Here is a 62,121-nt window from a genome sequence, read left to right as displayed (position 1 = left end):
GGACACCTGAAATATACACTGGAAAACAGACAGGATCTTCAACAAATGGTGCTGGTCCAACTGGAGGTCTGCATGTAAAAGAATGCAAACAGACACATACTTATCACCCTGCCCCAAACTCAACTCTAGATGGTTCAAAGACCTCAACATAAAACCAGATACACTGAACCTGATAGAAGAGAAAGTGGGGAATAGTCTTGAACTCATTGGCACAGGAAAAGAATTTCTGATCAGAACACTATTAGCACAGGCACTAGGATCAACAATTGATAAATAGGACCTCATGAAACTGATAAGCTTCTGTAAGGCAAAGGACACAGTCATTCAGATAAAATGGCAGCCTACAGAATGGAAAAAGATTTTTTTTATCAACTTCAATCAAATAGAGGACTAATATTCAAAATATATAAAGAACTCAAGAAACTAAATATCAAAAACTAATAATGATAAATCAAGCCTAAAGTAGTGTTGAAAGCCTTTAATCCCAGCACTATGGAGGCAGAGGCAGGTAGACTGCTGTGAGTTCAAGGCCAGCTTGGTCTACATAGTAAGTTGCAGGACAGCTATACAGTAAGCAAAGTGAGACACTGTCTTGAACCCCCACAAAAAATACAAAAACCACAACTCTAAACAGAGAATTCTGAATAGAGGAAACTCAAATAGAGAACCAGGTAAACAAATGTTCAACATCCGTAGCCATCAGAGAAATGCAAATCAAATCAAAACTACTTTAAGATTTCATCTTATACCTGTCAGAATGGCTAAGATCAACAAAACAAGTGGCAGCTCATGCTGGTGAGGATGCAGAGTAAGAGAACTTATCCATTGCTGGGAGGAGTGCAAACTCATCCACCACTATGGAAATCAGTGTGGAGGTTCATCAGACAGATGGGAATCCACCTACCTCAAGACCAAACTCTACCACTCTTGGGCATATACCCAAAGGATACACCATCCTCTCACAGACTCTTGATCAACCATGTTCTTTGCTGCTCTATTCTTAATAGTCAAAATTGGAAACTGTGGGAGTCCGTGGGAGTCCATCTCCTACCTTTCCCACCTTTTCTAGGGTTCTTATGAGGAGGAGAGAGGGATAAGAAATGACAGAAAGAGAGACCTAGTTGAAGAGAAGATAGAAATACAGGATAACTTCAGGAGGGCCTGGATCACTACCCAATGGCTTTTTCCGATTATTTCAAAGGACTTTTTATAACAATACCAAGGGGCAGGGCAAAAGACCTCCCCCTTGCAAGATCAAAGCACACTGCACAGCCAAGTGTAGACCCTTCCAAACACCTGGTAACCACACCCATGATCAAATCATCCCCTTATGCAGTCCTGCTGAGTAAAGCAAGCTCAGATCTGTCTCTGACCCTGAGTTTTCACTAGAAAACCTACAGATGTCCCTCAACAGAATAGATAAAGAAAATGTGGTACATTTACAATAGAATATTACTCAGTTGTTAAAAATGAAATCATGAAACTTGTAGGCAAATAGAACTAGAAAAAATTTATCCTGTGTGGCATCCCAGACCCCAAAAGACCAATATTTGATTTTATGTGGATATTAGCTTTTAAGTCATTGGTAACCAAGCTATAATCCATGGAACCACAGTGGGTAGGTATAAGAGTATGGACTAAAGAGAACAGATAGCTCTTGTTATATATAGGATAGGGAAATAGGATAGATCAACATGGGTGGATGGGGGTGGCTGGAATGGGAGGATCAAGTGGGGAGTGGGTTATAGGAGAGAATAAGGGGAAGGACAGTAAAATTAGGAGGCATTTGAGAGGTAGTATAGAAATCTAATACAGTAGAAACTTCCTAAAATATATAAATGTATCAATTCCGCCTGAATGAAATCTTCAAACACTGGCAAAGAGAGAGTCCCAACTGTCCAAACGAAGCTTCCAGTACTGGGATTGGGTTACATCTAATTGAGCTGTTGGCCAAAAAGTCCCCACAGGAATCCTCAATAGCCTAGGCTGTTGCCAAGACTATGGGTTGCTCTCTACAAACTAAGAGAAAGGCCCCATTGCTGAAGACATCACATACACAACTCATCGAAGATGGAGAGGTTGAGCTGGTCCCCACATAGAACCCTAGGGTCTTGGGTACAGTAAGATACTCTGCAGGCAACCAAAAGAGAAATATAAACACAAAACCAGCCACAAAACCTTTGATCTACAATGTATACTACCTGCAAGATATGCTAGGGTAATGGCGGCACAAATTTGTGGGAGTAATCAACCAATCACTGATTAGATGGAACCCACACTCAAAACTGCCTGGGTGACCAAGAACCTGACACTACATAGCCCAGGGACCTAGGGTAAAACCTAACACTGCTGGTCTTAAATTTAAGAAAAAAAAAAAGACAAAAAAATGTAGTGATAAAATGACTCCTAGTAACATTCTGCTATACTCATAGATCAGTGCCTTATTCAGTCATCATCAGAGAAGCTTCCTCCTGCAGCAGATGGGATATAAATACAAAGACCCACAGCCAGACATTACATAGAGCAAGAGACCTTGAAATACCCAGCCCTAAATGGGAGGTCTCCATCAAATAACTCCCCTCAGAGCTCGGGGAACCCTGGGGAAGTTGAGCAAGAAGTGTAAGAGCCAGAGAGGATGGAGAACACCAATAATAGAAAGCCATCTAAATCAACATGAGCAAAGCTTCTATGAATTCACAGACTGAAGCAACATGCATTGGGTCTACCCATGTCTAAACCAGACCTCTGTGTTTATATTATGTTTTTATATAACACACATACATTGTCTAAACCAGTCCTGTGTTTACACACACACACACACATTGTCTAAACCAGTCCTGTTTATATATATATATATGTGTGTGTGTGTGTGTGTGTATGTATGTATATGTATATATATATATGTATATAACACGGTATTTGTTAGTGTTTTAATGGGATGCTTGTGCCTTTTCCTGGATTCTTTTCCTTCTATTGGTTTGTCTTGTCTAACTTCAATGTGATAATTTTTGTTTTATCTTATTATTTAAAAAAAAAAATCACAAATGAATGAAAACCTAGCCATTAGGATAAAGATTAACACCTGAAGTAGCATACCTGCTGGGAGAGGGAAATCAATTTTTCCAATGGAGTGACACTGGTGTATCAACCATTCCAGGTCAATAGTTAACCAACACCTAATGGAGTACAGTTTTTTGTGTGCTTTTTTTGTTGTTGTTTTGTGGTTTTGTTTGTTTGTTTTGAGAAATAATTTAAAGTTGGAAGAGTACGAAGGGGAGATGTGGTGGTATTGTGTTCCCCAAAATATTGTGCACCCTAATAAACTTATCTGGGGTCAGAGACAGAACAGCCACTAGATACAAAGGCTAGAAAATGGTGGCACACATGCCTTTAATCCTAGCATTCCAGAGGCAGAAATCCTTCTGTTCAAGGATATAGCCAAGCATGCCTTTAATCCCAGAAAGCCAGCCTTTAATCCCAGGGAGTGATGGTAGAAAGCAGAAAGGTATATAAGGCGTGAGGACCAGAAACTAGAAGCATTTGGCCTAGTTAAGCATTTGGCTGGTTAAGCTTTTAGGCTTTGAGCAGCACGGTTCAGCTGAGATTCATTCTAGATGAGGACACAGAGGTTTCAGTCTGAGGAAATAGGATCAGCTGAGGAACTGGCAAGGTGAGGTGGCTGTGGCTTGTTCTGTCTCTCTGATCTTCCAGAGTACACCCCAATACGTGGCTCAGGTTTGATTTTATTAATAAGAACTTTTTAAGATTCCTTTACAGGGAGAGGATCTGGAAGGACTCGAGGAGGGGAAGAATGTGATCAAGATATATTTAAATTTTGAAATTGTTTTAAAAAATAAAAATATAATAAAGAAGAAAAAAACAAAAAGAAAATCACTGGCACATAAATGCTTTTGCTTACAAATGACACACCTTAGTTCTAAGATTTCATTTGCTGAAGCAAATCACTTACACAGAACTGATAAGGTATAATATGAGGTATAATTCTTTGATATGCCTAGGAGATAAAAACAAGAAATATTTGGGATGGGCAAGATAGCTCAGTGTGTAAATGTGCTTGCTGCCAAGCCTGATGACCTGAGTTTGATGCCCAGGAACCAATTTGTCCTGATTTCCACACACATGCCTGGCACACATGCACACATATAACTAAGTAAGTATACTAAAAAACTAATGAAGTACTTACTAGTAGGATAGTAATACCCCACATGAATATCACTATATATTGAATGCTTGCAGCTGTTTACTGGCCACATCTTTTCTATCCTAGGTCTTGGGTCTTGTTTTATAGAACAACTTACAAATGTACAAATAAATAGACCTACAAATAAAGAAATTTCCAAATGACACATATATCCCTTTGTAGCCTACACTATATCTAGTAAACACCAGAAGAACTGTTGCATAAAACCTAAAAAAAAGTGGGAAAGTTATTGCTTATAGTCCAGATTTGAGTCTATGGTGTTGGTGGCTGAGTACAACAGAGAACAAGGCACCTGATACAGTGTCTTCCACCCTAGCATAGCATGTCACAATCATTCCTATTATTTTACTGTTCACAAACTGTGTTGGTTTGAATGAGAATGACCCTCAGAGGCTCATACATTTGAATGTTTGGTTTCTGGCTGGAGGAATTGTTTGGGAAGCATTAGGTGTCACTGTGAGTGTGCTTTGAAGTTTCAAAAACCCACAGGAAGCCCAGTCTCTGTCTCTTGGCCCACAATTTAGGATCAGATCTGTGCTGCTCACTGCTCCAGCACCATGCCCACTGGCTTGCTGCCGTGCTCCCCACTGTGATCATGGACATACCCTCTGAAACTGTAAGCACGCCCCAATAAAATGCTTGCTTTTCTAAGTTGCCTTGTGCATGGTGTTTCATCACACAGAAGAGCTACTCAGACACAAACTCATGCCAGTTTGTCCAGCTTTGAATACTCATGCATCATCAACATATTTAGGTTAAACGGCTTTGAAACCTCACTTGATAAAAAAACTCTTAGTAACCTTGTCCTTTCTAGTATCTTACTGACTCTAAATACACATAATACAGAAATGACTACACCAAGCATCAATGAAACTAACTTTCCAAAATGGAAACAAACCCAATTCTAGTACATAGATGAGCACCTCTGCTTTGTTAGTAAGCATGTGTGTACATGTGCCTGAGTTTCAAGACCTAAATATGCATCAGTGTGGATTCATTTAAATGGCACACTGCACAAGATAGAGTATTATAAATTATAGGTGAAAGAGAGCACTGACAGGGAATGAGCCCCAAAATAGCGTAGGAGAATAGGGGACTTACTGACCATTTCCTTCCCTTTTCATAGTTTTTGACCTCAAACTTGTGACACTTCTATCTCACCCTCCGCCCCACACCCCTCAGCTCTGGGATTACAGGCAGATGACATTACACTTGGCTCAGAACAGCTTTTGTATTCCGTCATTTCTTGAAAATATGCATGAACATATATATCTGGATGTACATACACTCTGTACCTTTAAAACATAAATTGATGAATTTTGCCATAGAATACAGGTGAGAAGTGCTTTTCATTTTATGCTGTTGTTTTAACTCCTTGAATTGTTAAAAATGTATATGCATGTACTTTCTAAAGAAAGAGAAAAATTAGTACTCTCAAGAATGATCCAGGGGGTAAAAGTACTTGTTGCCGAGCCTGACAACCTGAGTTGATGCCGGGAACCCACATGGAAAGAAAGAACTGGCTTCTGCAGGTGATCTTCTGCCCTCCACGTGTGCCGTGGCCCACGCCCACCCACCTAAGCACAGCCACCTAAACAGCCAACAAACAAATGCTTAAAACAACAACAAAAATCTTCAGAAAATCAAATACAGAAATATTCAAAGGAAAAACAATCCTTTTTTTTTCTAAAAATATGAACAACTGACAAATTTGCCAAAACACACAAACATATCCCTAATAAAAAGAAACAGATGCAATCAATAACAAAAAAAGCATTTTCGCTTTCTTAATTTGGCAAAAAACTCAAAGGCCTTGTTATAGTCAACATCAATAGAAGTAAAGAACTTTACTGGAGGACGAACAAATTATCGGAGTAATTTGGCAGTGTTTATAAAAGTAAAAGTGAACACAGTTGACGACCAACAGCCAGTGCCCTCCAGACACCAGCAGTGTTCCACAGGAACCTAAAGCGCAGAGGCTCTGGAGACAGACTACCCACGTCCAACTCCATTTCCCAACACTAGCAGGGTTCTTTTTTAAGTATTTATTTTTATTTTAAGTGCATGGATGTTCCACTTGAATGTATACCTGTGCATGCCTGGTACCTATGAAGGCCAGAGAAGGCGAGAGATTCCCTGGAACTGGAGTTATAGACATGGCTGCATGTGGGTGCTAGGACTCAAACCAGGATACTCTGGAAGAACAGCCAGTGTCCTTATCTGAGCAGCCATCTCTCTAGCCCCTACAGATTTCTTAATTTTCTGGACTTAAGTTTCTTCAGTTATAAAATAGACATTATAGTAACATCCACTTCATAGTTATGTTGTAAGAACAATACATCCTATAAATTTATAATAAAGAACTGCTTAATTTGAAGGCAAAAATAAAATTTAAAATGTATTTATTTATATAGGAAATACTGTTACCTATTAAAAAACAAATGTCTGTCCATTTGTCAAGCTTATCTGAAAAAAATCATCTCTCTTTATCACATACTGACATGATACAGGATGCAGAAGTAAAAGTCAACTTAATAGACATCATTAAATAATCACACATATGCAACCTTAGATAATGGTTAAAAATACAGACTGATGTTAAAGGTGGGATGTAGAGATTCCACGAACCCCGTGGATTAACAGACTTGCTTATACTGTTTCCTGCCGACAATTTGTTTTCTATGAATCTTCAAATTCCCAATTCCAAATCTTCAAGCTCCTGGAGAAGGGCTTTCTCTTTTTGAATTTTCTCCAACTACAAACATTTCAAACATTAAAGTTATTAAATAGAAAATAATTATTGGATCTGTAACCTAACAGTAGAAAGGACAAAATTTAGAGATGGAATATTCTTACATTTTATCAAATCCACTGGCAAAGCCAGGTTAGAAAGCAATTCTAACTTGTTCCTGTTATAATCAAGGTGCAATGCAGCGAGCTGTCAGACTGTCCCTTCCAGTGTGAGATTTCCTGCATCTACGTGTGCTAAAAAGTGCTGAGAACACGGGGAGGGAGGAAGAGGAGATGGGACAGTGCAGCAGATGGGAGGAAGCCTGTTATTTACCTAACAACTGCCATTACGTGTCTAGTGACAGCACTGGGATACCACTCAGGAACTGTGACCCATTCACCATGACCTAGGGCTGAGCTTCTCCTGTCACAGACAAAACTTTAAGAGTATTCAAAAGAGGGGGCTGGAGAGATGGCTCAGTGGTTAAGAGCACTGACTGCTGAGTTCAATTCCCAGCAACTGCAAGGTGGCTCACAACCACTTGTAATGAGATCTGGTGCCCTCTTCTGGCTTGCAAGAACACATGCAGACAGAATACTGTATACTTACTAAATAAAAATAAATCTAAAAAACAGAAAAAAGAAAAAAAAAGAATATTCAAAAGAAATTTAAAAAGTATTAAAAAGAATTTTGTAGCCAGGCAGTGGTGGCGCACGCCTTTATAATCCCAGCACCCGGGAGGCAGACCAGGCAGATCTCTGTGAGTTTGAGGCCAGCTTGGGCTACCAAGTGAGCTCCAGGAAAGGCGCAAAGCTATGTGGAGAAACCCTGTCTCGAAAAACCAAAAAAAAAAAAAAAAAAAGAATTTTGCAAACTGTTTCCCAGACAAGTTTTTCAGTTCTGTGCTTTTTTTCTTGACTGAATGATTGCTTATACTAATCCTAGGGGTGGGCTGGGGAGTAAGCTGGGGTATGGGGGATGCTAATGGCTATGAACCCAAATGGAAAGTGAACCCTTACCTGATTTTTCTCTAGCTGTTTCCCAGCGGCTGACTGCTCTTTCAGCTGCTCTATTGCTTTTAGTTTCTGTGAAATAAATACAGGGAAGAAGGAAGAAGAAGTTATTTTCTAGTGCAAATTATTTTATCAACAACAACCATACTACACTTGTTCAAAGACGGTCTGGTAAAAATGCTAGGACAAGCCAGGTGGTGGTGGTGGTGGTGGTGGTGGTGGTGGTGGTGGTGGTGGTGGTGGTGGTGGTGGTGGTGCACACCTTTAATCCCAGCGCTCGGGAGGCAGAGGCAGGTGGATTTCTGTGAGTTAGAGAACAGCCTGGTCTACAGAGTGAGATCCAGGACAGCCAGGCTGTTATACAGAGAAATCCTGTCTTGAAAAACAAAAACAACAAGAAAAAAAAAAGACTAGGATAAGTTTATTATTTTTAAAGTTAAATGTAAAATTGTATGTTAAAAGCATGGGATTGGGCAAAATATGTTTTTCTAAGTTTTTGTTTGTTTGTTTTTAACTCATTCTGTGTGTAGGTGTGTGCTGTAGAGCATACATGGAGGCAGAGGAACACTCTGGAGTCTGGTCTCCTCCTTTCACCTCTCTCTGAGTTCTGGGCTCAGACTTGGATTGTCAGGTCTGCATAACAAGTATTTAAATGACGTGAGTGTACCGGTGTGAATTCACAAGTACAACACAGATTTCAGCATCTATTCCAACATTCCACTGTGGCAGGACAAAGCCTCACCCCCAGGGCTGCCCCCACACACCATAAGTTCCCTTCTGTGTGTGTGTTCATTTTCAAAGCTGGAATAAACTATTTGTTCCTATCTAACTCAAAGGGAGCTACTGCAAAGCTGAGGTAAGTCTTCAGGGCTGGGGATGTAGCTCAGGAGAGGAGTACTTGCTTAGCATGCATGAGCCCTGGGTTCAATCTCCAGTCCACAGCATTGATAACGATAAAAAGCACCTTTACTACAGTATCTAACGTTCCTTATAACTTCAAAATTGATAATATAAGCAGTTGCAGTCACCAAAGCATTTGTGAATGGAACTGAACTGAGGACTCCTCTGTTACACTATTTTATGGAAAGAAAGTGACAGAGAGAACTGTCACCGACTTTCAGTCCCTGCCAAGCCCCACTGTCCCCCCTTTAATTATGCAGTTCTCACGTACAGGCCTTCTGATGCACATATCTATTTTTCACTCAGTCTCTCACCTTCTTTAGATTCTTAATTTTTTTGTCTACTTCAGGATCACCTGAAGCAGACTGGGTGATAGTATTCCGTGGAGAACTCTGTGGGACAGGAGTAGGAGCCAAATCACTTCTTGCTTCCTAAAGGAAAAACAAATGGAAACATCTATTTATTCTGTCTGTGTGTGAGACAGCTGAGTGGGTAAGGATGCTTGTTGCCAGGGTGACAACCTGAGTTCAATTGCTGGAACACACATGGAGGAGGCTGACCACAATACGTGTGGTCAGAGGACAGCCTGCAGGAGCTGGTTCCTTCCTTTTCCACTGTGTGAGCCCAAGGATCAAACCTGAATGCATATGTTTACTAACTATAGAGTATATACTCACTGCGAAAGGGAAAAACTTCAAATTTTAGAAGAATATAATGCAATTCCACCTTTTGAAATAACATTATTGGGCCAGGGAGAGGGCTCAGTAGGTAAAGATGCTTGTTGCCGCCGGGCAGTGGTGGTGCACACCTTTAATCCCAGTACCTGGGAGACAGAGGCAGGCGGATCTCTGTGAGTTTGAGGTCAGCCTGGTCTACCAAAGTGAATTCCAGGACAGCCAGAGTTGTTATACAGAGAAACCCTGTCTCAAAAAACTGAACGGAAAGAAAAGAAAGAAAGAAAAGAAAGAAAAAAAAAAACAAAAAAAAAAAACTTTATTATCCCAGGTACCCCCATTGTGATGAAAGGCATTCACAGTTACCCACCATATAGATATAGATACTAATTCACAGAGAGACACAAAGAAAGCTACCTGGCTATTTACATCTAATCCCCACTACATTTTCTCACATCACAATCACATCTTTAGGAATGGAATTGTTAAACATCAGGAGTTTAACAATCAAGTAGCTCTTGGCTTGATTTTGAAGAGCTCAGCACTCCAAATACCTGTTTTGCAGCTTTTTTAGCTTCATGCTTCCTTTGATTTTTAAGGGCTGTTTTTGATAATGGCTTGTCACTTCCTGGATGTGGTTTCATATTCTGGGGAGGTTCCTCTTCATGCTATGGAAAATGTAAAACAAGTACTTCTGAAATGGAGTCCAAGGTTTGAAAAGCACACAATAGCAAATTATGTTCTTTAACTAGTATAGGATGACTCTATCAGATTTAAGCAATTGGCAAGGCACATTTCAAATGTCTTACTAGAACAGAGTTAAATACGGGCCTTTCTACTAGCTGATATGTATCTTCTAGTTACATAAGCCCATGCAAAATTCACTTTTGGTTTACAGAAATATGAAATTTGTCTCAAGACCGCTAGAGACATGTAGTTCTTATGAAACTGAGTAACAACAGCTTCTCTGCGGTCTTTTTGATGTGATTAGCACCATTAAGAAGCAGCGACCTCATTTATTTTCTTCCCAACATGAATCACGTGGCAGCTCTGTACTGGCAGAGTCTGAGGTTGAAAGGTTAAGCACTGATGAAATGGACTATCGCAACAGGATTTGAGAGGCTTTAAGAATTTTTTAGTCCAGAAGGAAGGATACTGTTTTCTTTTTGTGCAAGCCAGGAGCAGGAAGTTTTATTCTTTGAAAGTGTTACCTAATTCTCTGGGTACCTTCTTACTAGTTTATTCACCCCTTTTAAAAGGAACATTCCTACTTTTCAGCTAGGGTACACCTCCACTTTTCTAATAACCTCAAGAACATGTAGCTCATGCTCAGATGTCCTTTATTATCAATACTATCACAGAAACTCAGACCATGAGCAATGCTCTCCTGAGCTCTGAAATACTGTTTGAAAGTATATGTGACGCCAACCAAGTCAGGAAAGGTGAGGAACTAATGGCCTGAGGACAATAAATGCTACTTCTCCAAGACCATGTCTGCCCGCATGCGGCCATGCTTCCTGACATGATAATAATGGACTAAACCTCTGAAACTGTAAGCAAGCTCCAATGAAATGCTTTCTTTTCTAAGAGTTGCCATGGTCATCTTCACAGCAGTAGAACACCAACTAAGACAGCATTTAAAAAACTGAGACAATTTCATATATGTATTCAGATCCATTGTGTCTTGAAAAATCAATAACTTTGGCAAATTGGACCCAAGATCACCTATGAAAAATCAATCACCTATGAAAAATCAATTAATGCTGAATGGCTAGCTGCTCACCATTTCCTCCTGCTCACTATTACCTTATATCATCAGCCTCACCTAATTAGCATCTGAATTTAAGTCCTAGACCTATAAAGCTAATGTAGCATGTTGAGTTATCTTTCCCAGAAATGAAACTGAATCCAAAACAACAGACTATTGCCATTGTCCTAAGTCACCCATCATAAATACATGGTAGGGCCTTACTGCTGAAGGCACTGCACACTTTGACTGCAGGACATAGAGAAATTAATCTTAAACTGACCAGGAAGTATCTTCCCTGATGGCTAGCATTCATGGTGCCAGACAGTGTTACACAGACTGCTGGGGGAAGAACAGACATCAATGGTCTTACCTAGTACTGGACCCTGCATGGTACAATACTGAACTTCCAGGCAAGATGTGCCTACTATTGCAACAGTTACATGGTTACTGCTTTCTGATTGCATTTGAGGCTTGTTCTACAGAAGAGAATTTCATGCTTCCTACTACATATCCTGATCAAAGTCCTGATATTATTATTTTGCTAAATAGTCATGTTGTCAAATTGCCTTCTAAACATTTATATTTATACCCCTAGGCCTGAGCTGCTCTCAACACTGGTTAGAGAAACTTCCTTTTTCACTGGGCAGAAGTCAAGGGAGAGATTCATTACTGGTCAGTGCTGAAAAAGCCCTAAAGAGGAGAAGGTATCAACGCCCACCCCATCACCAAAGCTCAGACAACATTACAGAAGAGGAGTTGCAAAGAATGTAAGAGCTGGAGGATGGGGAGGAGCGCAGTAAAATGCTGTCTTCTGGTTAGGATACGGTTATTGAACTCAGGAACTCATAGCAGCTGGGCTTACCTGCACACGATCAAGCCAGCCAAATTCTGACATAGATTTGACAGACGATTTCTAGGAGACAGCACTTACTGAAGAATTACTGGTAAGTGACTGTTGTTGGGGGAGGCACAATCATTGCTTTTGAAGATACGGCCATCATTAGGACACGGTCATTTGCCAATAGATGGCCCCATATCTATGCTCATATGGACAGTGCTAAATGGACTTAGAAGGTTATTTTTAAAAAAAGACATGAAGTTGGGAGAGGAACATGAGGATAGTTGGATTGGGAGATAGAGTAGATTTGATCATATTTCACTGCATATGTGTGTGAAATTCAAGAATAAAAAAATTGTTTTTAAACTGTAAGTCCCCTTAAATGAACTTTTTAGCCAGCTTAATATATGAGCTGCTCAGCATATTCATCTTCTGTGGGTCTTAGGAGAGCTCTCTGGAGTATATTCTAAGTAGGTACTAAACAACACAAGCATGGGGAAAAGGTCTGCAGAGTTTCACACAAAATCACTTTCCTGTGTGCTATTACTTACCAGCTTGGAATTGGTGACAGGTTTATTTCTTAAGGCTGGAGGTCTATAAGCTGTTGCAACTTTAGGTTCCTCACTAGGTACTTCACTTGGAACTGCTTGGTACTTGATTGTTTTTGCTGGAAATACTCCATCCAAAAATGGCTGCCAAGAAACCTGCCATAATTCTCCATTTGATGGCACATCATACTTATGCAAGAGAGAGCCAGTATAATGCCAAATCTTATACCCATTATTAACACGTAACCTGGGAGCACATGTGGCTGTTAAAATATGCTCACCATCTGGGCACCAGGCAAAATATGTAGAATCGGAAGCCACTGGTTTAGAAATCAGCTTGTAGTTTTTAACATCCCATACTTCCATTTGTCCCCGAAGATTTCCAAATCCAGCCAGTACTAATATATGTCCATGAGGGCTATAGTAGGCTGCATTGCGAGGACCAGTCCCAAAGTCAAACACAGGATCACATTTCAGGTTGAAAACTGTCGCTTTCGCAGGCATAAAACCATAAACAGCACAAAACTCAGTAGAACTTGAATTCCAAACTACATCATAAATTGGGCCATTTTTTGCTAAAAAAAGAATATAAGATACAAATCAACAGTAAAATATATATATATATTAGCACAAGACATAGATATATAACACTCATAAGCATGCCAAACATTTTTTCAAACTTCAAAAATTAAATATTTTTGTGTGATATACTATGAGCATTAATACAAAATTGTACATTTAAGAACTCCTATAGAATTTTATTATCTTTTAAACACATTAGCAATATGGGCTCATGGAAGCCAATTATAGACTTACAGTAATATTTTATTACTAGAAATAAAAAAAGATATTTTTTAAATGAGGTTTTGCTAGGATGTCCAGGCTAGTCAAATTCCTGAATTCAGATGATCCTCCCAGCTCCAAAGTGCTAGGACACAGACTACAGGTGCAGACTACCATGTCCAGCAACAGTTTGTTTTTTGTTTTTTGTTTTTGAAAGAGTAACATCTGCACATTGCTATACAAATAGAAACTATAAAAACACACGCCACAAAAGTGTCTGTATCAAGGTAACCCGTTTTATTTCTTGAATATCATTTTAGAATATTTTCTTGAAATAAAGCATCTTCTCTAAATACATAAAAATTACAAAGTTCTAGACTTTTTGTCATTTCATTTAGTACCATATTTTAGAGACTTTTCTACATTATCACATAAAAACCTGCCTCTTCCTCTGCCTCTGTAACCCATCATAAAGCTCCCCGATCATTTCTCCAGTCTAAGTGCAGACAAACATGTGAGAACCCAGCTCTAAGGTTAATAACTTGGTGATGCACCCTCACAGTGTTTCACAGTGTCCTGTGAAGCGGCTGCACCAATTTCCATGCTATCAACAGGATCTAATGGAATGGGTCTCCCTCACGTTCACACTATACAGTTTATTTTACTTTTTCCAACCTACCAGGTTAAATTTAAGACTTGGTTTTATTTCCATTTACTTAATTATTGTTATCTTTTAATAATTAAAATTAATTCATTTGTTTTCTGGTAGAATAATTTTCTTGTACCATTCCCATTTTCTTTCCGGTTATTGAACAGGCATTTAGGTATCTTGCAAAATTATGAAAGCTTAAGCTTACCCTTTCAACTGGTAACACTGCTGGCTTTATTCTCATTTCTGCAGCTATTTTTAAACTTACTACGTCTACTTGCTGTGTTAGTTAAGTGCTCAGAGAGCTGCTAGAGAAGACCACATCACCCAGAGAGTCTACTCCGACTCAGGTGCTGGCACCACAATAGCAAACTGTCTGTCAAAGTCAGGCTTGCTTGAGGATGACTTCAAGTTTCTCATGAAGAGGAATTTTATCAGAAATGTTACCATGGTATTTGGTTTTACTCACTTGATTAAGAATTTAGACTATGCCAGGCATGGTGGTGCATGCCTTTAATCCCAGCACTTGGGAGGCAAGAGGCAGGAGGATCTTTGTGAGTTTGAGTCCAGCCTGATCTACAGAGTGAGATCCAGAACAGCACAGCTGGCTGTTACACAGAGAAACCCTGTCTCAAAAAACAAAAAACAAACAAAAAAGAATTTAGTTTGTATTACCTTTATGGTGCGTGCGCGCACATGCGTGTGCGTGTGCGTGTGTGTCTTTCACTGTCACTGATTTTAACCACAGAGAAACTGTTAAGGTGTACTCACGCAATTGTACTACAGCACTTTCTCCATTTGTTGCAATGTAATGCAGGGTTTGTTCTCCATAGTAGGAAGCTCCTGTCTTGTCTACATCTGTACTAGCTATTACCAGCACAGCAGTAGCTATAACAGTGAAACAGTATTCAATTAGATTCAAAATACAAGTTAAAAATCATCTATAGACTGCTTTATATATATATGTCAAAATTAATATTTGATAACAAAAATGAAAATTATTCACCATACCTTTTTTATTCCACAGCATTGTAACCTTATCAGCTTTAAAAAAGCTTTTATTGGCCAGTGCTGCCTGAGGTCCAGCAAAGTTGGGGTACTGATATAATCTAACAAATGAAGGTGCGCCTTTACTTCCTGGGACATAGACTGCCACCTAAGATACACATGCATAAATCAGTACTTAACTCTTAGAAACATAAAAACTGAGATGGATGTTTTTAGAATTACTTTTTAAAAAAAAGACTTAAGTTCTACATAAATAAATAAAAACAGGAATTACCTTATAAGGTTGGCTTCCAGGTGATAAATTAAAGTCATTAACTTTTTGCAAATGTAATTTATTTGCTATTGTGTCTAAAATGAGAGGAAATGGATTAGAGATTGATAATAAGTTAACAAAAACACATCAAACTCTAAATTCATTATAAAAGGCTACTGTAACTACAAACTGTTCGTTGTAGTTTCATGTAGATGAGGCACAGCAATCCAGTAGAAAAGGCATGGGTGAGAGACAGACAGAACTTGGCTTGAACTCCATTAACCCATTTACTGGGGGTGTAGACTTGGGCAAGTATAAGATGATGCTAATTATACTACCTACTTCCCAGGGATTGATTTTAAGAACACAGGCCAAGTACATGGTATATGCTCCAATAAATGCCAATTTTTATATTAAACAATTCATAGACTCCATTAGATGGTAAAGATTGTCCTCACTTGCTAATGTCAAATGTGGATATAGAAATTCTATATGATAAATAATAATATAGCTGATACTGATTACTATCCTAAGCATGGAGAATCCATGTTAATAAGTAATAGTGCTACCCTAGTTAATGAGATAAATACATCAATAATATTTATGATGGCCCTGACCCTATAATACCACTGAGGAAAAGAAAATTCTATATTTAGATTAGGGCTAGCTTGTGGTTGAGCACTTGGCTAGCATGTGTGAAAGCCCTGGGATAGATTCTTAGCACTGAAGACAAACAAACAAAAAACCTTTGAAAACTGTATTTAAAGTAAATAATAAAGTTATTTAGTCTTTCCATACTAAAGTTGTTGTTTTCAAAGAAGTGAACTTCATTGTTAACATTCCGTGCACAAATAATTTCATCATCTGACCAGGAAGGACACCTATGGGAAAAAGTAAAACCATGTCAAAGCACTGATGCTGTTTAAGATAAAACACTAACATTACTTCTGCTACCAACAGTACTAATAGTCTTATTAAATGATGTAGCATTAAAAATATATTGTTCCGCTGGGCAGATCTTTGTGAGTTTGAGGCCAGCCTGGTCTACAGAGTGAGATCCAGGAAAGGCACAAAGCTACACAGAGAAACCCTGTCTCGAAAAAAAAAAAACAAAAAAAAAAAAAAAAAAAAAAAAACCTATATATATATATATAGAGAGAGAGGGGGGGGGGAGGGAGAGAGAGAGAGAGAAAGAGTTTCTTTCTTGAAAAACTAAAAGAGATAATATTTTACTATAATATACTCCTATATACTTAAAACCCCGTAAATACCAGGATTTTAGAATAATTTATTTTCAAAGTCAATACTAGAGGAACAAAGATATACAATGACATTAGCAAGACTGTGAAAATATCACTTTCCAGACTAGAGAGGTGGCTCAACTTTTAAGAGCACTTGTTCTTGCAGATGACCAGGGCTCATTTCCTAGCACCCATCTGGTAGTTCATAATTATCTGTAACTCTTAATTCCAGAAGATCTGATGCTTCTGACCTCCAAGGCCAGTAGGCATACATAAGGTGCACACACATTCATGCAGGCAAAACAGTCTTAAAATAAACCTAAATTTTTTTAAAAAATAGCACTTTAAAGCATCTATTTACCAGTTTTGCATTTTTTTCTGTATGAAAGATTTCAAACATGCTCCAGTTTTCACGTCATAAAGCTGTAGGTTGGGTACCCCAGCTGTGCCATCTTTAGAAGCTGCAATAAAAATATTTTTATAGTGATTGCTTCTAACACTTCTAAGATTTCATTCTCACAAAAATCTTAGAATAAGATTAAGAATATTAAATAAAATATTGCCTAAAATCAACTTTCCTGTCTTTAATTATGAAGCTAATCATTCATTACTAAAACCATGACATGATAGTTGTTTGAGTTAAAGCCCATCTCTGAAATGATTAAGAATACTTGAGGTATTTCTTACTAATTCTGGCATATATTACTGCTAAAGGGATTAAGTCATGAAGGTTTTGTGCCCATCACTTATGATTCTTAACTTCCCTTCAATTTACTTGGAAAAACAAGATTCATTAGAGTCCAAGTCTCTTTCATGGAAGAATAAAACCCTGAGGTTTATAATCCAACAACTAACTATTATCATTTATTTATTTAAAAAGATTGTCATTGTTAGAGAATGTTTTCCCACCTTTTTTTTTTTTTTTTTTTAATGAGACAGGGTCATACATATCCTAGACTGACCTCAAATTCCTGTGTAGCTGAGAGTGACCTTGAACTTCTGATTGTGAGTACTGGAATTACAGGCATGAAGATACCTCACCCAGTTTATGTAGTATGGGGATCAAACCCAGGCCTTAGGAATGCTGGCAAGAACTCTACTAACTGAGTTACATCCCAGCCCCAAATAAAATATTCTTAAAACGGCCTTTATACCACTTTCTTATGTTTGTATGGATAAAGCATAGCTAGATAAAAGTTCATATATCATTACCATTAGATGGCTTTAAATGTATCAAAATAGGGCACTGTTTCCTATCCTTTTTGGTTTTGGGGACAAGGTCTCTCCAACTCACAATCTTCCTGTTTCAACCTCATAAAAGTACTGGAATCACAAGCATGTAGACTACACACTCTGTCATAACAAATGCTTGTTTGATATTATATCTATTATACCGTCTTTTGCTTATAGTGATTACTTTAAATGTTGACTAAATCATTATTATTCCAGACCTTTAGAGATTGCTTCTAGCCAACAGTTATTTATTTTCTAAATTTCCTTTTGCAGTTTTTCTTCTCCTTTATCTCATAAATTACATTTTCACTTTACTTCCTGAAGTATGTCATTAACAGTCAACCATGACTCAAAAATATTAAAAGTAAAATCCCAGAAATAACTCATTAATTTTAAATTGCATACCGTCTTAAGTGATGAAATCTTGAGCCATCCCATTGTTTATTGTTTGCTTGTTTATTTACTTTTTTATTTTGAGAAAAGGTTTCACTATGTATCTCTGGCTATCCTAGAACTCACTTTGTAGAGCAGGCTGACTGACCTTGAACTCACAGAGATCCACCTGCCTCATTAATTAACTTTGTATCCACTGTATCCATACTACACCCATATTCTTCTACCCACCCAGTAGCCTCCTTGGTTGTTATATTTACTGGCAGAGGACACAGTGCTTACAAGTAACCCTTATTTTACTTATTGAGTGGGAACACAAAAGTAGTGATGCTAGCAATTTGCTACGAAGAGCTTCCTTAAAGTGAAAAGGTCAAAGTTCTTATTTAATATAAGAAAAGGATGCAAGCCGGGCATTGGTGGCGCATGCCTTTAATCCCAGCACTCGGGAGGCAGAGGCAGGTGGATCTTTGTGAGTTCGAGGCCAGCCTGGGCTACCAAGTGAGTTCCAGGAAAGGCACAAAGCTACACAGAGAAACCCTGTCTCAAAAAACCAAAAAAAAAAAAAAAAAAAAAAAAAGAAAAGGATGCATGATTACTGACATTAGGACTGGCAATGGGAATGAATCTTCTATCCATGAAATTATGAACATTTTTGGGTTACTTTTTCTGTGGAACGCTAACAGTTACAAGCTACAGTCACAGCACAGTCACAGTCCCTGGTGCAGGTGAAAAGGGTCAGGGCTGTGAGTGGAGCTCAGTTGGTAGAATACTTGTCTAGCACACATGAAGCCTTGTGTTTGGTCTCCAGCACCCCATGGATGGAACATGGTGGTATACACCTGAAATCTCCCCATCCAGGAGGTGGGCGGTAGATCAGAAGTTCAAGATCATCCACGGCTACAGAGTTTGTGCAAGTAGCCCAGGCTACTCGATATGGAGACCACTTAAAGGGTGTGGCTTACTTGCAGTCTCAGTCATACACTAAGACCTATTCCCTGCAGATAGTGGGGGTGAGGGTGGGGGTGTCTGCTTGACCTAAAATTACCATCTTACAGGTTATAGACTTAGTTTTCCCCACCAAATGTAACTGGTCCTGCTAGAATATTTTTACAGGGAAATACTTACTAGTGTAAGGCTGCCACGCTGCCAGGACAGTGTTATTTGGCGAGAATTCAAGGCAAACTGCCTTTGGGAGGTCGAAGGAGTGCAGTAGTCCCTTGTTAGTGACACTGATTATATTTACTCTGGTTTTAAAAGAAATTACTTCAGCAAAAATACCATTTTATAACAGCCAGCACTAACCAAAACATTCATGCCTCTTTTCAAATATAAAACACTCCAAATCGTTCACTTTTTATAAAAGCTACTTTTCAGAGTTTCAAAAAACACCAAGGAAAAACACTTTAACTTTTAAAAAAAAAATGTAAATTTTAACAAAAAGTATTGAGAAATAGTACAGAATTAGCAGCAAGGACCAGAAGTGCTATGACCAACTGAGTGAGCGCACAGCTAGGCTGCAGGGAGGCTGGGGGTCATCAAGTCAAAGGGAAGGCAGGCACGAGGCAGAATGCTGAAGCCCACTTGTTACATTTGAATCAATAGAAACTGTAATAGTGGGGGAAATCAGTAAGCATGTTTATGAAGATCTCAAGAGGTGTCTAACACATAGGCCTATCAAGTATTACTGTTACAATAATAACAAAATAGCAGCGATCATGGAATTAAAGTAGTTCCATATTGGATACTTCCTACATAATCCCATGCAGTGGCCTCACCACTTTCTGTAAATCTCTCATTTGAATCCTTACAAGCATCATTATCTCTATTTTATAAACAAATACATTTAGACTTAAAAAAAAAAATCAAATGAGTTGATCTGATCAGCATACTACTGATAAATGCTTCAGCCAAGTTTTGGAAGTTAGCTTGTCCTGACATACTGAAGTCCCAGGGTGGGGCTGCGGAGATGGTTCAGAGGTTAAAAGCAGTGGCTGCTCTTCTCGAGGACCCTTGTTGGAGTCCCAGCACTCACACAATGGCTCACAACCACCTGGAACTCCAGTCCTAGGTCTAAAGCCTCCTCTGGCTTCCATGGGCACTACACACATGGTGCACAGACACACATGCGGGCAAAAGACCCATATAACCCATATACGTGTAAATAAATAAATACATACATACTTTATTTAAATAAAAATTGAGCTGGGCATAGTGGCATATGCCTTCAATCCCAGCACTCAGAAGGCAGAGGTAAGCAGACCTCTGTGAGTTCACAGCCAGACTGATCTACATAATGAATTACAGAACAGTCAGAGCTATGCAGAGACACCGTCTCCAAAAAAAAAAAAAAAAAGAGTTGGAGGTTGCCCAACCTTTAGACAATACAGCATGACGATATGACGATGTGTCTATAACTGTGCTGGAATGCATTGAAGGGTATTCTGGGAGGTATTTGGCCTGTTGGCCACAGGTTTAGGTACACCCACAATTAATCTTTTTAAGGTTAATACATACATACATATAAGATGGAATATATATATATATATATTATATATATGTATTGTTTTTCAAGAAATTGCTGCAATAAACTTTATTCTGCTCATGTCTGAGGAGGATACTATGGTTAGGATAAGCAGAAACCAGTAAGAATGAGAGTATATTGCACACTTAAACAAATACACATGCACATGCATCCACCACACACAATGATTCTTTGCAAATTATAAACAATAAACAACACATCTGAAAATGAGGCTTGCTTGTTTTTGCTGTTGGTAATATTCAATAGTTATTCCTAGTTCAATAAAATTTGAAAAAATCCTATTTAAGGAAAGATCTGTTATAGTTTCTGATTAGATAACTACAAATTGACCAAGAACACAATCAATTGATACCCATATCTGATTGCCTTGCCCTGAACAATATGTACTATTTTATAATCACATCATTTTAAGAAAATAAAGGTTAGCATCTGATATAAAAATACCTATTAAAATGATGATACGGGGCTGGAGAGATGACTGAGAGGTTAAGAGCACTGACTGCTCTCCCAGAGGTCCTGAGTTCAATTCCCAGCAACCACATGGTGGCTCACAACCATCTGTAATGAGATCTGGTGCCCTCTGCTGACCTGCAGTCATATATGCTGTATACATAATAAATAAATAAATCTTTAAAAAAAAAATGATACTATCTAAAACAGCATACAGGGATATATTAAAAAGATTTAAAAAGCTGGGCCATGGCAGCGCACAACTTTTATCCTAGCACTCAGAAGGCAGAGGCAGGCACATCTCTGTTAGTTCCAGGCCAGCCTGATTTACATAGTGAATGTGAGGACAGTCAGGGCTATGTAGAGAGATCCTGTCTCAAAAACAAAATAAAAACTTTAACATTGTGGCTAAGATTCAATGTGCTTATATTGTTAATGATTTGCAAGGAATTTATTGATTAGTCAATACCCTAAAAAGCAAATCAACTAATTTAACAGTCTTTAATAGTTAATTTTAAAAAAAGATCACATTTTATCTAACTTTCAGAAAATTTTAAAATATATTACCACTATAAAGAACTTTAAATTCATTATTTTCAGACTAGTGCATTATTTTTCTCTTTTTTGAAAAGCCTAACAGTATATGCTTGAAAACAAAAGAAAAATAGGAAAAAAAAGAAAAAATACAGATATTTGGACATTTTCTTGATCTGTGAAATAATGTAGTGACTTTAGAAAATTAGAAAGAACTGCTTTTAGGAAATCATGATCATTTAATGAAAATAATTATTTTCTTAAAAGACCAATTTTGTAATCTGATAGTTTACATAATATAAGTTATATTAATCATTCTTTCTATACTTTTATACAAAATAAAATTAATAGTACTAACTTAGTTACTGGTTTGACAGCAAAAATACAAAGTAAGTCTAAAGTAAACAAGCAAAAAATAATAATTTTCTAAATGTGAATTTAAGACACCCTAACCAATAACTTAGAATACTATTTGAAATAACTTTTTGATTTCCTCAGTAATAATTTTTTCACAATTATTTTTAATTCTGAGTCATTACACAACTCAATTTATGGCATTTATATAAGAACACCTTTGAGGGTGTTCAAAGTACTCTCATTACACACAACAACAAATGCACATGACAATGAGACTTGATCAATGATAACCAATACATGCTTTTCAAATCATGCCAGCTGTGTAATATTCATTGTGCCCATAAAATTTTCCATAAATGAGCACTAACTTTTCTCCATTGTTCCAGGCAAACAATGTCCCATCCTTACTAAAAGTGTAGACTTTGCAATTTTTTCCAGATTCCCTGAAAAAAAAAAAGTTTAAATTAAAAGGCATTAATAATACTTTCCAAAAAATCTGATTGAAAAGTCTACAATCCATTAATTAAATGACTTGATTAATTTATACAAATTTTAGAAACTATTGTAAAATGTTGTCTATTTAAATACTTCATCTCTTAAAATGTAAATGTTAGCAACCATTGTAAAGTATGCTGGAAACTGGATAAATCTTCAGAAACAGATCATTTTTTGGTGTGGTAGTCTGAATGAGAATGGCCCGCATAGGCTCATGGATTTGAACATTTAGTCATCTGGAATGGCACTACTTGAGAAGGATTAGGAGGTGTGGCTTCATTGGAGAAAGCATGTCACTGGGGGTGAGCTTTGGGGTTTCAAATGCTCTAGGCAGGCCCAGTGGCACTCTCTCTTCCTGCTGCCTCTGGACCCAGATGTAGAACTCTCAGCTACTCTCCAGCACCATGTCTGCCTACATGCCGCCATGCTCCCCACCATGATGAGAATGGACTAAATCTCTGAAACTATAAGCAAGCCCCAATTAAATGCTTTCTTAGAGTTACCATGGCCATGGTGTCTCTTCACAGCAACAGAACACCAACTAAGACAGTGACCAGAGAAGGCAAAACAATGAAACTGAATGTGAAAGTTACTAGTTGTCACCCCTGAGCAAGCTGAGGGACTGCAGTGCAGAGGCTTTGTAGAGCTGGCCCCATACTACCTGCATAACAAAACAATAGTGGGCAGAATACCCTCGAGGACTAAAGGGCTCTTGGATTTGAAAGACTAAGCTATTCTATCAATTTCCCCAGTAGAGACTCAATGTATAAAAACAAGGCCAGAGCTGGGCGGTGGTGGCCACACCTTTAATCTTAGCACTCTTTGGAAGGCAGAGCCAGGCAGATGTCTGGGAGTTCAAGGCCAGTCTGGTCTAAGAGTGAGATCCAGGACAGGCACCAAAACTACACAGAAACCTTGTCTTGAAAAGAACAACAAAATTAATAACAATAATAAAAACAATACATAGATCTTAGTAAATGGTGATACAGGCTTCTGAATATCATCTGTGGAAATATGACCAGTATCAACATTCTATCAAGAAATCAACACTATAAGTATTACAACTCTCTACTGGAGATGACCACTGTGAATATATCTAATAACAATGAAGACTTAGACAGAAATGTGAGTATACATGTACATGTCTACTGATGTAGTGATATTAAGTGAGGAACTTTGTGGCAAACAAATATTTCAATTGCCAAGTAACAGCAAAGGCAATAAGAGTGACCAATATGCCCCTTTAAACACCACTACCTCATTAATTTACCTTAAGGTATTTTTGCTTCTGCTTTCATTAAATTATGGTAACTTATACTCATTTTATAGACAATGAAACTTACAAAATACCTTTCCCATAAAAACAGCTATGAACAAGATGTCTCTTGCCTTATTGTAGTATAACTCGTTCTCAAACATGAAGACAGAAAATTTCTATTCTTATTAATTCCTCCCAGGTTTTAGCTTATTCTAAACTACTCATACCTACCTACCTCATTTTGACTCTGTAATCATACCCTTATTTCAATGGTTATAAATAGCATTTGTTTGTTTTATGAGATGAGGTTTCTCTGTGTAGCCCTGGCTGTCCTGGAAGCTACTCTATAGACCAGGCTGGCCTAGAGCTGAGAGATCCACCTGACTCTGCCTCTCAGATGCTGAAATAAAAGGCGAGAATCACCACACCTACCCCACAAACAGTATTTTAATAACTTGTATTAGAACTGTGTTTAGGACTGATGTCAATTTTACTACATTACGGAATCCAGAGGTTAATTCTTTTCTTTCTTTTTTGGTGAGATTCTGTTTATTTTTATTTTATGCATATGAGTGTTTTGCCTGAATGTCAACCTGTGTACTACATGCATACAGTGCCTGGAGAAGCCAGAAGAGGTCACCAGATCTCTGGGGCTGGAGTCCCAGCAGGTTATGCGTTGCTGTGTGGGTACTGGGAGTTGAACCGTGGTCCTCTGGAAGAGCAGCCAGTGCTCTTAATCACTTTTCTGTCTCTCATCCATCAATTCTTTTCTAAATCTTGGCAAATGAAAAATGTTGGCTATTTTCCTTGCAAATATATAATAGATGTAATGTATAAATTATATACACTTATAATTTACTTATTTTTTGAGACAGAGTCTCACTATGTAGCTCTGGATGTCCTGGACCCCACTATGTAAACCAGGCTGGCTTTTAACTCTGAGATCTTCTTGCCTCTGACTCCTGAGTGCTTGGATTAAAGAGGTGGAGCTGCCCAGTCAATGGGATTTTTTTAAATAAAAAACTTTAAGTAAATACAAAATGTAGGTACTTATTGCCAACCTCAAATGTTCATTCAAATACTAAAATAAACAAAACATCAGAGGCTGAAGAGGTAGCTCAGCAGTTAAGAGCACTGGCTGCTCTTCCAGAGGACCTTGGTTCAATTCCCAGTACCCATGTGGAGAGTCACAGTCTCTAACTCCATTCCCCGGGGATCTGATGCCTTCTTCTGGCCTCTGCAGGTACGGTACACATGGGATACACAGACATTACATGTGTGCAAAAAACCCAGATACGTAATATTTTTTTTAAAATTCCATCAAATGTGACATCATTTTATGCAAATACTTCAACATACATCTCTAACTGGTAAAGACAGTTTTAAAACATCATAATGAAAACCATGCCATATCATCTCACAAAATTACTCCTTACTATCATGTAACATTCAGTACTTATATTGGATTTGGATTGTTTCTTTCTCTTAGGTTTCTGTTCATTTGTTTTCCAGTATGAGAGACTAAGCCCAGTGCCTGGCATCTACAAAGCAATTACTTTTCAACTAATCTCTATTCCTGGCCCTTTTTATTCTTCATTAAATTGCCCAGGCTAAACCCCGAGCAGGCCTGGATTGAAACTGTTTTCTAAGAGCTCCCTGGGTCATTCTAATGAAGAGCCAGAAGGATACATCTAAAATATTGGCAAGATTCAGTTTTGAAATCTTTTAAAAAACTTTCTGAACTTGGGTTTGTTCCCCAACAATGGGGGAAAAACCCTTTATGAGAAGGGAAATTCCAATTCCTAAGGAAGCTGCTGCATCTCCTTGTTCTGCTCTCACAGAGAGTGAGGTTGTGCTGGATTCAACCATCTATTCTAGAAAAGACTAGGCTAGCTCATCTTCTAATACCACCGCTTGTTCTCAACTTAGGGGACTGAAAGCCACACTTGAACATGCTGCTTCCATGATCACTGCTCAAAGTACGGTAAGGGAGAAGTTCTGACATTTAGATTCAAAACAAACACTAAAACAAACTATCTAGCTGGCCAGTGGTGGCGCACACCTTTAATCCCAGCACTCGGGAAGCAGAGGCAGGCGGATCTCTGTGAGTTCAAGGCCAGCCTGGTCTATGGTGCGAGATCCAGGAAAGGCACAAAGCTACACAGAGAAACCCTGTCTCGACCCCCCCCCCCCAAAAAAAAAAACAACACTATCTAATTACAGCTATCTTAGGATTCCATCTTCAGGCTAGGTATTTAATCCACTCAGACAATCTCGCTACATCCTAAAGCTTGAGAGGCACTAGTCTAAACCACAATTTCTTTCTGATTACAAAATATCCCATTATTCTTTCTGCATTTACTAATAAGTCCTATAAAGAACCTGTATTCATCAACTATTTGGTTACTATGAAATGTGGAGTTTTTAAAGCCAGGTGTGGTGGCACATACCTTTAGTCTCAGCACTCAGGAGGCAATGGCAGGTGGATCTCTGAGTTTGAGGCCAGCCTGGTCTACAAAGCAAATTCCAGGACAGCCAGGGCTACACAAAGAAACTCTGGTGTCAGGGGGTAGGGGTGGGATTGTACCACGCTATATATGGTATGGAGGTGGAGAATCATTTTATTTTTCTGGAGTATTCGTGTACTTAATATTTTATTCTGCAGTATAATCCTTAATGTTCAAATTGTCTCTTCTTAGGTTGGTATTAAACTCTTTCCAATTGATTCCTATGACCCTTTCATAAGGTTCATCATTCTTTCATCACTGCTTCCTGACTTTAAACTGGACAGAACTAGGATTCAAATGTAGGTCAAAGATGGATGGCCCCAACATTGCAAAGGAACCTTGGGGTGACTGTCCAGGTAGCCAGGTATCTCTCGTTCCTTCTAGTTTTGGAAGTTGTTTGCTCTGCACTAACTGTTTACTCAGGGTCTTTGATGGAGTTGAAGACTAGGTAGTTATAGTTGCAGTTACAGAGCTTTGGACTCATCAAGATAGAATAATGGGGTATTTTCTCCAAATATGCCAATTACATTGTAAATGTAATTCTTACCTGATAAATGTTCTTATATTTTATCATTTTATTATGTTAGAGTTAAAACTTCTCCTTTTTATTTAGACAAAAAGGGGAAAATGTTGTGGAATATTCCTTTACCCCGTGTGAAGGTATGTCACTGTGACTAGTTTAATAAAAAGCTAAATGGCCAATACCTAGGCAGGATTTGGGGGGCAGAGAGAATGCTGGGAAGAAAGAAAGGCAGAGTTGCAAGTGGACACAGAGGTGGTCTTCTTTCTGTAGGTCTAGAAAATTCTGTCTACATGAGGGCTGTCATCTAATGAATGGCTTAATCTACTGATAGATTCAAAATGTGAACAGACTTTGGAAGGTGGTCAAACTATGGAAGACAGACTCTGGTTAGGCCACTACTGGACATATGCCCTGGGGTGGGGGCTACATCTTGCCCTGGCCTCTTCCTGCTGCTGTTCAGTTCTGCTTCCTGGCCTCCATGATGTGAAGAAAGTCCTCTGAAACCTGCTACTATTAGGTTCTGCCCAAGTGCAAGGGACCAGTCAGCCACTGTAACCCAAATAAACTCCTTCCTTTGTTTACTCAGATATGTGGTCATACCAACATAAAGGTAGCAGTATTACTTTATCTTTCAATAGCCCTTAAGTAACAATAACAATTTCTAGCTGAATGCATTAAATAATTATGCAGATATTCATAAGATTATACTGCCACCCCAACATGAGTTAAATTCACTTGTTTCATTTGGTCATTCTAATTTTATTATTTAAGAGAATTATATAGACCAATGTCAAAACTATATGTATAGCAAAGTTCATTCACAGATTAATCATTATTATCATCACAGATATTATCATTCATTACCAGGTTATCATTTTTATTCAGTTTTGTTTTAACCTTCCATGGTTTCTTTCTGGGAAAAAATATATCTATTCAGATATATATTAAGCACATATATTTTACTTTCTTCCTTTTTTATGCCATTTTCATCTCCTGGCAGCATAGTAATTACTAATAGTGACTTAATTATCATATTTGCAAATTTTTCTCATTCTAGTAGATGAAACTTTTCCAAACTAAATGCATGAACTCAATTACAGTAACATTTATACTTCTCCTTGCTAAGCCATTAATTCTTTTTTCCCTCCTTTTTTTTTTTAAAGATTTTTATTAGTGTGCACATGTAGCATATACCTATGGAAGCCAGAAGAGGGTGTTTCATCCATTAGACTCAGAATTGTAGGTAGTTGTGAGCCACCTGATGTAGGTGCTGGGAATCTAACTTGGATCCTCTGAAAGAGCAGTACTTAACTACTGAGCCATCTATCTAGACCCTAAGTCATTGATTTTCAAATCTGAAGAGTATTTTTTTTTTTTTTTTGGTTTTTTGAGACAGGGTTTCTCTGTGTAGCTTTGCGCCTTTCCTGGAGCTCACTTGGTAGCCCAGGCTGGCCTCGAACTCACAGAGATCCGCCTGGCTCAGCCTCCCGAGTGCTGGGATTAAAGGCGTGCGCCACCAACGCCCGGCTTCTGAAGAGTATTTTTTCATGGCAAAGAATAAGTATTCTTTCCATCTTGTTAATAAACATCCCAAGAAACTAGCTTACCTAATATTTTTCTTTTTGGTCAATGGGCTGAGAGATGGCTCCAAAATTAAGAGCATTCATTGCTCCGCCAGAAGACCCAGCTTCAGTTTCCAGCATCCACTTGGCAGCTCACAACTATCTGTAACCCCACCTCCAGGGAATACAACACCCTCCTCTGGATTCCATGGGCACCAGCACATAAGTGTTGCACAGACACATACATAGGGAAAACACCCACCCACATAAAAACTAAAACATTTTACAAAATATCAACAAAAACCTTTTGGAGTGCATTGTATGTTTCTTATATATCATTTGACAGAAGCTATACCTTGGAAGCACTGTGCTTTCTGTAAAGTGTGGTGGTCCATTCACCATGTACAGTCCTTCCGATCCTCGGACTAAAGAAAACAATGGAAAGAAGCTTGTTTACTCTGCTAAGAAATACCCAGTGATATTACTGGATGTTAATGAAAAGCAAAGGGCTTTCAAAATACAGTGAAATCATGAAACATTTCCTTATACTATAGAATGTTAACATTTCAAGTCCCCTTTCTTGCCTTTTCACTTCAAAATCATATAACTGAATAGAAATAAATCTGCAACTTGAAAACTTCAAAACAATGTAACCATCAAAACAAAAGCAACTGGGTCACAGTAGAAAGGGCACGAACTTAGCTGGACACAGTTAAACAAAGAGAACAGTAACAAATTTAAACAATCCAAGGGAAAGACAGAAAATGTCAACAAACAGAAAGAAGCTTAAAAAGAAGCTGGAAAGAAGAAAAAAGACTGAAAGAAGCTGGAAAAAGAAAACAGGCTGCAGGCCTAAAAGAAAATGGATGTTAGGTTAAGCAATGTGTCTTAATAAAACCTCAAGAGTTTCGGACTGATTTCTAAAACCAGATATGCATTTTGAAAAGATCAGTCTGGTACAATGTAGAAAATAAACTAGACATAGAAAGTCTGTAGTAGTTGTCAGAGAAGACTGTGGATATTTGATTCAGAGAGGAGCAATAGGGATGAAAAGCAGGAAATGAGGATGTAACATGTAGGAAAATGTAACAGGACTTAATGATGGGTTGCTACTTCAATAGCACTTCAAGTACCCAAGAGAAGAAAATTGAACTAATGCTCAAGGCTTCTATAACATTTCCATTTCTCCTAGTCAGACTCTTCGACCCTTCTCTTAGTTACTAGGAAAGCAATAAATTAATATATGGGGTGGGGCTTAGCTCCAATTCTAATCCTCTCCTTTCTTTCTCTAAGAACTGTTAAGAGACAGTTATTAAAATAATACTTAGCCTAAGAATTAACTAGCTCAATTTCAGGTATCAGGAAATCCAAAAGAACAGTAAATAATTTTAGTTAGAATGAAAGTAAAGGAACCATAAATGATATCTACATCTTTATGGAGTAGCCAGTTTAGTAAATAGAAAACATGTAAGTAGACACATAAAACCTCTAGGTTTGTTCGACATACGTAAGCAAACAGCTGGATGCCACTTTCTCATATGCAGAATACCAGCTGGACTATTTTGGGAAGACAGCCCCCATCAGTACCCTACAATAGAATGGAGCCTGCCAAGCTGCTTTGTCCATTTCAAAACTGGAAGTCTGTACACAATGACTTACAGACTATTTGATGTGCTCCTGTGTGCTAAGTACTGGAGATTTGAGAAGACTTTCCCACTTTCTTCAGGGTGATTTCTAGCTGGGTGTGGTGGCACTCCTATCATTCCAATACTCAGGTGGCTGAGGCAGGAACACAAAAGAGTCTGAGGCCAGTTTGATCCACTGCTCTAATTTGAATCAGTGCTGAAGATAATCATTTAAAAAAAAACTATAATGAAATTTGTAAAATGTTCTGTGCCAAAATATGTCCTAGACTTTAACACTGTGAAGGTTTGTGAACTTTTTTTTTTTTTGATATGAGACAAGGCCTCATAATGTATCCCCATCTGGCCTAGCTAGACCTCTCTGTATAAACCAGGTTGGCCTGGAACACACAGATCAGCCTCCAGTGAGGTACTATGCCTCTTTATACTGAAAGACCCCCGCTCCATTATGAGGATATGGGGCGTTGGGCCGATGTTATGCCCCCCCAATAACTTGGCCTTAGAAACGCCATTCTACAGGAATCAGAAAAACAGGAGTTCACAGCTGTGACTAACTAGCCAGCCGGCCTTAGAAGAAAAAGATAACTATGGCCAGCCATCGGGCCTAAGATAGGGGATAATTGGGTCAGCGGCCTTGGGAGTAAGACAGTTGATATTTTATGGCGGGCCCCTGGCCTTGAAAAATAAACAGCTGGCCTGGACAAGGCCAAATCAGCCACACACATGCGACCCCAAGTTCACCCTGGCCTTCTTTGAAACAACCAATAGGGACCCTGTAACTATGCTTCTCGCTTCTGTAACCGCGCCTCTGCCCCTGGGATCCCATAAAAAGTCCCCCTTGCCCTAGGAAGGCGCGCAAGTCCTCCAAGAGACTTCGCCCCAGGTACCTGGTCTAAATAAACCCTCTTGCTTTTGCATCTGATCTGTGGTTTCGGTGTGTTCCTTGGGTTTGGGGTCTCTCCCGGAGAAAGATCTCAGCCGGGGGTCTTTCAATACATTTATTATTAAATGTATAATGATGGAACTTTATACATTATAAACCATTATTATTATTATTTTTACTTTGTGTGTGTGTGTTAATCAACCTTATATACATTAAGTGTATCTACCATTGAGCTACCTCTATAAGCCCCGAAGTTTTCTTTACAGCATTAAAATTCTGCTACTACACAGGGAAGGTGGCAGCATTTCTCAGCCCCAAACCTGCTGCAATGTACATAAGATACATTAGAATTTAGAATAGGCTGTATTTGCTTAATATTATAATTAATTTTATTAAGAGTCAGTATCTCACTGTGTAGCGTTGGCTAGCCTGGAACTTTCTTAAGTAAACCAGACTGGCCTTGAATTCACAGAAATCTAACTATCTCTGGCCCCTAGCACTGGGATTAAAGGCATGTCCTACCACATCCAGCATAATCCATATGGTAACAAACATTATAGGAATAAAACAAATAAAGATTTAAAACTAGGGCATTTATTAAGGCCATACCTTAGTTGTACATTATGTAGAAATTTAGCCAGTGTAAGGTCACTCTCACAAAGGTGTAGTAGAATCTAATACACTAAAGAGTTTTTTCAGAATTTATATACAAATCCAGAATAGAATGGCAAGCTGTCAGCACAGTCCTAGTAAGACTGCACTACAACTCCAAAATGCGAACGTGATCAAAGTGTTCCGTTACTCTCACTGCGAGCCCAAGCGCATGTGCTTAAACTGATGGACCAAGAACAGGAAGCTTTTCCTCATCTCAACTCAGTTACCCATGTTCTAGAACAGGAAGCTTTCCCTCACCTCACCTCAGCTACCCATGTTCTAGACCAGGAAGCTTTTCCTCACCTCACCTCAGCTACCCATGTTCTAGAACAGGAAGCTTTTCCTCACCTCACCTCAGCTACCCATGTTCTAGACCAGGAAGCTTTCCCTCACCTCACCTCAGCTACCCATGTTCTAGAACAGGAAGCTTTTCTTCACCTCACCTCAGCTACCCATGTTCTAGAACAGGAAGCTTTCCCTCACCTCACCTCAGCTACCTATGTCCCAGAACAGGAAGCTTTTCCTCTCCTCACCTCAGCAACCCATGTTCTAGAACAGGAAGCTTTTCTTCACCTCACCTCAGCTACCCATGTTCTAGAACAGGAAGCTTTCCCTCACCTCACCTCAGCTACCTATGTTCTAGAACAGGAAGCTTTTCCTCACCTCACCTCAGCTACCTATGTTCTAGAACAGGAAGCTTTTCCTCACCTCACCTCAGCTATGTTCTAGAACAGGAAGCTTTTCCTCACCTCACCTCAGCTACCTATGTCCCAGAACAGGAAGCTTTCCTCACCTCACCTCAGCTACCTGTGTTCTAGAACAGGAAGCTTTCCTCACCTCACCTCAGCTACCTATGTTCTAGAAGAGGAAGCTTTTCCTCATCTCACCTCAGCTACCTATGTTCTAGAACAGGAAGCTTTTCCTCACCTCACCTCAACTACCTATGTTCTAGAACAGGAAGCTTTCCTCACCTCACCTCAGCTACCTATGTTCTAGAAGAGGAAGCTTTTCCTCACCTCACCTCAGCTACCTATGTTCTAGAACAGGAAGCTTTTCCTCACCTCACCTCAGCTCAGCTACCTATGTTCTAGAATAGGAAGCTTTTCCTCACCTCACCTCAGCTACCTATGTTCTAGAAGAGGAAGCTTTTCCTCACCTCACCTCAGCTACCTATGTTCTAGAACAGGAAGCTTTTCCTCACCTCACCTCAGCTACCCATGTTCTAGAACAGGAAGCTTTTCCCCAGCTCTAGTGACACTTTTCACTGGTAGCACTGATCCTCTACATTGTTCATTTCTAGCAACAGTACGGGATTAGACAACCATAAGGGTTTTTCTAAAATTTGTATTGAAGATTTATACTTCATACTGAGGCAGATGGTAAACCCCAAAATAGTAGCAGTAAGAAAAAACAGCAACAAAAAGAAAAACAAAACCCACGTCAACCATACTCTTAGACAGAATTGAAGTCTTAGAAAACAACATGTGCCATTTTAAAAGCCAGTGTGAAAACTGCCACGCTTTTCTGGCTCAAGTAACATTCAATATCTCATGTAATCTATTCTTGGTATCTGCCTTTTTTAGGGACAAGCGAAATCTTGAGCCAAATTAATCAACTGCTTTTCCACACGCACATGCTCATGTTCTTATTTATTTGATTTTATTTTTAATTTATTGGCTTATTTACTTTTGAAACAGAGTCTCACATTGTACTTTAGGCTGTCCTGGAACTCACAGCATTTCTTCTGACCAAGTCTCCTGGGTGCTAGGATTATAGGTGTAAGCCCCCACATCTAGCTGTTCACATTCACATTCTTAAAATAGGAAACTCTGAAAACAAAATACCCAAAGTTACTTTTCATGAATATGTATATTGAATGAAAATGAGCACATAACCTCTCCAAGGTATGTACTGTTGAGGAGATTTTACTGTAGGTATGAGGGAGAGAACAGCCAGAGGCATCTGAAGTGTCCAGACTCAACCAGACCATGAGGAGGGAGAGAGTAAGGGGGAGAGAAAGAGAAAGAGAAGAGAAAGGGAGCCAAGATAACGAAGAAAGATAGCCGAGAGCATGGCTGAAATGGCAGACTTTACAGGTCTCGGGAGCTATGGGAAGGGAGGGAAGTGGCTGGGTTAGAGAGGTTTAGAGTAAGGGGTATGGTGAAAACAGCTGAGAGGAGACAGGACGCTGCAACAGGTACCTGCAATTGCTGAGAGAGAATAGAGGCTGGCATGTGCTAACAGGCACCACAGTCGGTCATTTGTCCTAAGTTTCTTGGGAATCTGACATATGTGTAATAAAATCTTCTAGGAACACACACACACAAACCAAAAGAACCTAAGTAAGGATTGTAGTTTGGTGAACACTACTGTGCCAGTGTCAACGTCCTAGTTTTGCTAAAAATTTAATGTTTATGTTATGTCATCATTGGAGAAGGCTAAGTACTTTCCTTTTTTTAACTGTTCTGCAACTTTCATGAGTCTTAAATGATATCCAAATAAAAACGTTTTTTAAAAAATTATTTTTAGTAATAATTTGATGACAGGATAGCAGAACTTTAAGACTTCAATATTTATCAAAAATGGCTCTGCTTTTAGAACAGCAGACAAAAATCTGTAGACTCAAAGCTTTTAAATAAATGTGAGACACACACACACACACACATATCATTCTGATAAGGAATTCAGAGTATAGTGTTTGAATGTGACAAAGTGAAGAGAATGTAAAATTTGCTAAAATAGTGTATTTACACTCAGTATGAATCCGTTTTTGATGACTAGGGAGTTGGCATAATGGATATCATTTTTACATACCTAACATCAAATCATTCTTTAGGAAATACTAACTTCCTTTAAGAATATTCAAAGGAAAGAATATAATTTGGCCCTGATCTCCTGAATAATAGTTGTCTGATATAAGGATGAAGAGTGAAGTCAAGGCAAAGACAGCCAGCCTTGAGATTTCTGTTGGGAATGCTGGCCAAACAACAAAACACTCTTCCCTTCAGAGTTACTAAACTGTTGACTATCTGCCTGAGGATGAATTTGTCTCCTTTAATGAAGGAAAAGCAAGAACCAGGGAATAAAAAAAAACTTTTCATTGACACTTAAAAAAAAGTGTTTAAAGACTCACTTTTTACATGTTTTGGTCTTTTCTCATTTTTGACTTAGAATCATAACAATAAAATTCACTGTTAAGCTCCAAATTATTCACAGAAATAAAAATCCATAAGCATAAGTTAAACAAAATTTGGGAATTTAAAAACTTAAAAATAAGAATGTTCAAAAGATTAAGCAGTACATTTTATTGGCAGAATATACAGTGGAAATATCTGAGGATTATCCTGACCCTGCAAATTTGTGGTGTAAATCTGGCCAAGTAATCTTTGGGCATCTAAGAATTATGAGACTATGAGAAAGTGTCAGAACAAAGACTTTAACTTTGAGTATTGTAAGAAAAATTGTCATTCATTGTTAATTTGATTATACACAAACAATCTATTCTTCATTAACTTATTTTCCTATGTTTACTGTCTATTATTTACTGGGTTTCCAGACTAGGTATTGAAAAGGATGAAAAAGACTCAATCCCTAATACCAAGAAATTTACAGTCTAGCAGGGAAAAAAAAAATCTAAACATAAAATTTCCTTTGTGAAGTGTAACAAAAAAAGAAAATTCCCCTAGTATATAGAAGGTATAAAAATAGCTCAGAAAGTGGCCGGGAAGTATGGGGAATTGCTTGGAAGAAGCTTGCAAAATCAACAGAAAGAATAGGATAATCCCACAGAATAGTTTAAAGGACTTTATTGAACAACTCCGTACTGATGGAATACAAGATAACAGGGGATAGAAAAGCAATAATGTCAAGAGCTATTCCAGGATCACAAGTGATCCATATGATGGGCTAAACAGGATCTACTTTACACTGGCTCAAAGGGCAGAATATTTACTAGATTTTTAATGTACGAATTTTTTTTTTTTTTTTTTTTTGGTTTTTCGAGACAGGGTTTCTCTGTGTAGCTTTGCGCCTTTCCTGGAACTCACTTGGTAGCCCAGGCTGGCCTCGAACTCACAGAGATCCGCCTGCCTCTGCCTCCCGAGTGCTGGGATTAAAGGCGTGCGCCACCACCGCCCGGCGCCGAATTTTTAAATAGTATCCAGATACTCATTTAGTATTAAAACCTCTAAGTAACAGAGTCATCTTTATGAAGCTAGAGAAACTATTTAATTACATAATTATCCCATTTAAACAGTCTCAGAGGGCTGGAGAGACGGCTTAACATTAAGAGTACTTGCTGCTCTTCCAGAAGACCCCGGTTCAGTTCTCAGCACTCCCTTAGGGTGGGGCTCACAACTGTAACTCCAGCTCCTGGGAATCCCACAACCTTTCGGGGCCTCTTAAGGACTGTACTCCGGTTCACATGCTCACACACAGACACATAAGTTTAATAATAAATCTAAACAAAACAAAATAATCTCAGTCTGGCATAGTGTTTAGCAGATTATAGCTACCATCTTACAAATATTTGGTGAATAAATTATGGTAGTCTAAATGAATAGGAGTACGCATGGATCTTAAAACGTATTCCTAGAATGGCAAGAAGTATAAAAGCTTTAACATGCCTCAGAAGGTCATAACTCCCAATTCTCAAAAATATACTTTTTCCCTAATGATCTCGTCCTTCCCCGATGTTGTCGAAGAGGTTATTTTCTTTAAAGCACTACAAACTCTGCCAGCTTCAAATTCCCACGAGTCTTCTAATGTTCTACTTCTTAAAATGCTCACAACTGCTTCAATACAGAAAACGTTAGAATAACATTATCCTGCTCAAAGCTGCCACCCTAGGACACATCTTCATCACGAAATCTAACCTGTACCAGCATTTTCTCACTCCCTATTCAGTCCTACAAAGCTCATTTAAAAAAAAAAAAAAAGGAGTACATAATTTTTAATTAAGCTCAGATGGATTTGATGTGTGGAGTCGCGTTTCTTCGACTATAGAGGCAGATGATTTAAGAAAGGTCCAAGCAAACACTAGAACTGCAGACCAGAGGTCCCACAGCTAACCGGCACTTTCTGTTGTCTGTCCATTCCTGTGGACGGTGAAGAATGATGGACGTGGATGGAAGTGGGAGGAGGGAGCATTAGAGGCGGAGGCTTCACTTCCCATTGCCATGCTACTATCGAATAAACCAGAAGACATCCCGGTCCTTCCGCTGGCCACGAGAAAAAGCAAGTCGGACTCCAAGGCTTGCCGGGTAAGTCTCCAGCGCAAAGACACAGGAAGAAACCACCCCGGAGAAAGAGCCTCACGCTCTTTTGGAACTCACCTGTCAACAGCGGTGTGGACGGCGCCATCTTGTCCCGGAAAGAGAAACCCACGCGCCGGGGTGAGAGTTCAATGAAGGCCGAACCCGGCCCCTACACGTCTCCCCAAGCTTAGGGACAGCGAGCGGGTGCTTCCGGCGCCGGTCAGCGTCGGGGCCAATTTACTTCCGGCCTCTGCGCGCGCACGCGCAGCTCCGGGTCCTCGCCTTCCGGAGCGTGGAAGGGCCGGGCTGAGGCTGCGGCCGGTCCTCGCCCTCCCTCTCCGGAGCGGGCGGAGCCCGCACTTCCGCGGGGCGGGGTCTGCCCAGTGCTGACGTTGGCAGCCGAACCCGGAGTAGTTCGAGGCTGCCGGCTGCGCGGTCCGGTTGTTGGGCTCTTGCTTCTCGGCCCCGCGGCCCGCTCTCCCCCGGCGCGCCGCCCCTAGGAAGCTCAGACCGCTGTGGTTGGCGGCTGCCGGCCCTCCGGTGCTCCAGCGCTCGGCATCCAGGCCCAGTGGCCGTCGGTAAGCGTAGGCACCGCGAGCCGAGCCTCCCGGCGGCCCGGGAGCGGCGAAAGAGCGAGTCCGAGAGGTTCCTGCGGGCAGGTGGCGCCGCGAAGATGGTCGCCAAGCAGAGGATCCGTATGGCCAACGAGAAGCACAGCAAGAACATCACTCAGCGCGGCAACGTCGCCAAGACCTCGGTAAGGAAGAGCGGGCACCCCTCTCCGTGCCGGCGCCGGCACCGGGGGACCGAGGCCCGCGCCGGGGCCGCGGCGAGTTCTCCCCCAGACCCGCCTGACTCTGGACTCCAGCTGCGGTGGAATCTGGGGCGGGAAGAGAGATCTATGAGATTTGTGAGATGCAGGGTCGGGGACCTGGCCCTGGGTTGGAGGCCGCGGGAACCCGGGATCCAAGTGGTTTCTCTGCATTTGAAACTGGATTTTCCTTTTTGCAGAGAAATGCCCCCGAAGAGAAAGCGTCGGTAGGACCCTGGTTATTGGCCCTCTTCATTTTTGTTGTTTGTGGCTCTGGTAAGTGTTTAGAGGCGCTCTTGGTTTGGAATGACGTGGTGACCATTCAGTGGTAAGTCCTATGCACGCGTTGTTCTCAACCCACCTGCAGAGAGTTTCTCAGAATTGTTTCTTGTGAACCAAGTTACTTGTATCACAGAGGGTGGTGCCCCAGAAATTTCTCCCACCTTGATTTGTGCACATAAAAGATTTAAAAAAGAGAGAGAGAAAGAGATCAGATCTTCCTAATGATCAGTTGGAAGAAATTAAAGACCAAACTCGTGGAATAAGAATGATTTGTAACCCCATTATCAATGGTGTTGCAAAAATCTTAAGAACATCGCGAACATCTGGATCCTAGAACTCGAATGAACTGTATCAGCATCTAAGGTCTCTATGTCAAAAACTAAGTATATAAAGTAAGATAGTCCAAAGAATTGATTGTCTGTGGAGGAAACATACTTCTTTGGCAATTTAATGTATGAGACAGATGTTTTCAGGTTAATGAAATGTATGTTGAGAAAACTTAGTTACTAAGTTAGGCTGCTTTTACGGTGGTAGACCCTTGCCTCTGCAGATGTGTTACAGAGTATCTTTCTGCCCTGTGTATTGCTTTAATATTGAGATAGATGCTTTTGTTTTCCACATTCTACAGTTACTGGGGTTTCCATTTCACATTTCACTTTGTCTTTCTTCTAAACAACTGGAAGCTTTCTTGATATATGGCCAAGAGCCAACCTGTTTATATAACCCAAAGATTATTGAATTTCAGCTTTGTGAGAATGAAAAAAATATGCAAACATTAGAAACCAGGCCTTTAAGGATTTGTGAGAAATAAATTGAAATAAGTCTGTGGTAGAAAAACTCATTTGTTTTGGTGCTTTTAACTTCTGAAATAATTTCTGTAAAAAATAAAATAAGCTCTTTTGGACACCTTACAGGTAAAATTGAAGGAACCTTTGATTGAAGAAATAATTTGAGTTGGAGATGTAGCTCCACTGCAGAGTACTTACCTAGCATGCATGGGGCCCTGGGTACCATCCCCTGCACCACAAGATAATAATAATGTAAAGGCATTAATTATTTAATTATGGTAAACCCACCTTCGCTTCCTGTTATAATAAAGTTAGATTAGTATTTGTAACAATTTTCTGGATTCTGCAGCTACTGTAGTAGATTACTTTTCTGTTGACAGACCTATTCTAGTCAGCTTATTTTAATATTCTCTCTTTCTCTTTACAGCAATTTTCCAGATTATTCAAAGTATCAGGATGGGCATGTGAAGTGACTGACCTTAAGATGTTTCCATTCTCCTGTGAATTTTAGCTTGAACTCATTCCTGATGTTCGATGCCCTAGTTAAAAACAATTCAGTAAATCATCCTGCCTCAGAAATGACGTTTTCATATCATCCTTCATGTGGCATTCCAAGGTTTCCTCAAGAATCATTCCAGGTTTTCTAGTCCATACCACAGTGCCTTGCAAAAGCACCACATGAATAAAGCAATAAAATTTGATTATTAAGTTCCAATAGTAGACTGTACTTATTCAGTACAGAATGGGTTTTATTGTGGTTATTAAAACTTATGGCTAATTAGATTAAATCTGTGTAGACAGGGTATAGATTTTGTTAACCCTAATGTGTAAATGCAATTAGCTTAATTTAAATTTTGGAATCTTAAGGTTTTATATAGCTAGGCACTTTATTACTCTCTTGAATTGAAAGCACACTCCATTATAGGGTTATGTGACTATCCTATAATAAGGTGCTTATAAATGAACTATTCAGCCTAGTTTTACCACAATCATTGTCACCTAAAATTTTTTAAAAGCTTCAAGGGCATAATATAAGTTGAGATGCTTACAGCTGCATCTGTTTTAACGATAATGTTTCTGTTACACAGCCTTGAATTTTGCATGAGTAAGTATAGTCACCTAAGATCCCATTTGAAACTCAGTTGAACATTTTATAACTTAATCAGTGATTGCAGTTTCACTAAAAGCTATCATGGTGGAATGAAATTAGGGAAGGTTTGCTTATGTTATACTGATTTCACCAGAATTAACTTATCAAAGGGTTTTCTGTGCTAGACGAAACTTAAGGTGGAAAGACTATAAGAAATAAATGCCTCATCAGAACATGTTGAGTCCAGTGTGCCATAAGATATCTTAGCATGTTAATTGCACTTTTAATCACCAAAAGGCACATCAACTGAAAAGTTATGATTGGAATGCCCCTAGGGTACTGAGTAGGTCAATCTAAAGTAGCTTTCGGAATTAAGTGAATTTACTGATACGGATCAGTCTAGTCTTCCTTTGTATGACTTTGTAGGTTGTGATTGATCAAATTTCTTTTTACTAATAGTAAGAGTGAGAGTGATGAGGCAGGTTTGGGGCTTTCTGGTACTGTCGAAAACTACAAGTCCTGACTATGTGTGTACTTAGCCAGAACTTGGTGCAGAAGCTGAGCAATGTCTGTGTATGAACTGGAAGACGCCTGCTTGTGTTTGCTTTGTTAATTGCCTCACTCCTGAGGCGATTTCTTGAAATAACCTGTTTTCAAAGGAACAGAAGGGAAATTTGCTACCTTGTTCTGTAAGCAGTGTAAACCTCACAGGGGACTTTGTCTCCCCTCAGATGTGGAGGAGAGTGAAGGAAAGGTGGTTAGGGATGTACAGGAACTTAAGTGTATTGGAACAGGAAAGAAAGTTGGCTGTGGGTCTGCAGGGTCATCACTGATGCTTACCTGCCTCTTCACCCATGAGTGAATCCCTGAACTTGATTCTCCCTCTGAAGCAAGTCTTGGTTAACTAATTCTATTTTATTATAACTTTAAAAGTGAAAGATATTCTCTAAATTTATAGCAGGTGCCTTATTTCCTTTGAATCAAATCATTCCATACCAGAATTTCCCTCGCTTTACTATAGATAATTGGCTTTAAGGTATTTTTGTTTTTAAACATACAATATTTTAATTAATTTGTTAAATTGCTATCGCAATCATTTCACATTTGTAAAATTACATTCCCTTTGTATCTCATGTAATTTACCTATTGAGTGAATTTTATATTCAGGTTGGATTATGCATGTTTGGGTCAATGAAAGCTGTGTCTGTTTGATTTATGGTTTAAAAATAAAGTTCCCTGGATATTTGATGTTTTTGTTGTAAAAGAAAATGATTTTGCAGAATTCTTATTTAAGTACTTTTCATAGTTCATAGAAAATTATTTTAATGAGTGCCTGTATTTAGCCAGGTGATGGTGGCACATCCCTTTAATCCCAGCACTCAGGAGGCAGAGACAGGCAATTCTCTGAGCTCTAGGTCAACTTGGTCTACAGAATGAGTTCTAGGACAGCCAGGACTACACAGAGAAAACCCTGTCTCAAAAAATTTAAGAAGAAAGGAAGGAAGAAATAGAATGCTTGTACTAATTAAGTGTCTTAGTTAGGGTTACTACTATTGCTGTGATGACACACCATGACCAAAAAGCAAGTTGAGGAGGAAAGACTTTATTTGGCTTACACTTCCATATTGCTATTCATCATCTAAGGAAGTCAGGGCAGGATCCTGGGGTCAGGAGCTGATGCAGAGGCCCTGGAGGGGTGCTTCTTACTGGCTCGCTCCTCGTGTCTTGCTCAGCTTGCTTTCTTATGGAACCCAGGACCAGCAGGCCAATGATAGCATCACCCATAATGGGCTAGGCCCTCCTCCATCAGTCACTAAGAAAATGCCTTACAGCTGGGTCTTATGGAGGCCTTTTCTCAATTGAGTTTCTCTCCTTTTGAGTAGCTCTAGTTTGTGTATCAAGTTGACATAAGACTAGTCAGCACATTAAATCAAAAGAAATAGTACTGAGATGCACACATAAGGTCTGTAATTGAATGTGATAGCAAGGAAAGTGTGTAAAAAGCAAGAAACACTTCCTACTTAGCAGATAGTTGTTACTACCCAAGGTTGGTTCAAGGAAAAAGCACATTTTTTTTTTTGATCCCATTTTTCTACTCAGATTTTACATTATCTTGTAATGTTTAGTACAACGTGGAAATAAATTTACCCAAATACTCATAATGATTTAGCTCTAACAGAACAAGGAGTTACCATTTCATTGTATATGCTAGGTTGTATATAATGTTGCTGGAAATAAGTAGGCTTCTAAAATTACACAAGGTTTTCATTGTAGCAGGACTACATTGTCGTTGACTTAGATGTGTATACCTGTATATTTCATTGCAAAGTCAACTTGGGTTCCCTGTGAGGCTACTGGTGGTTTTAGGGCACACAGGCCGCCATACAGAACTGTTTTATTTTAGGACTTAGTACTAGAACTATCAATAAAGCCATAGTGCTTGACATCTGTAAAACGCACATAATGAAATTCTGTTTAGAAAGTATACTTAAGTTTGATTTGCTCTCCACCTCCCATGGCAGGAGGTAAGAGTTGACTACAGCAGCAACCCTTCATGTGTCTGTGCCTGAGTTTCTTTCAGATTAATGTGATAAAATACTCAGACCAAAGCAATATAGGGGAGCAAGAGCTAGAGAGTTCCTTTTGCCTCGTAGTTCCGTGTTGTAGTCCATCATAGGAGGGTAGTCACAGCAGCAGGGACTGGAGGAAGTTGTGCCTATCACATCTGTAATAAGGAACAGAGCAAAGACGTATATTGCCAGTATTCAGTTTGCTGCCTCCGCTCCTATAAAGTCCAGGATCTCCTGCCTAGGAAATGGTACCACTCAGTGAATTCCATCTCAACCCAGACATGCTCAGAGGCCCATCTCCCAGGAGTCCTGATTTTGTCAACTTGACAACACCAATCTTCACACTCCCGTAGCTTGTCCTAGCCAAACCCAGCTCCATTGTACCCGCTCTGCTCCAAATTGGATTAAGATACCATGACCTTATTAAGAATAAAGTATTAATGAGCAATGAAATACTAGAAACTAAAGAGGGGAAAAACAAACAAAAAAAAAAAAAAAACCTGGTCTTTTATGGTTCAAATCCATGCATGTTACAGAAACAAGATAGAACTGTGGGAATTTTACAAACAAAATAAGCATTTACCCAGTGATGACTAAGTAACACACAGATAGAGCTGTGAATAGGTCAGGTTCTACATGCGATAACGAAAGGCATGGCCATAACTGCTGCAGTAGTCCAAAGGAAACATGTAAATGATGTATGGTATTGATGTATGATATCACGGTTGTGCTGAAGAACAGAAACAAAGCCAACATATTCTGACTCACTGTACTCCCTCTAGAAACTACAGACCTGATCACAAAATTTATGTGCATTTCATATATGCTTTTAGAAAAGGCTTTTCTTTTTTAGGTTGCTAATTGAAAGAAGATTGTCCTTTCATAAATATAATTTCTTTTGAAAGTTCAATGGACATTTACCATTGGTTTTTCCTATAATAGAAAAATGGAAAATCAATAGTGTTATCAGCACAGCATACTTACGGGTATCTCTCTAAAAATATGCTATAATTTCACTGTATCTTATTAAAATGTTTTTCATCTGTGATGTTGAGAAATAATTCCAAAATAAAAGTATTTTTAAAATACTTATTAAGAGCTGGTGATATATGTCTGTAACCCCAGCTCTTGGGAGGCTAATGTAGGAAAATTGCCTGCAGAGTTCCAGGCCTGCAAAGTAAGACTCAGAAGAAAGAAGGTCTCCTTTTGTCTTTAAAGATATGAAGCCCCATGACTTTTCCAGAGGTAAAATTTGAAGTTAGGGCTTTTCATTTCCATTGGGATAGAATAACTCTAGCCTTTGTTTTCAAGGGCACTTCACATGGCCCAATTGTCCTTTTCAGCCTTGTCCTTCACAGCTTCCCTCCATAGTTCTAGTCCTCATTTTCCACATTTCCTGTACTTTTCAATACCCCCCCACCCCACCCCACCCCACACACACACATACCACACGCTGCATCACTGCCTGTCTTCACAGATCAGTTTTCATTGCAGGTCTGCACTGAACCTGTTAGAACTTAGTATATTGCTGTGCTTCTTAGTTTCAAGCGCCTTACTTTCTTAGATCAAGTGTGGGCTCCTGAAGGACAAGAGCTCTATTTCTTTTCTCCTGCTCCCACCAGTCCCAAAGCTCTGCATAGTGGGACTTGGCACATTAGCTGAGTGAGACAGTACAAAAGCAGCGAATGTCTGGTGGTAATAACAACTTCATCAGCAGGAACCTTACCTTCCTGCTGGGCATGGTGGAGCATGCTTGTAATCCCAGCACTCACAAGGCAGAGGCAGGAAGATAGAAGGTTAGAAATCAACCTACACTATTTGGACCCTATACTCCCACCCCAAATAAAATGTAGTACCACAGTCTCAGCCACGGTGCTACAACAAAGAGTTCAAGTCTAGTCTGGGCCATTGAGAAATAACCGTATTTTTAAAATTTTAAGGGGGGGTGGGGAGCATACCTCAGTGTTGGATGACTTGCCCAGCATGCATGAAGCCTCAGGCTTCACCTCCAGTACCATCAAAGGAAAATTAAACCCCCCCCACACACACACACAAAAAAAATAACAAAACGTGTGTGTTCCTATAAGACTTCTGTGACACTAGAGTAACATCACCCATCACTTAAACCCTGGTGACCTACTTAAGAGCTGTGCTCAGCACCGAAATGCAGTTTCTTGGAACAAACTCACCCAGGATAACCTTATAGGACTGACATTTGGAAGTACATCAACAGTGTGATATTTGTTCTTCAGTCATATTTATAAAGGTCACAGTAAGTGTTTAGAAAACCAAAGAGCATTTTATCAAAGAAAGGTAATACCTTACCATACCAGTCAGTCTGGTTAGCAGAGTGAAATGCCATGTTTGCCATTTCGAGTCTGTGCCTGGGGGCTTCAAATTGTTCTCTGCTCCACTTCCATCTTCAGCTCAGGGAGGGGCAAGTATGTCCATATGTCCTCCATGCAAGACCCCTGCAAGCCCCATGGGCGTACCCCACACCAGTTCTAGCCCTTGGGAACAGGTATCACATCCTCGGGAAGCATTCTTCACAGCCACAGCATAGTGACTAGCATTTAGGCTGTAGTGTGCTTACCAAAGCAGATCTCATACACTGAGCAAAAGACTCTCTGGGTCCTTTGGGAAAATGCCGTGTGTACAGAGCCCCTGACTCGAAGTACTTAGCTCCAGGCATCCTGAAATGCTGGAGATTCCAGGTAGGCAAGTTTGGTTTTTCTGTCAATAAGAACACAACTTCGAGTTCCAGAGCACAAATGCATCAGGAACTGAGTTGGGAATTTCTGATAAAGGTTAATCATAAGGGTAAATAGCTATCCAGAGCATCAAAGGGTACTAGCTCCAGCCCTGGCCACAAGAGCACAATTTTTGAGTTACTTCCAGAGGATTATGTGGAGAAGGAAGCTACCACAGAGGATGAAACCCATTTCCAAAGCTTGAAGTCACTCATTCTTGCCTGAGAACAGGATTAAGATGTTTTCTGATGCAACAACCTTTTCTTCTGCTAAGCATGACATGAAACTCCACCCTCATTGCCAAGTGCTCACAGGGAAAGCCAGACCCAACCTTATCTAATTGCCTGCCACTCAGAACAGGGTAATGCAACCATTGGTAACTTAGAAGCCCGTTGAAAATAATGTCCCACCCTGGTCAAGGCCCTCTGAATCTGAGCTTAAGTTTGCCCAGGATCTCCCATGTGTTCTGTCTGCAAACTGACATTGGAAAATGTCAAAGGGAAAAAAAAAAGACTAGACTTCCTTTTTTCTTTTTTTTTTTAAGTATTTTTAAAAATTATTTCAATGTATGGGTGTTTTTGTCTACTTGTATATATGTTCACCATGTGTGTGCAGTGTGCAGTGCCCATGGAGGTAAGAAAAGGGTGTCAGATCCCCTGAAACTGGAGTTATAGACAGCTGTGAGCTGCCATGTGGGTGCTAGGAGTTGAACCCAGATCCTCTGTAAGAGCAGCCGTAGTTTTGAACTGCTGAGCCATTTCTCCAGCTTCCCAGAAGACTAGATTTCTAATTCTAGCTGTGACACCAAATGGCCTCGTGGTCTGAAGTCTCACAACCCCCTTTCTTTGCTTGACTGAGGAAAAGGAAATCCCTCTGCCTCAAACAGCTGTTATGAAATCACATGGTAAACGCACTTTGCATAGTTAAAAATATTCAGTGCAAATAAGACACTGCTGACTATGTGAACTTCAAAACCAACGACATCTGATAGGCTGAGGGCTCTCCTCACTTAAGACAGAAGAAACAGCAGCCTTCTCAGCCTTCATGTCGGCCTGGCAAGAACTCACTCAGCCTTCAATCGCTTGCTAGTCATAGATTTCCCAATGTAACTTTACCTTTTGAGAACTTTGCCTTTAGAATAACTACTGAAAACTTGCAGGATTGTGATTTGTATTTGGCTACTTAGCCCACAACATGAAATGTGTTTTGCTTGTACTTGGTGCACTCGGAAAGAGAGGGAGAGAGAGAGAGAGAGAGAGAGAGAGAGAGAGAGAGAGAGAGAGAGAGAGAGAGAGAGAGAGAGAAAGAAGAAGAAGAAGAAGAAGAAGAAGAAGAAGAAGAAGAAGAAGAAGAAGAAGGAGAAGAAGAAGAAGAAGAAGAAGAAGAAGAAGAAGAAGAAGAAGAAGAAGAAGAAGAAGAAGAAGAAGAAGAAGAAGAAGAAGAAGAAGAAAGAGAGAGAGAGAAAGAAAGAAAGAAAGAAAGAAAGAAAGAAAGAAAGAAAGAAAGAAAGAAAGAAAGAAAGAAAGAAAGAAAGAAAGAAAATAGGGGGAGGGAAAGAAAGAAGGGAGGGAGGGAGGGAGGGAAGGAGGGAGAGAAAGAAACTGGCAAGGGGGAATATCAGTTTCAACATTTGTTCATTCAAAGGCCCTTATGACACCAGTATTATTACTGTACAACAGACTTGCCCTCTGCACGTGAAAAAGACAGTATGCAAATATACAGACTCAAATACCTGTCCTTGGAAATGCTTAAATTCTCATTAAAAGAAAGCTAAACTGTTTTAAAACAATGGACTATGATTTGATAATGTAATCATCTTAAAAAATAACTGTAGATTTACAGAAAAGTTCTTGTGTATCTTTTATTCAGCTTCCTTTAAGATTGACATCTTATAAATATTATGGTACATTTGTCAAATCAAGAAACTAACAATAGTAGGACATGGCTGCAAATATCTGTAATCCCAGCATTGTTCAAGGAAGGCTGAAGCAGGAAGATCAAGTCTGAAGCTAGCCTGAGTGCAAAGAGTTAACACTCCCATCTCAAACAAAACAAAACAAGTTAGCTCAGGAACAATGCTTTAACTCCATTTGGATTTTACAGGTGCTGATGTTCCTTTCTTTGCTTCAGAACCCAGTGTTACCAAATTGCAATTTAGCCTTCTCTCTCTCTCTCTCTCTCTCTCTCTCTCTCTCTCTCTCTCTCTCTCTCTCTCTCTCTCTCTCTTTTTTACAAATAAAACAAGTTGCTCCTAATACTGCTGTATCGTTTGTCTGGTGACCAGCTTGTTATGTGATCTATTTCAAATGTTCTGCCTGATGTTTTGTCTCTAAAAAGTTGATCTAAGTAATAAGACTTGTGGTTACTTCTAAACTCACAAAAGGTTTATGCCTAATTTTAACATGTGTAGATGTGGCTGGGCATGGTGGCACATATCTTTAATCTCATTACTTGGGAAGTAGAGGCAGGCATATATCTGTGTGTTTGAAGCCAGCCTGGTCTACAAAGAGTTCCAGGTCAGCAAAGGCTACATAATGACACCCTGTCTTGCCCCCAATCCCTGAAAAAAAAAGTATAGATATGTACAAATGTGCATGCATGGGTATGTGTGTATGTGGTTTTTTTCTTTAAGTTATATCATAAATACAATTTCTCTTTGACTATACATTTTAATTGCTCTACATTCTCTGTGTTTCAAAGCCAATTTCCTTAGTTTTCATGTAAAATGGAATTATTTTCTCCAAAAGAAGAGGTGTTTTAGGAATTTAAAAATAAAATAAAATTGGATTAAAAAGTGGTATAATTATATAAATATAAAACATACTTTTCATAAAATAGGTTAAAGGGAATGATTTTGAATGGCACAGGATTTTATATGGGGACTTACAATTAAGGATTCCTGGGAAACACAGACAATCACATGACTTTGCTAATTAAAAATAATTCCAGAGCTGGAAAGATGAGGGAAGAGCACTGTTGTGGGAGAATCTGTGCACTGTGAAGATGTGTCTTTCCCAAGGTGCCTTCTGATTGGTTTAATAAAGAGGTAAATGGCCAATAGCTAGGCAGGAGATATAGGTGGGACTTTGAGCACAGAGAGGGCTTGGGGAAGAGGAGAGGCAGAGAGGCCATGGGGATATGGAACAAATCAGACACACAGAATGGGAGAGAGGTAAAGGCTACATGGTAGACTGTAGATTAATAAAAATATGAATTAAATTTAAAATTTTAAGTTATAAGAGCTAGTGGGACAAGCCTAAGCTAGGGCTGATATTTCATAATTAATAATAAGTCTCTGTGTCATTATTTGGGAGCTGGCTGGCAGGACAGAGAAAGACTCATTACAGAGCACTTCCATGGGACCAGAGTTCAGTTCCTCTGGCCACCATATACACCTATACATCTGTGGCATTCAAATTCAAACACACACACACACACACACACACACTTAAAAATACTTAATTTTTAAAAATTTCTTGAGCCGGATGATGGTGGTGCATGCCTTTAGTCCTAGCACTCCGGGAGACAGAAGCAGGCAGATCTCTGTGAGTTCAAGGCCAGCATGGGCTACAGACTGAGTTTCAGGACAGGCACAAAGCTACACAGAGAAACCCTGTCTCAAAAAAACAAAAAACAAAACAAAAACAAAAACAAAAAAACTTACAGAAAATACCCCTCCAGTTGGGCTTTGTGTTTCTTATGACCTCTCTCTCCTTGGTCCTTCAAAAAACAACCATTTGAGTCCTTTTTAAAATTTCCAAGGGTAGAGAGATTTACCTGAGAACTTAAGGTAGACAAAAGCCTTATAATTTAACAAGGTGTGGCTATAGGTGATCCTGACCTGATGTATCATACTATGTGTGTGTGTTTGGAACTCAACCCTCTTTTAATGGGTTGGGAAATGTTATTGCTAATGGTACTATTTCTCATGATAGTAAGGTTGATTGAAAGGTGCTTCAGATACTCTAGTCAAGACTTAGTGCCTTGTTCAGACATCATCAAAGAGGCTTCCTCCTGCAGCAGATGGGAACAAAACAGAGATCCATAACCAAACAATAAACAGAGAGTGAGAGACCTCAGAACACTCAGCCCTAAACAGGATGTCTCCATCAAATCCCTCCCTTCAGGGTTCAGAAAACCCCAAAGCAGGGAAGGCAGAAAGCATGTAAGAGCCAGAGATGACAGAGGAGACCAAGGAAACAGGGACCTCTAAATCAACATGACAGACACACATATGAACTCACAGAGACTGAGACAGTATCTATCCAGGGGTCTGCACCAGATGGGGTCCTAGAGCTGAAAGAAGTAGACACATGTCCTCACCCCAACCCAGAAGCAATCTCCAATGGATAGATAACCCCTTGCAAATGAAAATTTAGTTTTCTTCAAAGGAGTCTCACTGGGGAAACAAATTACACTTAAGGGTAGGCTGCATGCCCAGAGTAGATGGCCAACAGGAACAAACTCAATGGCATCTTGGAGGTTTGCTGTCTCATGATGTCCTGTCAGGGCTTTTTAATTTATATACATTTCCCCCTCTTTTTACCTTACAGGTTCCTTGTGTATATATTATGGCTTCCAGTTTAGTGTTTTTATGGGATTCCTGAGTGCAAACAATTGGGTTTTTGTGTCTATATCTGTTTCTTGTGCTTTTTCTTGGTTTTTTTTTTTACTTCTGTTTCTTTTGTTCTATTCCAATGTGTTAGTTTTTGTTTTATTATATTATATTATTATCCCTTAGAAGCCTGCTTGTTTTCTAATGAAAGACAAAAAGGGGGTGGATCCAGATAGGGAAGGGTGGGGAGGAACTAGCAGTGGCAGAGGAAGAGGAAACTGTACTCAGGATATATTCACATGAGAAAAAAAATCTATTCTCAATAACAGGGAAAGGGTTAAGAGAAGACATCTTAGAGATTAATTTTATATGATAAAACTTAAGGATGGTTTATATGGTGGTTAACGGTTATTAACATTTTTAAGGTAAAAATTCAATACAATGATATCAAACCTCTTTAAATCAATGATGTCTTCCTTCCTTCCTTCCTTTATTTATGTATTTTTTTCCTTCTGAAACGGGGCTTCACTGTGTAGCCCTGGCTGTCCTGGAACTCACCTAGTAGACCAGGCTGGCCTTGAACTCAGAGATCCTCCTGCCTTTGCCTCCTGAGTGCTGGGATTAAAGGCTTGTGCCACCACTGCCTGGCCAGTGCAGTTTTCTCACAAGGTTGATTTGCTCTACAACACTGTCTTAAATGTGATGTTCAATCGAAGTAAAATTGATGCTACTGATTTTCCATTGGACAAAGACTCCACCTGCTAGATAGCAGTTCCCGGGAATCTGACGCCCTCTTCTGAACTCTATGGGAACTTGGGCTGCACATGGTGCACAGACATACTTGCTAGCAAAACACTGATATATATATAATAGACAAATCTAAACAAAGGTTTCTAAAACTATTTCTCCCTGAGACATTATAGTTACACTGTTTGAAACTGTCTCTTCCAACCCAAGTCAAAGCACCTGTTTCCTCCATCTGCTACTTCTGCTTCTACAGGCTTGATTATTTTAATTTGAGAGATAATATTTCTATGATGTCACCAGGAATGTCTGCCTTATTGGCTTTGGCAATCACTTCTGTATTGAAGGTGTGTTGTCCTGACTACTTTGGCACACACACACACACACACACACACACACACACACACACACACGCACGCACGCACGCACGCGCACACACACACACACACACACACACACACACACACACACACACAGACACCTTCCTTTAATAGCTGTTTTGATTCTAGTATCTGTAATACCGCTCTAATTTGCCTTGTGATTCAATATATCCAGACAAATTCAACATGCTACACAGATTCTTATGGACCATGTCCTCCTGATACTGAAATCTGGATACCAGCCTCTTACTCAAGACCAACATCTGACTATAAACAAGGTGAGGAGACCACACCCCAATCCTATTCTCTGATCAAAAAAAAAAAAAAAATCCAAAGACTCAAATTCCATGCCTGTAGCCCCATGGGTCTTCTCCTCTACCACCCTCCTTTTATAAAAATTCTTCCTCTCTTTCTTCTATATAAACAAAAAGGCTGGATGTTAAATTACAGATCCTCAACTCCTTTATCTCCCACCTAAGTGTCAGACCACACCCTCCTGTAGTCTGTCCCTTAGGACAAAGAACTGACAGATACTTCATGTAATGTATCAGGCCTTGTCCTGGTTGATTTTTCGTTAACTCAAAACTAGCTAGAGTTATCTGAGAAGAAGAAAACTTAATTGAGAAAATGCCTCCATAAGATTAGCCTGTAAGGCAAATCTTTGGGGTATTGTCACTGTGGGTAATGCTACCCGTGGGCAAGTGCCCTGGGATACCCAAGAAAGAAGGCTAGCCAGTGTGGTGGGCAACACCTTTAATTGAAGATATTTTTAACCGGTTGTTACAACAATGTTACAAATAAGATGAAACAGAAAACCAACAAGTTCATGGAAAGGAGCTGACTTGAGATTACCCAGCTCTGGGGCTATAATCCTGCTTTGACCGCTCAGTAGTTAGAAGTACTTGCTGCTCTTGCAGAGGATCCACCTTTGGTTCCCAGCACCCCCATGATAGTTTGTAACCATCTGTAATTCCAATTCCAGGGGATCCGATGCCTTCTGACTTCTGCAGTCACCAGGCATGCACATGGTACATATACACACACAAGTGAAACATTCATACACAAGTGAAACATTCATACACATAAAAAAAAAAAACTAAAAATATTTCAATATGTGTAAATAATGAGATGTCCATATGCTGCAGTTGTTAAAATGTTGCCATGTTTGCTTTAAATGTTTCCTTTTACAGGTGGAAATAAGCATAGGGAGACAGTTCAGTGCTTCAGCTTGTATTTAGCATTCACCAGGCTCTGGGTTTAGCTTTTGACATCATCAAAACAGCTGGATAAATACATGACTACCATATAGATACATGATTGACAGACAAATAGATACATGATAGACAAATGAGGATGCAAACATCCCTTCTTTGTCTTCTGAAGTCAGCATGGATACTCATTCATTTTGTACTCTCACCACATGTATAACATAAACAATAAACACGTATAACACAATACATACTCTTGTACATTTTCAAAATTCAAATAGCTGCTATACAATGTCTATTTTCATATGCAACTTCATACTCATCATTACATTTTGGTACTGAGGAGGGACATGCAGCCTGGGATTGCCAGCATGTGCCACAGCAGCTCAGCCTTGCCTGTGCTTTTGGTGTCGTGAGAAATCCACTGCCGAACTCTAGAACATGATGATAGACTCCTATTTTTTCTTCTGTAGGTTTTATGATTTGGGATCTCATATTTAAATATGGATATATCTTGAGTACTTTGGTGTCTAGTACGAGGTAAAAGTTTACTTTTATTCTTCTGTGTGTCAGACTCTAATTTACCCAGTGCAATTTGTTGATGATGTTTTCCCACAATGAACTGTCTTACAGTCTTGCTGAAAACCAATCGATCATGTATACACCGGCTTGTTTCAGGACTTGCATTTCTAACCATTGATTTGTAAGTCTGGGAATATTTTAGTCCACGGTGTCCTGGTTGCTTTGCTTTGTGGTAGGTTTTGAAATCAGGAAGTATAAGTCATCCAACTTTGTTCTTCTTTTTCAAGGTTGCTTATAGCTATTTTGGGTCTCTTGAGTTTCCCTATGAATTTTCAGAACAGTCTGCCAGATTTTACCAGGAAGCCAGTGAGCATTGACACTCTGACTTCTGTACATCAATCTGGGCTGTGTTGCAATCTTTACAACATCGTTTCCCAACCCACACACAAGGCATTTCTTTCCATTTATTGGGGTATTCTTTCAACAATGCAGTTTTGAGAACATTTGTTTTATACTTTGATGACATTTGTTTCTAAGCACTTTATTCTCTTGAACTTCTTTGTAAGGAGTTTTCTTGATCTTGTTTTTGTCTGCTCAGTACTAACGTATAGATAAATACAATATGTCCTGCATCTACCTGTATGCTGGATACTAGTGTGTAGATAAATGTGCTGTGTGTCAATCCTGCAGCCTCACTGGTTTTATTTGTTGGTTTTGGTAGGTTCTTTTTCACATATACGGTTGTTATCTGCAAACAGCCATAACTTGACTTCTTTCCCTTCCAATTTGAGTAGTTTTTATTTCATTTCCCTATGTACTCACTCTGACCTGCGCACTGTCTGATACAAGCAACAGCACTGGACATCTGTGCCCAGTTCCTGGTCTTCTACATGAGATAAGATGTCTGTTATCTGCTTCTCTAGCCACACTACCAATATCTACCATCCCTCCCCCTAAGTCCCTACCAACCATTTCTCTACTTTTTCTTTTGCCCATTTTGCACTTCTCATGGGAACAGAATGATACAATGTGTATCCTTTTGTGCCTGACCTCTTTTACTTAGAATTATTTCAAGGTTCATTTATTTTACAACAAGACTCAACAATATTTCTTGTTATTTTTCTACCATCAGTTGGTGGACATTAGGATTGTTTCTACTTCAAGCTGTCATGAATAGTGTTGCTAAGAGGATTCAAGTACAAGTCTATGTGTTGAGTGTACGTGTTTCCTTCTCCTGGGTGTGCACCTTGCAGAGGAACTAATGGGTTCTAGAGAAATGTCAATGAGACTTTTTCTTTTATTCTCTTGATATGACATAGATAGGCAGACAGGTAGCTGTGGATGTGGATACTTAAATACTCATTTTAAAGACAAATGGTAGCATTACACAGATACGTTGTTATTATTCGCTTTTCCACCAAAGTACATCCAGATAAGGAAACAAAAGTAAAGCATGTACCCTGGCAGCAGCCCACATTGACCACACCAACAGATGACGACAGATCATCCTCCGGTGGTTTTGTAGCTACGTGATCAGGATGTTCCATGATTTCCTCAAGTAGCCATCTGTTCATGGGTATTTCAGTGGTTTCTACAATCACATGTATTACTAGTAGAACTGAAAAAGTCATCTGTATATTATAGTTTCATATATATTTTTTGAGACAGGGTCTCACTATGTAGCCCTGAATGACCTGGAACTTGATATGTAGACCAGGTTGGCTGTGAATTCACAGAGATCTTCTTATCTCTGCCTCTAGAGTGCTGGGATTAAAAGTGTGCACCATCGTGTCTCTGTATAAATTTCTGCTTCAAATGTTTTCAGGCTCTGTTGGGTATATCCAAGTTCTGGGCTATCTTTCTGTCAGATCCAAAGGAAATTCTATTTCCCCAGTGGGATGCTGTTCTTTGTTGTCAACCCGACTACATCTGGAACTAATTAAAACCCTCAAAAATGGAGGAGCACACCTGTGAGAGATTTTTGCTTAATTTGAAGTGAGAAGATCTACTTTTAATCCAGACCTTTGAGGCAGGAAGACACACCTTTAATTCAGATCCTTTGAGCTAGGAAAACCCACCTCTAATCAGGGCCACATCTGTTAGAAGCCTATATAAGGACTTGGAAGAAGGAAGCTTTTGTTTGCCTGCTTTCTTTCACCTTGCTAGCATGTTCATTCCTTTACTGGTATTAGAGCCTACTTCTTCAGGATTCCAGCATATACTGCAGACCAGCTGAGACATCCAGCCTTGTGGACTGAGCAACTACTGGATTCTTGAAACTTCCATTTATAGGCAGCCATTATTGGGTCAGATGGACCACAGCCTCTAAGTCATTCTAATAAGTCCCCTTTACACACACACACACACACACACACACACACACACACACACACACACACACATATGTATATCATCCCCCATCAAAGACTCTTGTATTAGAATATGTGTGACTTTACTTGAAAATGGTTCAGGAAAATGAGGCATGAAAAGTCAAGGCATACAGCTCCTCTTGGCATTATTTTTTTTTTGTATTATTTTTATAAATTTGAAACTGTTTCCAAATAAAAATCTTTAAAAATCCATTTGTATCACTGGATTTAAAAGATAATCTCCCTGGGTGGTGGTGGCAAATGCCTTTAATCCTAGCATTTGAGAGGCAGAGGCAGGTGGATCTCTATGAGTCTGATGCCAGCCCGGTCTACAGCACAAGTTCCAGAACAGCCAAAGCTACACAAGAAAAACCCCCATCTTGAAAAACCATAGCAAACAAACAACAACAACAACAAACAAAAAAAAATAAAGATAATCTCTTAGCTGGGCACTGCGGCACACAGTCGCAATCCCAGCACATGGGAGGCAGAATCTGCATTACAAATGCTAGACCACCCTGATCTACATAGCATGTTCCAGTCCTACCAGGGCTATACAGTGAGACCTTGTCTGAAGCAAAATAAAAATATAACCTCTCACTTGTTTAAATTTCCATTCATGTTGTTTTTGAAAAGAATAACTACATTAATATTTCTCATAACGATGTGATGTCACCCTGTGTTCAGTTTCTGCAACTATTAATCTTACAGAGCCACCTGTTAACTGCATCTGGAGATGTCAGCAGCAGAAAGGAGACACAGCTAAGAACATCCTGAGAGTACCCACCCTTTAGACCTGCTCTCAGGGACAGCCACAGAAAAGAATTTCAGGATGGGCTAGAGTGAAGCAAAGCCAAGGAGTTTCTGGAGTAAAGATCAGGGACAGTGCAGGTTCCAGATTCAAGTACAGAAGCACACACCTATGCATCCCCGGAGGGACTGACTGACTTAGGAAAAGGACAGTCACCCCAAGGCAGGTGCAGACTGCTCAAGAAAATCACTCTTCAGATGTTGTTACATCTCAGTGTGGTGATTCTATGATTCTCTAAGCTACATTCTTTAAAGGTGGTAATTTCCAATAATGTTTAAAGATTAAGCAAAGTACAAGTAAAACTTGAAATTAAGTAAAACAATAGGAGCTCATTTACTTATTTTTCCTAAAGAATTTCTTTTTGTAAATGAACTTGTAAGGCAGTTGGGGTTTTGGTTAAATTACAGGGCCCTTAACTGTCTTTCTCTCAATCCCACAAATCAAACCACACCCCTACAGCTCTCTCCCTCCCCCTCTCCCTCCCTCTTTCTTTTCTTCTCTCTCTGCCCTCTTCATCTCCCCCTCCACACTCTCCCCCTCCCTGCCTCCCTACCCTCAGAACTGATAAGATAAGAAAGCTTGCAGCACAGTGGCCTTGCAGCCAGGCCAGGCTAGCTCATGTGGTTTGAAGCTTCTCCTCCCCACTGAAGACTTCTTTAGAAGAGTCAGAAGTGCACTTCCTTCCTTGGGTTTAAAGAGAAGGCGCTGTCCTTTCAACACCCCTCACCCTGCCTCCAGTAACAGGACTATCTTTTCTGTCTCTCTAACCTATCTCTACCTTCAAGGCCCCTGAGGTCTGGAAACTCTCAGAAGGAAGATCCTTCTGAAGGGTAATCTCTAGTCAGCTCTTTTTCATGAATCTACTGTTTCTGCTCTTTGTTTCAAGCTGCAAATTTTATGAAACACATTGTTTTGACTTAAGGATAAGGGGAAGCACTGTACTTCAACTCAAGGCCACAAAAATCTAATCCTAGGAAAGCAGAGTTTATTTGTTGTTGGAGTTTTATTAAGAAAAGCAAAGATTATCTCTTAAGCAATCTTTTTTTTTTTTAAATCAGTTTTGTTATTTCATATCTCTCAGGAAACAGGAAATGCAGACTAGATCCAGAGGGAGGGCTGTCTTTCGCTTCCCATGTCCCCCTTAATTTTTCTTGGCTCTCCATGCTGCCTCAGAAATCTTTTTGTGTTGATTTTGGGGGTGTGTGTGACAGTATGAGATTAACAAAAGAAGGCATTCGATGTCAAAATTAGTTAAAAATAACCACAAACCACTAAATGCTGAAAGCAGACCCACACACTGCAGTAAGGAATGCATTTCTGCCTTCCTTCAATTTCATCATAATTTCAAGGGCATGTGGAAGTAGCTGGAGCATAGAGAAAAAAAAAACTGTTATCAGTGTCCAGATAAGTCAAACTCCTAATTACAGAGCATGGAATTTAGTTAAAACATACATTCACTGGAAACAACATGATCTTTTCAAGAACATTGCAATATATCCTTTTCCATTCTCTCTAAAATGACCAGGTGTGTGTGTGTGTGTGTGTGTGTGTGTGTGTGTGTGTGTGTACACACTCGAGAGAGTGTGCACAGGCATATCCATGTGTGCTTAATTCAGTAAACTCCATGACAACAAAAGAACCAAGTTTGGCTTAACATTTGTCTTAATAATTCATCATCAAAACTTTTAAAAGACATAGTAATTTGAAACAATTGTCTTAAACCACTCTCTTTAACATATATCACTCATTCTGATGATTTTGTAGTAGCCTCAGAGATTGTAGACCCGACCCAAATTGTACAACAATCCTCTGAAAAGAAAAATGAAAATGGCTAAGTTCAGTGTTGATTTCCTCAGTCATCTCTAACCCAATTGGTTCTGGGCTTTGGAATCATCTCCAGGAACAAATGTAACCTGGCTTTGACTGTCCAGATGTTTGGTATTGACCTCCAGCAGGAAATAGCTTTATGAGCAATATAATATGGTGCAAAATTATATGAGTGCTATTTACTAGTCATCTCAAGTCTTAAGCTAAATCCATTTCCTATTTGTTTTGAATAAGTCAAAATATTGTCACTTCTGGTTTTCTATTTCCCAAAATTAAGATCACCCGGGATAGTGATTGAACCTGATATACTGATAATGGGAGACTTCAATACCCCACTGTAGTTGAAAGATTTCCTGTGTCTGCAGCCACTCAGACCCAAGTAAACACACAGAGGCTTATATTAATTAAAACTGCTCAGCTTTTAGCTCAGGCCTACCACTGACTAGCTCTTACACTTAAACTCAGCCCATTTCTGTTAATCTATATGTTGCCACATGTTCTGTGTCTTTACCTGAGTGCCGTTACATGCTGCTCCCTGGACAATGGGCTGGCATCTCCTGACTCAGCCTTCTTCTTCCCAGAATTCTCCTTGTCTGCTTATCCTTCCTATACTTCCTGCCTGACTACTGGCCAATCAGTGTTTTATTAAACCAGTTTACAAAAGCATTATTCCACAGCACCCCACTCTCATCAATAGACAGATCATTCAGACAAACACTAAACAGAGAAATGATCGTGCTAATAGACAGTATAGACCAAAAGGACCTAACAGGTATTTACAGAACATTTTATCCAAACACAAAAGGATATACCTTCTTTTTTGTACCTCATGAAACTCTCCAAAATTGACCACATAATACTACACAAAACAAATCTCAACAGATACAAGGAAATTGAAATAACACTGCATATCCTATCAGACCAACTCAGTTTAAAGCTGGATATTAACAACAGCAGAAACAACAGGAAGCTTACAGACTCATGAAAACAGAACAACTCTCTACTGAATGAAAAAATGAGTCAAGACAGAAGTTAAGAAAAAAAATGGACTTTCTAGAACTGAATAAAATAAATACACAGAATACCCAAGCTTATAAGACATAATGAAAGCAGTGCTAGGAGGCAAGTCCATAGCATTGAGTGACTACAAAAAAAACTTGACAGGTCTCATACTAGCAACTTAACAGCACACCTGAGAGCTCTAGAACAAAGAGGAGAAACCACACCCCAAAGAAGTAGATAGCAAGAAATAATCAAATTCAGCAATGAAATCAATAAAATAGAAGCAAATACACAAACAAAAATAAGAAGAATCAATAAAGAGTCAGTTCTTGGAGAAGATCAATAAGATTGACAAACCCTTATCCAAATTAACTAAAAGGCAGAGAAAGAATATCCAAATTAACAAAATTAGTAATGAAAAAGAGACATAACATCAGAGGAAATTCAGAGAATCATAAGGACATACTTTAAAAACCTGTACTCCACCAAACTAGAAAATCTAAAAGAAATGGATCATTTTCTAGGTAGGTACCACTTACCAAACCCAAATAAGGATCAGACAAGCATTTTAAGGAGACCCATAATGTCTAGTGAAACAGAACAGTCATTAAAAGTCTCCCAAACAAAGAAAAAGCTCAGGTTAGCCAGGCAATGGTAGCACACACCTTTAATCCTAGCACTTGGGAGGCAGAGCCAGGTGAATCTCTGTGAGTTCGAGGCCAGCCTGGTCTACAGAGCGAGATCCAAGACAGGCACCAAAACTACACAGAGAAACCCTGTGTCGAAAACAAATATTCAAACAAAACAAAACAAAAAGCTCAGGCCAGGAGCTGGAAAGGTAGCTTAGCAGTAAAAGACTGGCTCCTCTTCCAGAGGTCTGGGGTTCAATTCCCAGCACCCACATGGTGGTTCACAACCATCTGTAACCCCAGTTCCAAGAGATCTGACATGTTCTTCTGGCCTACTCAGGTGCCAAGCCAGGCACACACTTCATTCACAGACACTTGCACACAGAAAATAAATAATAAACTATATATATATATATATATATATATATATATATATATATATATATATATTGGTTTTTCGAGACAGGGTTCCTCTATGTAGCTTTGCGCCTTTCCTGGAACTCGCTTTGGAGACCAGGCTGGCCTCAAACTCACAGAGATCTACCTGCTTCTGCCTCCCAAGTGCTGGGATTAAATGTGTGCGCCACTACTGCCCAGCAACAATAAATTTTTTAAAAAGCTTAGGGCCACATAATTTTAGCACAGAATTCTACCAGACTTTCCAAGAAGAATTAATGCCAATACTCCCCCAAATTATTCCACAAAATAGAAACAGAAGGAACATTGCCCAATTCATTTTATGAGGCCACACTTATCCTGATACCAAAACTTCAAAAACACCCAACAAATAAAGAGAACTACAGACCAGTTTCCCTTATGAACATAGATGCAAAAATACTCAGTAAAATATATGCAAACTAAATCCAAGAACACGTAAAAATGATCATCTACCATAATCAAGTAGGCTTCATCCAAGAGATGCCGGGATAGTTCAATACATGAAAATTCACCATTTAAACAAACTAAAAGACAAAAATGACATCATCATTTCATCAGATGCAGAAAATCCAACATCCCTTCAATGATAAAAGTTCTGGAGAGCCGGGCGTCGGTGGCGCACGCCTTTAATCCCAGCACTCGGGAGGCAGAGCCAGGCGGATCTCTGTGAGTTCGAGGCCAGCCTGGGCTACCAAGTGAGCTCCAGGAAAGGCGCAAAGCTACACAGAGAAACCCTGTCTCGAAAAACCAAAAAAAAAATAAATAAATAAATAAAAAAAAAATAAAAGTTCTGGAGAGATTAGATATACAAGGCACATACCTCAACATAATAAAGGCAGTTTACAGCAAGCTCATAGCCTATATCAATGTAAATGGAGAGAGACTCAAAGAAATTCTACTAAAATCAGGAACAAGACAAGGATGTTCACTCAGTATCTTCAATATAGTACTTAAAGTTCTAACTAGAGCAACAAGACAACTGAAGGAGATCAAGGGGATACAAATCAATAAGAAGGAAGTTAAAACAACTTTATTAGCAGATGATATGGTAGTATACATAAGTGACCCTAAAAATTCCACCAGGGAACTCCTACAGCTGAAAAACACTTTCAGCAAAGTAGCTGGATACAAAATTAACTAAAAAAAAAAATCATTAGCCCTCCTGTATACAAATGACAGACTGAGAAAGAAATCAGGGAAATGACACCTTTCACAATAGTATCAAATAATATAAAATGTCTCAGGGGTAATTCTAACCAAGCAAGTGAATAACCTGCATGATAAAAACCTCAAGCCTTTGAAGAAAGAAATTGAAGAAGATATCAGATTAAAAGATCTCCCATTCTTATGGATCAGTAGGATTAAAACAGTAAAAAAAAAATGGCTATGTAGGTGTATTTTCTCTGGCAGCTGCTTCCTAAATAACCACTTGGAGGCTTAATATTAATTATAAATGCTTGGCCTATAGCTTGGGCTTATTACTAACTGGCTCTTACAACTTAACTCATATTTCTTATCTAAGTTCTACCACGTGGCTCATTTTGTACACATCCTGGTTCCTCTGTTTCTGGCTGGAAACCTCCAAGACTCCATCCTTCTTTTTCCCAGTGTCCTCAGAGTCTAGCTTTCCCACCCAATCTCTTCCTGCCCAGCTATAGGTCAATCAGCTCTTTACTAACAAATGAGACTAATACATATTTACAGAGAACAGAGACTGTATCACAGCATGGCCATCCTACCAAAAGCAATATATAGAGTCAAAGTGATCCCTATCAAAATGCCAACATAATTCTTCACAGATCTTGAAAGGACAATTCTCAGTTTCACATGGGAACACACACACACACACACACACACACACACACACACACACACACACACGAACAAAACAAAACAAAAAACAGAAAACAGAAAACAGAAACAGAAAAACTACCCAGGATAGCTAAAACAATCCTGAACAATAAAAGAATTGCTGGAGGTATCACCATTCCAGATTTCAAGTTGTACTACAAAGCTTTAGTAATAATAATATTAATGATGATGATGATGATGATGATAGTAATGATAATAATAAACAATGGCGTGGTGTTGTTGTAATCTGTAAAAACAGATTAATGGAATCAAATTGAAGACCCAAAGAAATGAACACTTGATTTTTTTTTTTATAAAGATGCCAGAAATGCACACTGGGAAAAAAAAAAGACAGCATGTATAAGAAATGGTATTGGTCAAACTGGAGGTCTGCACATAGAAGATGCAAATAGACACATACTTATTACCCTGCACAAAACTTAACTCCAGATGGTTCAAAGACCTCAACATAAAACCAGATACACTGAACCTGATAGAAGAGAAAGTGGGGAATAGGCTTGAACACATTGGCACAGGAAAAGAATTTCTGAACAGAACATCATTAATATGGGCACTAAGATTAACAATAAATGGG

The 62,121-nt window shown here is 39.3% G+C and overlaps 2 protein-coding genes across 5 annotated transcripts; one reads left to right on the top strand and one right to left on the bottom strand.

Annotated features, from left to right (window-relative positions):
• Positions 1–6,607: 6,607 nt before the first annotated feature.
• On the bottom strand, positions 6,608–37,124 carry Eif2a (eukaryotic translation initiation factor 2A). 4 transcript variants are annotated; one of them, XM_006994642.4, is made up of 14 exons: positions 36,978–37,117; positions 28,820–28,889; positions 22,488–22,562; positions 19,362–19,480; positions 16,972–17,071; positions 16,168–16,250; positions 15,391–15,464; positions 15,120–15,264; positions 14,880–14,996; positions 12,680–13,251; positions 10,095–10,208; positions 9,181–9,297; positions 7,973–8,038; positions 6,608–6,977 (listed from the first exon to the last, which is right to left on the bottom strand). In XM_006994642.4, the coding sequence occupies exons 1-14, from the start codon at positions 37,003–37,005 to the stop codon at positions 6,912–6,914; spliced, it is 1,746 nt and encodes a 581-aa protein (XP_006994704.1). In that variant the 5' UTR covers positions 37,006–37,117; the 3' UTR covers positions 6,608–6,911. The 4 variants fall into 4 exon arrangements, with proteins under 4 accessions (XP_006994704.1, XP_076430238.1, XP_006994705.1 ...); XM_076574123.1 differs by lacking the exon at positions 28,820–28,889 and having other exon boundaries at positions 36,978–37,124; XM_006994643.4 differs by lacking the exon at positions 19,362–19,480.
• A 97-nt stretch (positions 37,125–37,221) lies between these two features.
• Positions 37,222–41,118, top strand: Serp1 (stress associated endoplasmic reticulum protein 1). Its single transcript, XM_006994644.4, has 3 exons — positions 37,222–37,656; positions 37,911–37,986; positions 39,208–41,118. Exons 1-3 carry the CDS (start codon positions 37,573–37,575, stop codon positions 39,246–39,248), a joined length of 201 nt encoding a protein of 66 aa, XP_006994706.1. The 5' UTR covers positions 37,222–37,572; the 3' UTR covers positions 39,249–41,118.
• The last annotated feature ends 21,003 nt before the right edge of the window (positions 41,119–62,121 follow it).

Source organism: Peromyscus maniculatus, chromosome 6 (genome assembly GCF_049852395.1).
Source record: "Peromyscus maniculatus bairdii isolate BWxNUB_F1_BW_parent chromosome 6, HU_Pman_BW_mat_3.1, whole genome shotgun sequence".
NCBI lineage: Eukaryota > Metazoa > Chordata > Mammalia > Rodentia > Cricetidae > Peromyscus > Peromyscus maniculatus.
The sequence above is the reverse complement of the archived record's forward strand: the minus strand, read 5'-3'. Positions and strand labels throughout refer to the sequence as shown.

Excerpts from the sequence above, each read along its gene's own strand:
- Eif2a (XM_006994642.4), bottom strand. The coding sequence starts at position 37,005 with ATGGCGCCGTCCACACCGCTGTTGACAG. Across the intron at positions 14,997-15,119 it reads AATGCTGTGGAATAAAAAAG|CTACTGCTGTGCTGGTAATA; the intron begins GTATGGTGAATA and ends TCACTGTTATAG. Across the intron at positions 6,978-7,972 it reads AACAGCTAGAGAAAAATCAG|TTGGAGAAAATTCAAAAAGA; the intron begins GTAAGGGTTCAC and ends AAATGTTTGTAG.
- Serp1 (XM_006994644.4), top strand. The coding sequence starts at position 37,573 with ATGGTCGCCAAGCAGAGGATCCGTATGGCCAACGAGAAGCACAGCAAG. Across the intron at positions 37,657-37,910 it reads GCAACGTCGCCAAGACCTCG|AGAAATGCCCCCGAAGAGAA; the intron begins GTAAGGAAGAGC and ends TCCTTTTTGCAG. Across the intron at positions 37,987-39,207 it reads TTTTGTTGTTTGTGGCTCTG|CAATTTTCCAGATTATTCAA; the intron begins GTAAGTGTTTAG and ends TTCTCTTTACAG.